Source organism: Triticum aestivum, chromosome 3B, assembly GCF_018294505.1.
Source record: "Triticum aestivum cultivar Chinese Spring chromosome 3B, IWGSC CS RefSeq v2.1, whole genome shotgun sequence".
Lineage (NCBI taxonomy): Eukaryota > Viridiplantae > Streptophyta > Magnoliopsida > Poales > Poaceae > Triticum > Triticum aestivum.
The window spans coordinates 404432656-404504333 of record NC_057801.1 but is presented as its reverse complement, the minus strand read 5'-3'; the positions used below and the strand labels follow the sequence as shown (position 1 = coordinate 404504333).

At 46.1% G+C, this 71678-nt stretch overlaps 3 protein-coding genes across 5 annotated transcripts; 1 reads left to right on the top strand and 2 right to left on the bottom strand.

Moving 5' to 3' along the window:
- Positions 1-15096: 15096 nt before the first annotated feature.
- Positions 15097-18388, bottom strand: LOC123070080 (amino-acid permease BAT1 homolog). The gene is made up of 8 exons (XM_044493098.1): positions 18192-18388; positions 17845-18105; positions 17090-17108; positions 16786-17005; positions 16414-16595; positions 16048-16337; positions 15826-15955; positions 15097-15672 (listed from the first exon to the last, which is right to left on the bottom strand). The coding sequence occupies exons 1-8, from the start codon at positions 18314-18316 to the stop codon at positions 15325-15327; spliced, it is 1575 nt and encodes a 524-aa protein (XP_044349033.1). The 5' UTR covers positions 18317-18388; the 3' UTR covers positions 15097-15324.
- Positions 18322-22279, top strand: LOC123070081 (serine/threonine-protein phosphatase 7 long form homolog). Its single transcript, XM_044493099.1, has 8 exons — positions 18322-18765; positions 19634-19721; positions 19800-20402; positions 20477-20758; positions 20838-21043; positions 21127-21439; positions 21524-21622; positions 21699-22279. Exons 3-8 carry the CDS (start codon positions 20325-20327, stop codon positions 22053-22055), a joined length of 1335 nt encoding a protein of 444 aa, XP_044349034.1. The 5' UTR covers positions 18322-18765; positions 19634-19721; positions 19800-20324; the 3' UTR covers positions 22056-22279.
- Positions 22280-29531: 7252 nt separating this feature from the next.
- Positions 29532-38935, bottom strand: LOC123070079 (amino-acid permease BAT1 homolog). 3 transcript variants are annotated; one of them, XM_044493096.1, is made up of 3 exons: positions 38631-38901; positions 34780-37086; positions 34329-34708 (listed from the first exon to the last, which is right to left on the bottom strand). In XM_044493096.1, the coding sequence occupies exons 2-3, from the start codon at positions 37075-37077 to the stop codon at positions 34520-34522; spliced, it is 2487 nt and encodes an 828-aa protein (XP_044349031.1). In that variant the 5' UTR covers positions 37078-37086; positions 38631-38901; the 3' UTR covers positions 34329-34519. The 3 variants fall into 3 exon arrangements, with proteins under 3 accessions (XP_044349032.1, XP_044349031.1, XP_044349030.1); XM_044493095.1 differs by lacking the exon at positions 38631-38901 and adding an exon at positions 37535-38375; XM_044493097.1 differs by lacking the exons at positions 34329-34708; positions 34780-37086 and adding an exon at positions 29532-29799 and having other exon boundaries at positions 38631-38935.
- Between the last annotated feature and the right edge of the window lie 32743 nt (positions 38936-71678).

The following is a 71678-nucleotide window of genomic DNA, read 5'->3' as shown; positions in this document are numbered from 1 at the left end:
CTTAAGAATATTCTTTGGCTCCCCTTGTGTCGAATCAATAAATTTGGGTTGAATACTCTACCCTCGAAAGTTGTTGCGATCCCCTACACTAGTGGGTTATTAGGCAGCAAGTCACGTATTGTATTGTTGCCATCGAGGATAAAAAGTTGGGGTTTATATCATATTGCATGAGTTTATCCCTCTACATCATGTCATCTTTCTTAATGCGTTACTCTGTTCTTTATGAACTTAATACTCTAGATGCATGCCGGATAGCAGTCGATGTGTGGAGTAATCGTAGTAGATGCAGGCAGGAGTCAGTCTACTTGTCACGGACGTGATGCCTATATACATGATCATGCCTAGATAATCTCATAATTATTATCTTTTCTATCAATTGCTCGACAGTAATTTGTTCACCCACCGTAATACTTATGCTATCTTGAGAGAAGTCACTAGTGAAACCTATGGCCCTCGGGTCTATCTTTTATCATATAAGCTTTCAATCTACTTTTATTTGCATTTTTACTTTTCCAATCTATATCATAAAATACCAAAAATATATTTATCTTATCATATTATCTCTATCAGATCTCACTTTTGCAAGTGGCCGTGAAGGGATTGACAACCCCTTTATTGCGTTGGTTGTGAGTTCTTGTTTGTTTTTGTGGGTGTGTGGGACTTTTGAGGGGCCTCCTACTGGATTGATACCTTGGTTCTGAAAAACTGAGGGAAATACGTACGCTACTTTGCTGCATCACCCTTTCCTCTTCAAGGAAAACCAACGCAAGCTCAAGACGTAGCACAGCCTAATCCTTGATGTGAAGCATCGCAATAGATGACAAAGTCCTTGCGAGAATCAGGGGGAGCAAGCACTGGGGCAGAAGTCAGCTTGTCCTTGAGTTCCTGGAAACTTTCCTGACACTTTTCAGTCCAATCAAACTTAACACCCTTGTGAAGCAGATTGGTCAGTGGCTTGGTGATCTTGGAGAAGTTCTCGACAAAGCGGCAACAATAGCTGGCTAGTCGGAGAAAGCTTCTGACTTGCTTGACAGTCTTCGGAGGGGTCCAGTCAAGAATAGCCTGAACTCGCTCTGGGTTGACAGCAATACCATCCTTGGAGATGACATGACCAAGGTAGGTGACTTTGGGAAGCCAGAATTCGCATTTGGAATACTTGGCATATAGCTGATGTTCTCGAAGCTTCTCTAGAACAAGTCGAAGATGTTCAGCATGTTCTTCTTTGTTCTTTGAATATACCAGGATATCATCCAGATAGACTACGATGAACTTGTCGAGGTAATCCGTGAATATATAGTTCATCAGACGAGAGAATGTAGCTGGAGTATTGGTTAAGCCAAAATACATAACTGTGTATTTGTAAGAACCATAATGAGTCACGAATGCGGTCTTTGGAATATCCTCTTCACGAACACGGATCTGGTGGTAACCCAACCTCAAGTCGAGTTTAGAGAATATCGATGAACCAGCTAGTTGATCATACATATCATTGATCCGAGGAAGGGGATATTTGTTCTGAATTGTAGCTTGGTTGATAGGACGATAGTCTTGGACCAAACGGTTCGTTCTGTCCTTCTTCTTGACAAAGAGAGAAGGTAGTCCCCAAGCAGAGGAACTTGGACGAATGAAACCCTTGCAAAGAGATTTGTCGATTTCATCCTTAATTTCAAGGAGCTCATGAGGCGGCATCTTGTAGGGTCATTTAGCAATAGGAACGGTGCATGGTTTCAAGTCGATGACGAACTCGACAGCCCGGGTAGGGGGTATCCCTGGAAGTTCATCTGGAAAGACGTCTTGGAAGTTGCGAACGACTAGAATCTTTTCAATTCCCTCAAGAGGTGCTGCGTTCAACGCATTCAAGGCATAAAGTCGAGCTTCAGCGTTTTGAACCAGACGAGCATTGTAGCTTACTATCTCATCTAAAGGGTGCAGAAGGTGGACGGTTTTTCTTGGTGCAAACAATAGAAGCCGTATGTGCTTTCAACCAATCCATTCCCAGAATGAGGTCAATATTGGAAGACTTCAGAATAATGGGGGTGCAAAAAATTCCAACCCTTCGATTTCAACTGAAACGTTGTGGCCAACCATGGAGGTTTGGCATTGGCCCGCGGGTTTTTTTACCACTAGTGGATTGTGCATCTCTTCGTATTTAATGCCATGCATGAATGCAAACTCTTCTGATATGAAAGAATGGGATGCTCCTGAATCAAACAAAACGCATGCTGGTACTGAATTAACAAGAAGAGTACCCATCACAGTGGCAGGCTGGTCTTGGGCTTCATTCAGATTAATATGATTAGCCTGACCACGACCATAAGGTCTGGCATTGTTGTTATGGGGCTGATTGTTATGGTCAGTTGAAGGCAGAGCCAGCTGATTCTGATTCTGAGGGCATTTCTTGGAACGGTGACCTGGAAGGCCACACTTGAAGCACAGACCATCATTGGCATTGGGAGCAGGAGCTTGGGGTGGTACAGCTCGAAGAGGCTACCTCTCCGGAGGAGGAGGTAGACGAGGTGCAACATAGGATTGTCTCGGTGCAGGTGCAGTTGGACGATACATGTTGTGGGGAATCCATATCCGACGCTTCTGCGCTGATGGGCCCAAAGATGGGCTAGCGTCACGGCTACGCCTGAGGGATCCCTGGTGTTCCTAAAGACCAGTCTCAACCTGAATAGCCTTGTTCACCAAGGTGGCGAAGTCGGCAAAGTCATGAACGAGCAGTGCTAGCTTGATATCTGGGTGAAGTCCATCACGGAACTTTTCTTGCCTATGAGCATCAGTTGCAATGCCTTCTTCAACATAACGTGACAAGTCCACAAATTCCCGCTGATAAGCATCTACAGTCTTGTTGCCTTGGGTGAGGTTGCGGAACTCTCGCTTCTTCCTGTCCATGATTCCCTGAGGAATGAAGTGGGCACGAAAGGCAGCTTGGAAATCCAGCCCAAGTGATGACCGTTCCAGTAGGTAGGGTACGCCTGTGGTTGTCCCACCATTGAGCAGTGGGACCCTTGAGGAAGAAGGATGCGAAGGTGACATAGCTGGCAGGGGCAACACTAGCAGACTCCATTTCATACATGATGTCCCGGAGCTAGTCATCAGCATCAAGGGGCTGAGTTGAGCTGCGGTAGATGGTCGGGTTGAGGCGTAGGAAGTCCTACGGAGTAACTAGAGCTGGCTGCTGGTTCATATTCGGACGAGGAAACCGAGCCATCATTCCTTCCATGAACTGGCGGTTCAGCTCAAACTGTTGCATCATTCCAGCAAAGAATTCGGGCGGTGGTGGATCGTTGCCACCATGGCCACGACCGACGGGTCTAACCATCCTGCTAACATGTAACAGGGGTAGTTCAGCATTGAGCATTTGTAGATAAAAAGGAACATTCATGATGAAACATGCATAATGAAAGAGGTACGATGGATACCACATAGCAGTCAACACGACAGTGTGTGTACTATTCAAGATGTTATTCTAAGGAGTAACTATGGCTTATCCAACTTTGGGGTGAATGTGGTCACGGGATCCTAATGTTAGAGTTAGTAAATTCGTTTAACCCGAGTAGAAGAGAGTTCAGAGTCCCAGAGTAATGACGAGGAATAAAAGATCCTAATTCTACCCAATTGGCATCATGGGCCCGTAAACCACACAGCCATGTTAGTAAAAGTTTTTCAGTGACTAGACTCAACTTTGGCCAAGGAGATGGAAAGGGGGCTACCTATAGGCAGTCGGCTCTGATACCAACTTGTGACGCCCCCAATTCAATCATACACTAATCATACACGCAAATGTGTATGATCAAGATCAGGGACTCATGGGAAGATATCACAACACAACTCTAGACACAAATTAAAATAATACAAGCTTTATATTACAAGCCAGGGGCCTTGAGGGCTCGAATACGTCATCTTGAATACAAACGAGTCAGCAGAAGCAACAATATCTGAGTACAGACATAAGTTAAACAAGTCTGCCTTAAGAAGGCTAGCACAAAAGCAACATTGATCGAAAAGGCAAGGCCTCCTGCCTGGGAGCCTCCTAACTACTCCTGGTCGTCAGCGTCTGTCACGTGGTAGTAGGCACCCTCGGGGTAGTAGCAGTCGTCGGTGGTGTCGTCTGGCTCCTGGGCTCCACCATCTGGTTGCAGCATCCGAGAAGAATGGAAAGAGGTGGAAAAGGGGAGCAAAGCAACTGTGAGTACTCATCCAAAGTACTCGCGAGCAAGGATCTACACTACATATGCATCGATATCAATGAAATGGGATGTATCTGTGGAATGAACTGCAGAATGCTAGAAGAGAAGGGGAAAGCCTAGTCCTATCGAAGACTAGCATCTTCAAGCAGCACCAAGCATCTTGCAGCATCAGATGAGAGATAAGAGTAGCATAAGTAAAGTAGTAGTAGTGTTATCAACCTCGCCAGAGATCCTTTCTCGACTCCCTGCGAGAAAGCAATCCCAGAGCCATACTATCCAGTTATCACCTCAATTATCCAGTTCTAGTTGTATCGATCGGGATACAACTCCAAGTGTTCGTTACCATAGGACAGGCTATCGATAGATGTTTTCTTCCCTGCAGGGGTGCACCAACTTACCCACCACGCTCGATTAACTCCGGCCGGACACACTTTCCTGGGTCATGCCCGGCCTCGGCCAAACAATACCCCGCAACTTGACCTAGGCTTAATAGAGAGGTCAAGCACGCCGGACTAAACCTATGCCCCCATGGGTCATGGGCCATCGCCCAGGGAACTCCTGCACGTTGCGAACGCGACCGATGAGCAGACCTAGCAACCTCCTTCAAAAAGGCAGGTGCTTACGCAGTCCAACCCGGCGCGCGCCGCTCAGTCGATGTCTATTAAGCTTCATCTGATGCATACGACGCAGAACGCCCATACTATGCCCATGTGATGGTTAGTTCTATTAGGCCAAAGGCCCCTCGGATCAATTATCCAAATCGTAGTGGATTAGGAGCACGCGGTAACAAGCAGAGACTCACGAAAGATGTGACCCCGTTGCCCCGTCTCGAGGACTTGCGGCAAGGGCTAGGAATGCCCGGCCATGCCTCGTAAGTATCTCGCGGGCACCTTCCATGTCAACTCGTCTCCACATCACTCGCGGGTACCCCTCAGGGTCGACCCGCCTTTTCAAGTAATAGTTGTAAGGTCCAATTATCCATGTGTCCAAACATCAAGGGGAAAACCCGAGGAATCACCCCCGGTGAATTCCACTCGATGTAATCATCAAGGTGAACGTAAGAGGATCCACCCTCGAGGTCCACACTTGAGGGGTTGCACGACAGAGTCGTATCGGAAGTGGTTAAAGAGGAAATCACCCTCGATGACCATGACCGAATAGCTACACTACAGGGTTTACATCATAAGTGTTGATGAGGTCTCACCCTCGGCACTCGATAGTAACCCAGTAGTGTCGAGCAACTAAGGGGAAGTGATGTGCGGTGCCGGGGCCTGGTCTTTGATCCCGTTGATCGGGTCTTCGATGATGAAGTAGGGGCAACAAGGACAAGGTGGGGTCACTGATGGATCACTAACCAACCTATACTAAGCAGTTTAGGATAAGCAGGTAAGGTACAACAGCAGATACAAAAGCAGGCTATGCATCAGAATAGGAGCAATCAATAACAGTAGCAAAATCTAATGCAAGCATGAGAGAATGGAATGGGTGATATCGGGATGATCAAAGGGGGGGGGGCTTGCCTGGAAGCTCTGCTGAAAAGGAAGAAGTGTCATTGTCGACGTAGTCGATCACCGGGGCATCATCGGCCTCGGGGCCTACCGGAGAGAAGAGGGGGAAGAAACAGTAAATATAAAGCAAGCATAGCATCACAAAGCATAACATGGCAATATGTTGTGCCGGGGGTGACCTAACGTATGGCTACACGATAAAGGTGAAGGGGGAATTCAACCGGGAATGTATTCCCGGTTCCGGACCTATGTCACACAGATGAGCAGAGGGGGAATGTTCCATGTTTAGACATATAGAGGCATCTGACAGGTAAACGGATCGCGCATCCGGATTCGTTGGATTTTTTTGAGCAACTTTCATATATAAAACATTTTCATCCGAGTTACCGTTTATTTTCTATGAATTTTCAAAGATTAAACCATTTTTAGAAATTATTTGACTTAAAAAAGAAATATTGCACCAGCATGACGTCATAGTGACGTCAACAGTCAACAGCCGCACTGACCAGGTCAAACCTGCCCAGTAGGGCCCACCTGTCATTGGAAGTGGGCTAACAGCAGTTCATTTTAATTTAGATAGAGTAATTAGTGACTGGACCCCACCAATCAGTGACTCATTAGTTTAGCTAATTATTTTTATTTAGGAAAATGTTTTAATTAGGTTAATTAGGCGGGGGACCCATGTGTCAGTGGCACTGAGTGCCTAGTCAGCATAGTTGACCACGATCAACGTGGTCCAGGGGGCCCACGGGCAGTGACCCAGAGGCGGGCCCTGCCGGTGCTAGGTCAGCGCCGGTGCCGGAGCAACGCCAGCGAGGCCATCCGCGGCGGCCGAACGCCGGAGATGGACGGAATCGCGCTACGGCGCATCATTTGAGCAGTGGTCGGGCATGTTCGGAAGCTGACGATCTCGCTCGTCGAATGGTACCAACGTTTGGGCCTGGGAATGGCCGGAACATCGCCGACATCGACGTTTGGCGGTGGTGGTTTTCGGGCGAGGATGGGGATCGTGCTAGGAGGCACGGGAGGAGGCGCGGACGGCTGGGAGGCCTCCTGGCAGCGCTACGGGCACGAAGCCGTGCTCGAAAGCAAGCTCGGTCGGTGGTGGCCGAGACGGAGAGGCTCGGCAGCGGCGACGAGTTCGGCCACGGCGGAAACGATGGCCTACAGGCACGGGAAACGACAGGGGAGTAGGGGGAGGAGAGGGAGGTGCTCACCGAGTGGCTAAGAAAAGCCCTCGATGGGTTAGGAGCGCAGGGGAAGGCCGAATCGACGACGGCGGTGTCGCGGTGGCCGGAGATGGGGACGAGGACGAAGGGCGGCTGCGGTGCTTCCCGGTTCCAGTGGAGGGTGCCAGTCGAAGGAGTCGACCCCGATGGAGCTCACCGTCAGGGTCAGCGGGCGCGGGGCCGCCGGTGGCCGCGACAACAACGGAGGGCGGCGGCGACTGCGCTCGGAGGTGGACGGGGAACGAGGGGGAGGCGAGGAGGAATCTCATGGGGAGAGGGAGAGGTGGAGCGGGGCAAGTGGTGAGGTGAGTGGGAGAGGCGCTCAAGGCGTCGCCCTTATCCTCTCCCGACGAGGCCGGCGAGGTGGTCGGGTGTCGCCGAGGCGCCCAGTCAGTCGAACAGTGGGAGGTGGGAGACGACAGGGGAGGGGGAGTGGGCCACATGGTCTGTTGGGCTTAACCCGGGGGGTTAGGCCCAGGGGGGTCAGGGGCCTTTTCTCTCTCTCTCGCCTCGTCTTTTTATTTTCCTTTAGTTTTTCTTTTTAAACTTTTTAAACTTCTGTTTCAAATAGTTTAGGCCAGTTAAACACTTTGCAAAAAAATGTTGGTTCACCACCAATATTAATTATGCATTAATTGGCACAAGATGAACATTTAGTTTTCATGTTTAAGCATTTTGAATTCCACACATAAATTGAAATTGAATTCAACTGGAATTTGAAATGGAATATTGATCAAAGTGACTAAGCACTATTATAGCAAATGATTAGCTTGATCTCAGGGATTACTATAGCATCATTACACCGGGGTGTTACAGGCTCCATATTAATTTTGTGCTCACATATAATGGGACTAATGCCCTTAAGATCATCAAAAGTATATCCAATAGAGGCACGGTGCTTCTTCAGAGTTTTCAATAATCTCTTTTCTTCATGCTCTGAAAGGTTAGCACTAATAATAACAGGATATATCTTATTTTCATCAAGATAAGCATATTTCAAAGTATCAGGTAACTTTTTAAGCTCAAACACAAGATCACCCTTGGGTGGAGGAGGGTCCTCAAGGATTTCAACAGGCAAATTGTGTTTCAAAACAGGCATTTGGTTAAATGATATTTCATCTAATTCCTTCCTCTCATTCATAAACATATCATTTTCATGGTCTAGCAAATATTGTTCTAAAGGATCAGTAGGAGGCACGGCAATAGAAGCAAGACCAATAATTTCATCCTTACTAGGCAATTCTTTATCGCGGGGCTGTCTATGAAATTTAGAGAAATTAAAATCATGAGACACATCCCCAAAACTGAGAGTAACAATATCTTTCTCGCAGTCTATCTTAGCATTAACCGTGTTCATGAACGGTCTACCAAATATAATGGGACAAAAGTCATCTTGTGGGGAACCAAGAACAAGAAAATCAATAGTGTATTTTACTTTCCCACACAAGACTTCAACATCTCTAACAATCCCAATTGGTGATATAGTATCTCCATTGGCAAGCTTAATAGTAACATCAATATCTTCTATCTCGGCAGGTGCAATATCATTCATAATTTCTTGATATAAAGTAAAAGAATTGCACTCACACTAGCACCCACATCACATAAGCCATGATAACAATGATCTCCTATTTTAACAGAAACAACAGACATGCCAACAATAGGTCTATGTTTATCTTCATCATCATGTTTGGCAATTGTAGCAGCTTCATCACAGAAATAAATAACATGCCCATCAATATTATCAACCAAGAGATCCTTAACCATAGCAATACTAGGTTCAAATTTAATTTGTTCAGGGGGTGTAGGTGTTCTAGTATAACTCTTATGAACCACAGTTGAAGATTTAGCATGATCCTTTACCCTAACAGGGAAAGGTGGTTTTTCAATATAAGAAGTATGAACAACATGATCGTCATTATAAGTAATAGTTTCTTCTTCAACTTTAATAGGTTCTACTACTTTCACTTCAATGGGAGGATGATATTTAAACCACTTCTCCCTGGGGAGATCAACATGTGAAAGAACATGTGGTGCCCCCATGTTTGGTTTTGGTAATTGATGACAATCTCTATGGACTAATGGTTGCCTTGAGTTATATTTGAAGGATTTGTTCATAGGTGTTTTTTGAAGTCCATGTGTTCGTTTCAAGGAGTTTATGTGTTGACCAAGGTGCTATTAAGGATTTATCCAAAGATTGGTCATGTGTGAGTTGAGCTTATTGCAAGCATGTCTTGAAGAAGAAGATTGTGTGAACATTCATGTTTACCTTCAAGACATCATCTTAATGGAGAGAGTTGGAAAGATTCAAGGTTGATCATGACTATGTACAAAGAGTGATCCAAGTTGATCAACACACAAACTGTAGAAGATGTACCAAGCAGGATCATGTGATCTCATGGTATGATAAGCATTGTCCATTGCGCATTGTGTACTAACCCGTGGTCTATCTGAGAGTTGTTTGTGGGGTTAGGTATGTTTCCATGGTCGTGCATCAAAAGGAAGATATAATATAACCCATGGCAGATGACATCAAGTGGTGATCGTCATCAAGACTGCGGTGTGCAAGTTCAAGTGGAGTATCAAGAAGAGATCATGCTTGAAGCTTGCCATCCATTTGGTGACAATGAACTTGTGAAGATGTGCCAAAGAGTGGCTCACCCAAAGTGGAGTATGGCGGAGCAATCTACTTTTCGTCATCAAGCCAACGCAATCAAGAAAGGTGGTCCAAGTTGAGGAGGTCAAGATCTTCATCATCTAGCTCAAATGGATTATGCACAAGGCAAAGGTTTGTCCTTGATAGGTTTCTATTTTACCAGTCTCATGGTGTTAGTTGGGAGACCGGATTATAGGATCGCTAGTCGTACTATCAAGGGGGGGGGCTCTCGAGTGAGTAGCTTATTCGTATCATTCATAGAGAGCTCAAACCTTTGCATCTTTGGCATCATATTTCTTGGTTCTTGTTTGGCTTTTCTCTTTGCCAGATTTTAGAGCTTGTGGTTATCTTCGTGACAAGCTCTAGTTCCTCGAATACTGATTTCGTTTGCATCTTCTTTTGCATTTTTAGTGTTGGAGTTTTTACTGGTCTTATTTGAGAAAGGGTTCTCACCATTTTATTTTGGGTATTTTCTCAATTGCTATTTCTTGATATTTCTATCAAGATTGTGTTAGGCCTTGTCTTTAGCTTTCCAACAAACTTGGTTTCATCAAATTCGGAGTTCGTTTGCAAAAGTTGTGGTCGTTTCAATTTTACCGGTTCCCACATCTCTCTGCCTAGTGCGGGTGCCCGGGGTCACCCGAGCCCCTCCTTAGACAGCTATCTGATGGGTCCGGGTGCCGGGGGTCTCGCCCTCGGGTGCCCGAGGTCATCCGGGCCGCTCCCTCGCCTCCTCTCCCATTCTCTGTCCGGTGCGGGTGCCCGGGGTTTGGGCCCCGGGTGCCCGGCCCCTCCCCACCACCTCCTCATCGCTCCTAGTCCGATGCGGGTGCGTGGAGTTTGGGGCCCCCGGGTGCCCGGCCCATCCCAGTAGCCCCTCTCAGCCTCCCTCGGGTGCCCAGCCTATCCTAGCAGCCCCTCTCAGCCTCCCCCGGGTGCCTGGTCCCCCTGCCCTGTTGCTTTCCTTGTATGTCCAGATGCCCGGGGTTTTACCCCCGGGTGCTCGGGGTTGTATGGCATTTTTCTCTGTTGGGTCTGGGTGCCCGGACCCCTTTTGTCTGGGTGCCCGTTGTGGCGGCTGTGTGCAACGGCCACATTTTTCTTGGGGGTATTTATACCCGCTTCTTCCACCTTCAACCCTAATCCTCTTGCAAGTTTTACCCCACCATTGTTGACCTCTTGGAGCCTTCTAACTCTTGATTCCTCCTATGATTCTTGATTCCTTTTTAGTGAAAAGAGAGAGGAGATCTAGATCTATATTTCCACCAATCATTTTCTCCTCTAAGTGAGGGGAACCTTGTGGATCTAGATTTTGGAGTTCTTTTGTGTTCTCCTTGTTCTTCGTCTCATATTCCTCCATAACTTTTGTTGCTCTGGTGGGATTTGAGAGTAAAGGACTTGGGCACTCCGTGTGCCCTTGCCATTGCATTAGTTGCATCGGTTTGAGTTCTCCACGGTGATACGTGGAAGTGAAAAGTTGAGAAACTAATTACTCTTGGGTGCTTGTTACCCTAGAGCTTGTTCCTCTGGGGTGCTTGGGCGTCTTAGACGGTTAGTGGTGCTTCGGAGCTCAATCATTGTGGTGTAAATCTCCGGGAGAGCATCGGGGTCTCCAATTAGGTTGTGGAGATCACCCCAAGAAATTTGTACGGGTTCCAGTGACCGCCCCCAAGGGTTGCCAAAGTGTATGGGTTCAGTGACCGCCCCCAAGGGTTGCCATTTGTACGGGTTCGGTAACCGCCCTCAAGGGTCCCTTAGTGGAATCACGGCATCTTGCATTGCGTGAGGGCATGAGGAGATTACAGTGGCTCTAGTGGCTTCTTGAGGAGCATTGTGCCTCCACACCGCTCCAAACGGAGATTAGCATTCGCAAGGGTGTGAACTTCGGGATACATCATCGTCTCTACGTGCCCCGATTATCTCTTACCCGAGCCCTTGACTTATGCACTTTACTTTGTGATAGCCATAGTATGACATGTTATATATCTTGCTATCACTTAGTTGTTTATCTTGCTTAGCATAAGTTGTTGGTGCACATAGGTGAGCCTTGTTGATTTAGGTTTTGTGCTTGACAAATTAAACGTTAGTTTTATTCCGCATTTGCTCAAGCATAAACCGTAATTATTTTAAAGCGCCTATTCCCCCCCTCTCAGCGACATCCACGATCTTTTAATTGGCATCAGAGCCTCGTCTCTCTTTATTAGGCATAACCGCCTAGAGAGTAAAGATGTCGACTAGGGAATTAGGATTCTCTGACACTCTTAGTTTCGGTGGCACAAATTTTGATGTTTGGGTAATTCACATGCTTAATCCTTTTTGTAGCAATGGACAAGCCTGGACGAACTCTTATATAAAGCAAAGCACTCCCAAGGACACATGGGAATTACTGTCAAGCTAGTTTTCATCATGCTCATATGATTCGCGTTCGTTACTTTGATAATTTTATATGTGGGGGGACCGGTGCTTGGGTGCTGTTCTTTCTTGGACAAGCCTCCCACTTATGATTAACCCCTCTCGCAAGCATCCACAACTACGAACGAAGAATTAAGATAAATCTAACCATAGCATGAAACATATGGATCCAAATCAACCCCTTACGAAGTAACACATAAACTAGGGTTTAAACTTCTGTCACTCTAGCAAACCATCATCTACTTATTACTTCCCAATGCCTTCCCCTAGGCCCAAATCATGGTGAAGTGTCATGTAGTCGGCGTTCACATAACACCACTAGAAGAGAGACAACATACATGTCATCAAAATATCGAACGAATACCAAATTCACATGATTACTTATAACAAGACTTCTCACATGTCCTCAGGAACAAACGTAACTACTCATAAAGCATATTCATGTTTATAATCAGAGGAGTATTGATTATCATTAAGGATCTAAACATATGATCTTCCACCGAATAAACTAACTAGCATCAACTACAAGGAGTAATCAACACTACTAGCAACCCACAGGTACCAATCTGAGGTTTTGAGATCGGATAAAAGAGATGAACTAGGGTTTGAGAGGAGATGGTGCTGGTGAAGATGTTGATGGAGATTGACCCCCTCTCGATGAGAGGATCGTTGGTGATGACGATGGCTTTGATTTCCCCCTCCGGGAGGGACGTTTCCCCGGCAGAACAGCTCCGCCGGAGCCCTAGATTGGTTCTGCCCAAATTTCGCCTCGAGACGACGGCGCTTCGTCCCGAAAGCTTCACTTTGATTTTTTTTCCAGGTAAAAACCCTTCATATAGCAAAAGATGGGCATCGGGGGCCTGCCAGGTAGGCGGCAAGGCATGGGGAGCGCCTAGGGGGGTAGGGCGCCCCCCCCCCCCCCCGCCCTTGTGGCTGGCTGGTGGGTCCCCTCAGGTGCTTTCTTCGCCCAATATTTTTTTATATTTCAAATTAATTCTCCATGAAGTTTCAGGACTTTGGGAGTTGTGCAGAATAGGTCTCTCAGATTTGCTCATTTTTCAGTCCAGAATTCCAGCTGTCGGCATTCTCCCTCTTCATGCAAACCTTATAAAATAAGAGAGAAAAGGCATAAGTATTGTACCATAATATGTAATAACAACCCGTAATGCAATAAATATCAATATAAAATCATGATGCAAAATGGACGTATCAGCACCCAGCAGGCGCACTGCAAAGGCAGCCGCCAGTGGGTACCACCATGAGACCTCCACGGACGCTACATCACCGACATCATGGAAACTCGCGTGGGGGCGGGGCGCCGTGGGTGGGGGTTGGTCAGGGTGGAGTGGGAGGGCACCGTGGCCCGGGGCGGCCAAGGCCAGCCGGCAAGGAGCAGCCATCGCGGGGAACCGTCGTGAAGTGCTTGCAGAGGAGGGGTGCGTGAGAAGGGAACCGGAATCGCGTGAGAGGAGCTCAGAGCTGCGCTAGGGGCCGGCCAGCGAGAAGGGCCGGGAGCCGGTGGTGCAGCATGTATAGGGCTCGCCACATCCATCGTCGGACCAACAGGAGGCAGGCGCGGGGGGGGGGAGGGGTGGTCAAGCCACGAGATAGGGGGAGGGGTGGTGGTGAGTGAGCACGCAAGGGGCCAGATCCACCCCTCCCCCGCCACTATCCTAAGGTCCGGTGCGGCTTCGCAGGCTGGGCCTCTAGCGGCGGTAATGCGGGAGAGCACGACGAGGGTGGCTTCTGGCGGCGACAGCTAAGGTTCCCTTCGTGTCGCCAGAGGTGGGTGACACGGGGAGGGAGGGGGGATTTTGAATTGCATCGGTAAAAGCGTTTAGCTCCAAATCATTACATCCGGGCCGTCGACCTTTCTTTACTTGCTTCCTTCTGGCACTTGGATAATTGACAAAGCATTGAATCTGCGGTGTTCTTCAAAGTTCTTCAGATGTTGATGAGGACATGGCTACCTTGGATACGAACAAAAATATTGCATACATGCATATTTATGAGGTGATTTCTTATAATAATTATCCAATAATTTAATTATGTTATCCGGAACAAAAGTACTTCGCATATTTTATTTCATGCCTAAATGCAGAATTGTTGAAAACTTGTACGAATCACGTGTGAAGATAAAGGAAAATCAAATGATTAGGCGTTGTTCAACAAGTCCTCTCGCGTCAAAGGAAATGATTAGGTGTTGTTCAAGAAGCCACATCACATCACTTTTGGCTCAAGAGAAGATAGAGACTAAGTTCATCATATTCGAACTGCACAGACATACCTAACTCAAACCGTCAACAACTTTTACGTCTGGACACTGAATTGGGTGATTGTTTTTTCGTTGGAAAGTTTTTTTTGCTGTACTTTCAACCCAATTGGATTCACCTCCAAATTCGCCCGAAGAGTGGAGATATTTCCGAAACAGTCGACGATGCAGCAGAATCCGAGTTAAACTACAAGTTCAATGGTGTTGTCTCACGTCCACTTGGGCCCATGGGCCTTATACGACCTAGGGTTAGTTTTAGGCTGCCTTGAGACGTTCTCCCACCTCCTTGGCCGTCACTCTTTGCTCCTATATAAATAGATCAATTTAATAGGTATCTGCTTGGGATTTGTTTAGTTAAAAGTTAGCCATTGCAACTTCGTGTACTTTGTTTGTGTGCAATGACAAGACCAAGGCCGCTTTCGGATCCCCACTTCTATCAATACTTCATCTATATTCGCAATATTTAAATTGTTTTATCATATTCTTGCTTGTTCTTCGATTGCATGCAGGAATAGACCTTCGTGGTCAGGTTGATTGTGCTTCCGGCGTCAGTAACCTCAGGAGATTGGTTTAACAATTGTTGAGGCATAACGTTGTGCACATTTCTAGTTGGATTGTCCAAGTAGTTCTCCATCAAATCTATAATTATCATCTCATTCAAAGATCGAGACCCTCGCCTCTGTCAGATGTATATAGTTGGAAGATTCAGGGTCCTAACAGAGCCCCGCCCTCGACCACACCAGTCCGTGAGTATCCAAGGCTAATCAACTTTGGGTATATAATCCAAGGCTAGTCAACTTGCTGGTAAATACTGAGAAACGATACAAGCACGGTAATGGGTAAGTTCAAAGAAGTTTCTTAGCCAAACATTTTGCCGGGTTAACTGGCAGTATGAATTAGTCCATGTTCCTATCTTGTTGAAGAAAGTAATTACAACGTCTCGTCGCCTCCACCTCATGTCTTGTGAGATACAACCAGCCTAAAGCGTACAACTAATTACATCACGTGGCGTTCCCACGTGAAATCACGTGACAATAATTCCACACGCGCGAAACTAGCCGCTCAAATTCGTGACGGGTCCCTTGAACCAGTGCCTGGCACTGACGACCCACGACGTGAAGACGAGGATGAAAAGCCCACCGACGGCGACCGGCGTGTAGTTGAGCGTGTCCTTGGTCACCGGGTACGTCACCGGCAGCGAGAAGAGCACGGTGATGGTCACCACCCAGAGCACGGCCACCCATCCCACCAGTACACCGTACCGTCCGAGGTTGAAGGGCCCCTGCACGAAGTGCTTGCGCGCCAGCGTCACCCGGAAGAAGATGGGCAGCGCGTACGCGATGTAGAGCCCGATCGTCGCGATCGACACCATGGCCTGGAACGCCACCAGGCTACCCAGCGACTGCAATCAATTTATTTTCAATCACAGACCAGGATTATCAGAGCAGGATCAATTTATTTGGAGGTACTCCTACTCTGCCGGAAATGAAATACTACTACAGTAGTATGTAGTAGTAGTTGCAGTGAAATGCAGTGTTGTCGAACAATGGTTTACCGGCAACGCCATGCAGAGGGAGACGAAAGCCGAGAGCCAGACGGCGTTGATGGGCACCTCGTGCTTGTTCACTCTGTGCCACACGGGTGACAGCGGCATCGCCCCGTCTCTCGAGAAAGCATACACCATCCTAGTCATTGATACAACGAGCGAGTGATCTCATCAGAACTACGTTCCGAGAAGAGAAATGCAGCGTGAAGCAAGCCAGCAGAGGACGATCACCTCGAATTACTCGTCACGGAGCTCATGCCGCAGAAGTATATGGCGACGGCGACGATGCCCAGGCAGACGATCCCGCCGACGCCGCTGCCGTAGCGGCTTTTGAAGGCGAGGTAGAAGACTTGGGCGATGGCATACCCCCCAGCTTCATTGTCAGGGCTCAGCAGGTAGGGTATGTCCTTGACGGCAAATGTGATCCCGATTATGTATCCCCAGCCGACCACTATGGATATGCCGATGGCGCTGATTATCCCGATGGGGCCGTTCCTGTCTGCGTTCTTGGTCTCCTCCGTCTGCATGCATACACGATCATATCAACACTGACAACGAGATGAGATTTCTTCTTCTTTGGCTTAATCAATTAATTACCATATGCGCCGATGCGTCGTATCCTGTGAGCGTGTACTGGCTCATGAGGAGCCCCAGGACAAAGATGTAGAGGTTGCTGTGTATTCCAGCACTGTTGTCAGTGTTGAAATGGGTGAAGACGAACTTGGCACTGGCCCTCTCGGTAGCAACAGCCGGCACGGCAATCATCAGGACAAAGACACCTACAGAGACAGAGAAGCGTGGAGAGCCATCCATCTCATCCGTTAATAAAGTGGATGCCAACTGCATGCTCTCTGATTATTTATTCTCTAGCTAGTAGCTTGGGTGAGAATCAGTGCTCGCGAAGTAGAGTAGTAATCGTGTAGGGCAAGTGCGAATGAAGAGAGGTACGTAGTACTAGTAGGAGAGAACCTAGCATGTTCCAAGCAGCCGCAAACTGGCCAAAGAAGGAGAGCCATGAAATGGGGAGGCTGTTGATGAAGGCGTGGCTGAGCAGGATGGCGGCGTGGAAGGCGATGACCACGTACTTGGACGCCAGGTAGCCTCCGCCGTTGTTGCCGCCGGTGCTGAGCAGGATGATCACCTGGATCAGCTGCGCCAGCGAGAAGTCCACGCTAGTTGTCACCGCCCACTGCAGAGCGTGCAAACTGAATCAGCACAGCAGTCACTCACAAAGTGAGAGAAGGCATTCAAAGTTGAGCCACTGGCTGGTTACCTGTCCAACGATGTTAAACCTGCATGCAGCACAACAATCCGTCATGAGAGGCCGGGAATAATTGGAATGGGGATGCATGAGCAATCAATAGCGTATATCTATCTACAGTAAGAAAAATGGGCCATGCGTATATGTGCGTTTGTTGCAAGGACGTCTTTGTCTCAACTACAAGAACCATGCTGATACTAGCACATTTTCAACCACAGGTCGCTGTCAAAATCAGACTTTATTTGCAGTTGGCACTGGTTCTGCTACCAAAATGTGGCCACGGGAGCTGCACATGGTCAAAGCACGCAAGCACATGACCTTATGAACACAAATATTCTGTTCTGCATTGCCAAGGAGCACGTCGTTAAACAACGACACGATTATTCTATTTTGCATCCCCGATGATAACGCTGTATTTGAATGAACTATTTGTACTAAATCAGGGATAATTAATACGCATGGATCAAAGGGAATAAATGAGTAATAAACTATTCATTCTGCAAAAAGAAAAAAAAAGACAAGCGGAAAAAAAGAAACACAGAAGAAAGAGATGCAGAAATTTCGCACGCACCAATTTGATGTCACACGAGACAAAAAGAAAACAAACAGAAAGCGGTTCGTTCACACGTGACATGATCCTCTCCTTCCGTTCTTCCCTTCCACATGATCCCAACCAGAGAAGAAATCGATATACATTCGAGAACATTGAGAGGTAGCAAAAGACAAGAAAGATTTGAGTGGAGTGCGTGTGTGATTGAGTAGCGTACCATCCGGTGATCCATGAGGCGAAGGGCGACCATCGGTTGCCCGAGAGGCGCGCGCTCCAGTAGTAGAGGCCGCCGGAGGTGGGGAAGGAGGAGCAGATCTCGGCCATGGAGAGGCCGACCGTCATGGTGAAGGCGCCGGCGACGAACCAGCCGAAGGTCATGGTGGCCGGGCCGCCGAAGTTGAGGCCGGTGTTGTACAGCGTGGTGACCCCCGTCAGCACCGAGATGATGGTGAAGGAGAAGGCGAAGTTGGACAGCAATCTACACACGCCCTCAATCAATCAATCAATCAGTTAAGAAGCGACGAAACCAAGGGAGAGGAGAGGAGAAGAAGGGTGGTGACGTACGAGAGGTCCCGCTTGAGCTCCTGCTTGTAGCCGAGCTCGCCGAGGCGGGCCTGGCCGGTGTCGCCGGAGCCATCGGCGTCGACGGCGGTGGTGCCGCTGCCCGCCGGGGACTTGCTCCAGGTCATGGCGCCGTCGCGTTGTGGGAAGAGATGGGGTCAGGGGACAAAATTACTGTTATGACCTTTCTGGCTAACAAAATTCCGATTTGACCTCGCTTTGGAAAAAATTTCATTTCTGATCTTTTTAGGTGACGCCAACATCCCTGGCGTCTGGGTTGCGAAGCAGACGCCGCGAACCCTGGTGTCTGGCCCCTGGCCCGCATTGCCCGCCTGCCCGTTGACCCGCTGACGTGCCAAAGGGGCCAGACGCCAAGGACCCTGTCGTCTGGCCCTGGTAGGTTTACACCACGCGCGGGCCCAGCCCACCCATCCCCAACCTCTCCCTGGCGGCGGCCGAACGCAAGAACAGAGGAAACTTTTCTCTCGCCCCTCTTCTCCCTCACACCAAATCCCCCCTTGATCTACTCCATCCTCCACCCAAATTTGTGGATCTGAGGCCCCCAAACATTCTTGAGGTATTCTCCTCCATTCCCTCCAATTTGTTTTGATTAGAACATCTCTTTTTGGTTGCATTATTCATCATTGGGAGATGTTAGATGAGTACTTGTTGTTTTTGTTTTAGTAAATTTTGTGTAGTTGTTAGATGGTATAGTTGATTTGTAGATAGTAGATGATGTGTTGTTGAATATGTATGCAATTTGAAATTGTTTGGTTCATATGTAGATTATCCTATTGGCTTTTTTTTTTGCAAAAGAGATGATGAAATTGATGGTTGTATGTGACATGATTTGTTTCACAGATTGGGTTGTATAAATTAGATGTTATGTATTTGCATATGTTTTTAATATTAGTGTTTTAAGGGAGAGAGATGTTGCATATGATAAAATTGTGCATATGGTTATGTGACACCATATTGTTTGAGAATTTTATTTGATTGAAAGATGATGTGCGTATATTTGAGAAGATGATGTATGCATGTGCTAGTAAATTAGCTATATGTTGAATATATAGATGGCATAATATTTGTTTGAATCTGAAAAGACTACTTTGGCAAGCAAATATATTTACAAAAAATATTATATGTGTGAAGTGGTATGACAATATAGTTGAATATATAGATGGCAAAGTTTTTTTGCAAAGAGATGATGAAATTTGATGATTGTGTGTGCCATGATTTGTTCAATAGAATGGCGGATGATGATTATGAATTTATTTGATGGTGAAATTTGGTACTCTAGATGATATGTGTGCATATGTAGAAGAAAGAAATGATGTGGTTATGTGTGAGAAGAATGGTGTTTTTATATGGCATAACTTGAAGAAGGAAATAGTATTGTTTGATATTGTTCATGTATTCATAGATGTTTGTGATTTTGTTTGTAGGATGGCGGATGATGATGGACCTTGGTATGACGGATTAATCGATGAGTGGGATAAGGAGCATCGTGCTCGTGCCATTGAGAAGGGAGATGTAAGAAGCTAGACTTATCAATTTTCGTTGTTTCTCATTTGTGTTCTTGTATTGATTAAAACATCACTTTATTTACAGCTTGTAGTTGCTATGCGCATGAGGGGTCATTTTGCTGATGACTTTACTTACGACCCGCGGTACGAGCCTTACGTTCGGAGATTGGGTCTTCTCCCATTTGTGTTGCAGTTTAAGCGACGCGCTCCGCCGGTGAACCACGCGGCGCTGACCGCACTTGTGGATCGTTGGAGGCCGGAGACTCATTCGTTCCACCTTCCATGTGGGGAGATGACGATGACCCTACAGGACATGGCTATGATAAGCGGCCTTCCTATCAACGGATAAGCTGTTACCGGTCGTGTGAGCGTTGGTAATTGGCGAGAACGGACTGGCATTTTAATTGGTGTTGAGCCCGACGGCCCTCAGGAAGGCAAGGCCGATACCGCAAGAGTGAGGCATTCCTGGCTAAAACTGGTCAAAGGAAACACCAATCCGTGCCCTTAGGGTGCCAATGATGTGGTTGTGCAGCAGTACACGCGGGCCTATCTTTGGTATGTACTAACCAAGGTAGTCTTCTCAGATACAACCGGGAACTCAACCCTCTGGATGTTCTTGGAGCTACTCAATAACTGGGATACCCAGTATAGCTGGGGTTCGGCCGCACTAGCATATTTGTATCGCCAGGTAAGAGATATTTGCAACCATTTATCTTGCATTTGTCATGCGCCTCCATATCTAACATGTTTGTTTGATTGCAGCTTGACTTGGCGTGTCGGAGGAAGGGAGATACATCCTCATTGTCTGGGTTTGTTTGGAGTCTATCCGTGTGGATGTGGGAGAGGATCCCGGTAGGACGGCCTGGTTTCAAGAACCCCCTCATGGCAAACCCACGGGGTAATCATGACGGGTTGCATGATGATGATCCCTATCGGCGCCCTACGCTTGCTTACTATTGGGAACAAGTGACAGTCTACACAGGAAGCTCGCATGTGCGATACAAGTGCTATATGAACGAGCTGGACACCTTGACTGCTGAGCAGGTTTTGAGAAGTTCGATGAGATAAAATTTAGTCAAGAATGAAACTTATGTAGCTAACAATGTATCTCTTTGTTTTGCAGGTATATTGGTTGCCTTATGTGGAAGATCGTGACTTTGATCTTAATGAGATGTGCACGCGTGATAGCCATCTTTGGCGGGCGAGGTGCCCAATGATATGCTTCTTCGCAGTCGAGTGGCACTTTGTAGACCGTGTGGCAAGACAATTTGGAAGAAGACAAGGTATTCCAATTAAGGAGAGCAAGGAGGAAATTCTATCTCTGCATCGGTAAGCAAGCATGCCTTGAGTATGTAGTAGAGCATTGAATAAGTCAATGTTTGCTAATGCTTTGTCCCGTGCATCATTTGTAGGTTTGATCGAAGGAACAATCAGGATATATCGGATTGGGCAAACAAACACCGTGCGTGGATAGAAATTTGGAATCAAAGAGACACGTTAGTGCAATCAGAGAATAGACCTCACAATCAGTCAGCATATCAGAACTACCAAGTGTGGTATGCGGATCGTTGCCGGTTAAAGCTGAAGCCTGGTTGGACTCATGAGGAGTGGTCGGAGTTGGTGTCTGAAGAGCCGGAGACTGCACAAGATTATCAAACCTTCAACATGGCTGTGAGAGACACCAGAGGGGCTCACGTTGACTATGCACCGATGCATGATGAAATGGTAGTCTGTTTGACCTATTCTAACATACTTGCATCATGTTGTCTTCTTTCAAATACATAAGTTTGGTGTGTTCATGAATTGCAGGGCAGAGAGTTGCTTCTGTGCGTCAACGATGCCAATGTTGCACTGAGTCATCCACCTGGTGGTGCATTATCTGAGAGGACTCTTAGGAGCACGATGGAGGTGTGATCAATATATTATAAAAGTTTCTTTTCGCGGATTATTTATGTGCATCTCATATCATAGCATATTTTTGCAGAAGTTCAAGAAGCGATTTCATAAGATGGCATCAATGCTTTCTTGCCATGGTGCTCAGTCCAGTGACGTGTATGCACCTGGTAGCCGCGCCGCCACAGCTAATAGACGGCGTTATCTACAGAACAATGAGGACATGGAGGAGGAGTTCCATGAAGAGGAGCCATCACATCAAGAGGAGCCAACACATCATGAGGAGCATGAGTATGATGCAACACATGAAGAGGATCATGAGTATGATGTTGATGCTCCACAACCATCACAGGCTACACAACCAACACAAGGCAATGCTTCACAACCATCTAGGAAAGGCAAAGCCATAGCTAAGAGACCAAGCAAGAAAGGTAGAAAGAAGACATAGAACACACAATTCCATAGTCCGGAGTATCCTCATAAGCTTATCCCAATAGGAATGCAAAGATATAAGGCCAACACTGAGGCGGAGGAGGAGGCATACAACGAAGAGGAGGAGGACGAGACTAGCGAAGAGGAGGAGCCTACACTTGCAACCATGGTGAAGAGAGGAAGGAGGAAGTGAGCTTCTTGTTCCGGTTTGGCCCACTCCAGCGTGGGAGAGGCGATGACGGTGGCGCGCATTTGGTGTCTTATGTGCTATCTTCTATGTTCTATGAACCTGTCATACTATTATGAATTCTGTGAACCTGTGTATGCAAGAAGTGAGCTTGTTGTAGTTTGTTTCAATGAGCTTGTTCTAGTTTGTTTCGATGAACTTGGTGTAGTCTCTTTCCATGAACTCATTTAAAAGTACTACTCAATGATGTGATTTATGTGAATTGTTGTTTCCTGTGATGTCTATGAATTCATTGATTGCCATGAAATCTGTCAAAAGGAGGACTCATTTACTCATTTATATGCACAGGGTAGGTACCAGACGCCAGGGTCCTTGGCGTCTGGCTATAAGTCAGGGGACCAAACGCCAGGGTCCTTGGCGTCTGGCTATAAGTCAGGGGACCAAACGCCAGGGTCCTTGGCGTCTGGCTATCGACTGACACCAGAAACAGGGTAAAGCAGGGGAGCCAGCATAGGGTAGGAACCAGACGCCAGGGTCCTTGGCGTCTGGATATAAGTCAGTTTTGTCTTTTCACTTGTAGTCTCGAATAACAAACATACATAAGCATTGCATAGTCTTTTCATACCACTATAGTTGAACACACACACAAGGTTCATTACCACGTTTGTCTACGATAATAGCAAATGACAAACATAGTTCATGACCACGATGGTCTACGATACAATGTCTCGAATGACATAGCAAATTACAAACATAGTTCAAATTACACAAATAGTCTCGAATGAGAAGTTCATCACATACAATGAACATCACATATAACTCGGTTTCCTGTAGCAATGCAAGTCAACAACCCTTTTCCATTTCCATTCTTCCAGCATTTCTTGGATCTTGTCATCATCAGTTATGTCAACCAATTTTCTTTCCCCGGGGCCATCTGACTGCCTCCTGCTGACGTAGTACACAAAATCCTCTTCCTTCAACCCTTGCTTCAACATGAATTTAGTCTTCAACCAATCGAAAGTGAGGTCCACTTCACTAACTTGCACAATACATGGAGACAAGCCTTGCACATGAACAACAGGGCTAAGCACCCACTGAGTTTCCTTAGCCATCTACAACACACAAATCTCTTAGTAGCTAACCTATGATACATTAGACCACGAGGAAAACAAACTAGGGTTTTCACAAAAGTATGATAAATTAAACCAACCATAAAATGGGGGTGGAGTTGATTTACCTTCTAGTCTCGAAATCCTGAAGATCCAACGGTGAAACTGGACCGATTTATGAGAGATCTGAGGGGGGGGTTAGGGTGCTGGATGAGGGAGTGACGTTGGCTGGGCTAGAGGTGAGAGTGGGTGGATATGAGTGAAATGAGAGGGGTAGAGGTGGAGATGAATGGATGAGAGGGCTAGAGGTGGGCCCAAAAAATCTTATCCATCAGACAGATAACTGCAAGAATGCTCTCTGGACACCATATGCCATGGACCTTGGCGTCTGGATGGCCATCAGACACACCAGCCAGCTTGCCTGGTCACCTGCGCGAGCAAAGCAAGCCAGACGCCACGGTCCCTAGCGTCTGGGTATGGGAGGAAGACGCCATGGACCGTGGCGTCTGGGTGTCCATCAGACACACCAGACAGCTTGTCTGGTCACCTGCGCGAGCAAAGCAAGCCAGACGCCAGGGTCCCTGGCGTCTGGGTGTGGGAGGCAGATGCCATGGACCGTGGCGTCTGGTGTCCATCAGACACACCAGCCACCTTGTCTGGTCACCTGCGTGAGCAAAGCGAGCCAGACGCCAGGGTCCTTAGCGTCTGGGTGTGGACCTGGTGTTTTTACACACGCTTCTGTCTTTTGTTAGTGTTTTTTCTTAGCAACTTGTAGCAAACATTGTTAAATATGAACAAAGCATGCTAGTCTCAACCAAAAATATGAACAAAGCATACTAACTAGTCTCGAATGACGAACATAGTTTGCACATAATCTCAAATAGTCATGGACACAAGGTCTCGAATAACAAGTTCATACATTAAACAAAGTCTCGACAGTTCATGGACACAAGGTCTCGAATAACAAGTTCATACATTAAACAAAGTCTCGACAGTTCATCATCGACGCCGGTGCCTTTCCATTTGTCTACTGAGTAGTACGGGGCCACTTTCCCTTCTTGTCACGTGCCTCGTCCTCCTCTTGTGCATCGCGAGCCCTTGCAAGTTTTCTTGCCCTCTCTTATTGACGAGCCTCCTTCTCTTTGCGTGCCCTCTTTTCCTCACCTTCTTGCTCTCACGAGCCTCCTTCTCACGACGCTCCCGCTCCAATCCCCGTGCATAGGACTCCTCGAATAGGCGCTGCCTCCGTAACCAATCTCGACGTTGGTCCTCTTGGACATCTTTTGGTACCTCGTGATCTATCCAAGTGAAGTACTTGCAAAGTGGAGGAGGGGACTACATATAAACCATGTTTTTGTTAGACATATGAGTGACAACCTGTTGATGTTTTTTGAATGTACACCTAACATACCGGTGGTATGTCATATGTGTTAGTTGGCCTTCGACGATCATGTGCATAGTTGGGACACACGAAAAACCTTCTACCTTATGTCCATGACTTGTTGCGGTCAGTGGACACCTTCAGCTTACAAACATCAGCACACCAACATGATGGTGTGTGCACATCCTTCTCCTTCTCCTTGTCCAAACTGGCCTCAATCCACGTCTTCGGCATGTCATCTTGGTCCGCGCACGCCGGCCTCGTCCTGGAACCGGATGAAGCCATGCCTACAAAAAGAACAATTGTTAACACAAGACATAAAGAGAGTAAATGCGTAAATACAGTAAATGAATAAATGCTAGGAATTGTATGAACAAATAAATACCATTATTATTAGATCAACCATCTGGATTAAGCAAAAAACCGAAGGCCGATCCATTATCAACCATTCCTCTACGACGACCACCATCTTGCATGTCCGCTCATTGTGTCCCCCTTCACCGCACACCCCACAGTTGATAGTGTCAGGAGCCTCCATGAAATGACCGCTATCAAATTGTTTCATGCCAGTGTATCCAGCCAGGTCATCCATATCACCCCTGAACCTCTTAGTTCTCCTTCTACCCTTTGTCTCCACCTTCAGAAGAGGGTCTGGCCTAATATGAGGGCCATGGTACTCAGGCCACTGTGATTGGTCCAAGAAAGGGCGAAATCTTGGCGCCCATGTCAACCTAGTAGCTTCCAGATGGAACTCTTGCATCTGCACGGTTTTTCCATCACAAACATGTATGTTTCTCGCCTTCGCCGCCGTTATCAAATGCGAGCATGGCCAATGATACTTACTAGGCCTCTCGCACTGGCACCACCGAGTCTTCAGTTTCACCTCAAATGCAGCACCATCATATTGTCTACCGTCTCGTGTTGTGCCACCTGGCTCATCAATTTGATAGATCATTTCAATTCTATCGAATATGATAACTTGTTGCCGTGAAGACTTGCTTGCTTGTAACTGCAACCATTCATCAACCTTTCCCGGATAATCTTTTTTTTCACCTATCCATTTTGCAGTCTCTTCAGAATGCCTCTGAAAGTACTCATTAAGCTTGAAGGTGTACTCCACTATTGCAGTCACCGGCAATGCACGAGCACCCTTCAACACATTGTTGAAACATTCTACCAGGTAGCTCGTCATGTCGCCATATCGCCAACCACCATCGTCATGAGCGCGTGCCCACTTGTGCTTCTCGCTTAAATTCCTAGTTAAGAAGTCTTTTCCCCCTTCGTTCATCGCTGCAAAGAGTTTGTTGTACCGAGCATCGAAACCTTGGGTGGTGAAGGCCACACATACATGGGTAAGGTCTTTGCTGAGCTCCTTGCTCTTACATGCCCGGTAAAAGGTGGCCACGAAATGCCTCATGCACCATCTGTGGTGAAGCTTTGGAAATCCTGAAATAACAATGTCCATTGCCTTGAGTATGCCATGATGCCGGTCCGATATGATGCATACCTCCCTAGCCCCAATCACGTTATGCCTAACATGACCCATGAACCACTCCCAGTTGTCTTGGTGCTCGGAAGGCACCAAAGCAAATGCACACGGTAACACATTGTCGTTTGATGAGTGTGCCATTGCTACCATTAGTGTGCCCTTGTATCTACCGGTCAAGAACGTGCCATCTATAGACAAGACCGGACGACAATGCTGAAACGCCTCCACACATTGTCCATAACTCCAGAAGGCACGGTGGAACACTCCCTCATGATCCTCAACCACATGAAACATGCCCGGGTTCCTATGTGCAATGGGGGCCAACAACCTTGGGAGCTGGTTGTATGCTTCTTCGTAACCACCATACAACATCCTAATAGCATTTTCCTTTGCCTTCCATGCCTTCCCATACTTGACTTCATAACCAAATTGTTTTTTCACCGTCCGCATGAGAAACCTCACTTTCACAGTGGGATCAAAGCCTATGTCTTTCATCCATTTGTATCCGAGATACTCAGATGTGAGTTGACGGTGTGTCTTTCTAAGTCGTTTAGATGGAGGTTTGCATCTATGAGTGGCAACACAACTTTTTAACACCCATTCTTCGGTTTCTTTAAGCTTTCTTGCACGAACCTTCCATGGACATCCTTCTTGCTCACACACCACGGTGTAACGCAACTTCATGTCGAAGTGCTCAACATAAAATGGCCTATGGTTTCGAATGTCATAGTCAGCCAACCAAAACTTCAGCATAGGCAAGCTCGGAAAATTCACTCCTTTCTTCAAATAAGCATTCTCGTCCTCATTCTCCACCCTTGGTTCTCCTGGATCCGGGCATGGTGTTGGTTCAATCGCCGTCATTCTCATTCCACCGTCAACAACAGCTTTATGGGCAAGGCTAAGATCTTTAAACAAGTGAGTTCTTTTTTGTAAGCCCGTCAGCTCAAAGTGGATTTGGTTCTCCTCCTTTGTGAATCCATCCTCGTCCAACTGTTCAACTGGACCCTCGTCATCCGAGTCATACGCATATTGACGCCTAAAAGGCAAGTCACGATCCATGTCCTTTTGCGCTATGTACGCATCCAAGTCAATAACATCATTACCATGAAACCCTTCCTCTTGCTCTTCGTCGTCATCATAAGGATCTTCATCCTCTTGAATTACTACATCACTAGCAATCACCTCAACTTCATTTGCTTGGCTAGTTGGTGGTTGGCTAGAAGCATTGGGGGCATACAACTCAACCTCATTTTCTTTAATAGATGGTACACGGGGATGTGGTGGGGGATAAACATTGGGGGCGTCAACCACAACCCTATGCTCAACAAGTGGCACCATTGTCCTCTCGCTCATGTCATCCATTGGGGAAGAGACATGCCGGTTCAAATCAAAGGTAAACCGAGGAGATTCGACCTTGGTGGCAAACAGTTCAAGTGACTTGTCTTCCGATTGGGATACTTTTTCCTTGTATACATCCCAATGCAAATCCGAGGTGATAGGCATACTTTTCAAGCGAGATTTGGCTCCAACTCCAACATCATACCTTCCTATTAACTTAACATCAACATTGGTGTCCATCCACTTCAAAACTTGTCTCACTTTTGCAACAACATCCTCATAGCTAGGGCTTGTATCAAAAACCAATGGTTCCTCACCCGTGTCGGCATTGTTACTCAAGAATGCCTCCTTGTCAATGTAATGAACATTAACAAGTCTCTCCATCTAAAAATAACATGAATGCATTTAAGACTTCAATGAGAATTGGTGTTTATCCAAATACATCTTATTATATCCAAATCATATCAACACTAAATTATTGGTCATGTCCACAAAAGTATCACTAATTAACACACACTAAGCAAAGTTAACCCTAATCACTAACTAACCCTAACCACCAATCTTTCTACTCAACAAACATATATTCCTACTACACACCATGCATAGCACTATATTATCAAAATTAACCAAGCCATTCACACTAACATATGGGGGAGAAAACATGAACTAGGGTTCCACCAACATGTATAAAATGCAACCAAAATAGCAAGATTTAACAAAAAATAATTGGATGATTTGGGGGAGATTACCAAGAGCAGCAAAGTGATGGAAAGATCCACCTAAGGGATGCACCTTTTGGAGAGGATTTGAGGGGGAGCTTGAGGGGTGGGAGAGAGTATGAGAGCTCCAAGTCTTCTTCAAGCTCGGGTTGTGGATTGGGGAAAGTGTGTGGGGTGGGTCCCACACACTCTCCCGTGGGGTTATCCAGTTACCGGGGCCAGACGCCAGGGTCCTTAGTGTCTGGCCCCTTTGCCACATCAGCGGGTCAACGGGCAGGCGGGCAGTGCGGGCCAGGGGCCAGACGCCAGGATCCGTGGCGTCTGCTTCGCAACCCAGACGCCAGGGATGTTGGGTCTCCTAAAAAGGTCAAAAACGAATTTTTTTTATAAACGAAGTCAAATCGGGATTTTGTTAGCCAGAGAGGTTATAACAGTAATTTTGTCCGGGGTGAGGGGAGACTAGCAGCGGTGATATATGTAGTTGCCTGCTGCAGAGGAGAGGAGAGAATCGCGGGGTGCAGTGAGTCAACTGGAAAAGTGCGGTGGGCACCCCCCAGATGTGGGGTTCGTTACTCTACTCTGGATGGAGAATCTGCCAACTAGGATGGTCGTCCCGTGGATCTACTGTGGATTCTTTCCCAAAAAGAATGTGGATCCTATATTTGGGACCCCTCTGCTAGTCTCAAATTGAAATACGCCCACAATATGAGCTTTCTAGTCATGCAGCATGGGCTCTTGGTTCCTGTTGAGTTGAGTTCAACAGGAGGCCCCATCGACCGAGCTCATTGTAAAGAAATGAATCAAAGCGATTTGCACGCTCTCTTTCCAGCAATCCAGCTGGGGTGCACCCATTCGATTCAACCCATCGGGATTCGTACGTTGCCATGTGACCGAGATTTGCACGCTTCACACGCGCCTGCTAACAAATTTTGCGCGGCATCCAGGCTTACGCCCCCTCCCATCCCAGAGAAAGGAAAGAAAATACTCCCATCGACCACGTATGTTTTGTGAATCCAAATATCGGCTTAGAATTGCCGATCGAGCACGTGATGATGATTATCCTTATTCTTACGTGCCACGACAGCAAAAAGAGGCGCATATATGCTGCTCTTCGGTACAAGAGACGACAAGAGACAAGTTTCGCCGACTGAATCAATCATTAGAGGCTAGTGGATTCGAGGCGACAAGGAGCTCCCTTCCAAAATAGATCCCAACTTTATACTGACTTTATTCAAAATGAGACATGCTGAGAAAATCAAACAAGTAAACTTACCAGCCGGTGAACCAGGAGGCGAGGGGGCCCCAACGTCGCTCGCTGCAGAGCCTGGCGCTCCAGAAGTAGAGTCCACCGGAGGTGGGGTAGGCGGAGCAGATCTCGGCCATGGCTAAGCCGACGATGATGGTGAAGATGCCGGCGATTGGCCAACCGTACACCATGGCCACCGGTCCACCAAACTCGAGACCTGTCCCGTACAACGTAGTGATGCCCGTGAGGACCGATATGATCGAGAAGGTCACCGAGAAGTTGGACAACAGCCTGCATGTGCAACATGAGTCATCCAGCGACACAACACATCTTTATAAGATGCTTTCGTAAGTGAAGCATGTGGAGCGGCTTCTACGGCCAACACAACAGTTGAAATGAAGCTACATCGGTCCAAAACTAAATAATGAAGCTGCATCTTTTTTTTTAGAGAAAGCTACATCTGTATAAACCTTTTTTTTGCAAGAAAATTTATGATCTATTCATTTAATAGAAATTACATTCAGATCTGTAGATCACCTAGCGACGTCTACCAGCACTGAAGCGAGCCAAAGGCGCGCCGCCGTCATCGCCCCTCCATCGCCGGACCGGGCACAACTTGTTATAGTAGACAGTCAAGAAGTCGTCGTGCTAAGGCCCCGTAGGACCAGCGCACCAGAACAGCAACCGCCGCAGATGAAGAATAACGTAGAAAGATCTAATCCAAACACACACGAACGTAGACGAACAACGATGAGATTCGAGAAAATCCACCAAAGATAGATCCACCGGAGACACACGTCCACACGTCCACCAACGGTGCTAGACGCACCACCGGAACGGGGGCTAGACGGGGAGACCTTTATTCCATCTTCAGGGAGCCGCCGCCGTCTCGTCTTCCTGAGCGGGACACAAACCCTAGCAAAACTGAAAGAAACGACTAAAAATGTAGTCCTCCCGCCTGCCCTTGCCGAGATCCATCGCGCCCCATGGCGCCCCATGGCCCTAGGGCCACCGGAGAGGAGGCAGAAACCCTAACTTTTTTGTGAAGGAGGAGGAGGGGAGGCGGCGGCTAGAAAGGCTTCCGTATTACATCTGTAAAAACTGATTTGGGCCGAATTTGTTATGCGGATAATTCAGCTTAGTTTTGGGGCTTGCATATGAATATGGAGGCTCCTATTTTACATGAATATCGAGGGCGCTACGTGCTAGCAAACAAGCCAACGCGCATCCCCCTTCCCCAATGCTTCCTTTTGTGCGGGTCGATACATAAGGCGGGACGCCCCTATTTTTTCATTTTGTTTTTCCTTCTTTCAAATAATTTGGGATTTGAAAAAGTTTCAAAATTTTAGAATTTTGAAGAAAACGTTCAGTATCGTAAATATTTGTGGATCCAAAAATAGATATTCATGATTTTGAATACATGTTCGTGTTTTCAATAAATGTTTATGGCTTCAAAACAATTCAAAAAAAATCGTGGATTACATAAAAAATATCGATAAAAATAGTCATACATTTCAAAAAAGTATTCGTCAAACAAAAAATGATTTTCAAGATTCGTTCCCAAATTTAAAAAATGTTCGTCTATTCACAAATATTTGATCATTAATAAAAAAATAAAAATTCAGAATATGTTTGTGAATTCAAAAAATGTTCCCAATTTTAAAAAACATTCATGAATTTTTAAAAATATTCACGAATTTTAAAAATAGTTTGCATTTCATTAAAAAATTGTGAGTTCAAAAAAAGTTCACTAATTTGAAAAGATGTTCGCAAAATAAAAAAGAAAGGAAAAATAAAATAAATAAAGGAGAAAATGAATATGGAAGAAAGGATATAACAAAAATGGAAAATGAAAAAAAAAGAGCACGAAAAACCAAAAATAAAAAAAACACAAAAAAGTGAGGGGGAAAACAGTCTTGGAAGGCTTTAGAACCTTCCCAAAATCGGAAAGGAGTTAGTTGGGAACAGGCTCTCTATTGAAAATATTAGCACCATATCGTTTAATCTAATCCATGAGTAAACGATGGCAATCACAGCTTGTAACTCATATTGATACCTAAGCATGTGAGTATGTATAGTACATAGAACCGAGACATTTATGAACGCAACATATACGGCTAGCATATGAACGAGTAAATAGGGGATAAACAAATCATACGCTCCGGTTGGCCAGGCCAACGCGACAGTGGCAGCAGCAGCCTCTGCGTCGTCGACCATGGTGTCGATGCAAGGAAACTAGTGTAAGAAGAGGAAGACGGAGACGGGGACACATCGGGAGCAATCGCGCCGAAACGCTCCCAAAAACCTTATTATCGTTCTCCCGGGCAGGATCTCGAACCACCAACCGTGCACGCGGTCATCGGGATGGGATCGCCGAAAGCAGCACAAAGAGAAACGGTAGATGACGGCTAGAGTTATGCAAAGAGGAAGTGAGTTACTTAGGGTTCACTCACTGGCCAGCACCTCCTGATATAGGCCATGACACTTCCATTAGCGGCTTGTTAATAAATTCACAATCAATTAACCATTCTTGACCAGAAAAAATAAGACTCGGCTCGACTCATTGCCGCAACTCGCAGCGCGCGCGCCATGACGAGGCTGGCGGCAGAGGTGGAGGAGCACGTATGTACAATTCCTCTTACCGAACTCCAATGACATGTGGTAGAGCAGCCCTTATAAAGGGGATCTCACTCTTACCACTATGGCAGTATGGTACTAAACTTTTCACCACTTGCCATACATCTAAATGGGTCTTAGAGGTTAACGAAGGATTATAGTCTTATATAGACCAAAGCTCGTCTATAATCCAACACCCTCAGTGTATACACATGGTACGCGCGCCAAATAGGATTGAGGATTGGCCATAAAAATGCCATTGGCTCAGCCAACCCTATGAATCAAATTGTATTCCAGTGACCATCAATCAATAAAACCCAGTGAATCATGCTCAAAATAAATAAATATGAAAATTCCTAGACAAAAATGAATCTTTTTTTTCAAAAATGTCATCTATTCAAAAATATTTATTGATTCATAAAATAAATTCCAAAATTGAAAATATGTTTGTGAATTCAAAATATATTCATAATCTGAAAAATATTCATGAATTCTTAAAAACATATTAGCGAATTTTAAAAAATGCTAAAAAAAAGAAAACAAACATGAAAGAAAGAAAATAATGAAAATGAAAAGGAAAAGAAAAGAACGAATGGAAAAAAGCAGAAAAGGCACGAAGAAGAAACACAAAAAAAGAGGAAAAATGTTCTGGGAAGGCTTTAGAACCTTCCCAAAATCGAAAAGGAGTTAGTTGAGAACCGGCCCTCAGTGTATACATATCCTACGCGCCAAATAGGATTGGCCATGAAAATGCCATTGGCTCAGCCAATCTTATAATCCAAATTGTATTCCAGTGACCATCAATCAATAAAACCTAGTGAATTGTGCTCAAAATAAATAATATAAAACGCCTAGAGAATAATGAATCTTTTTTTATTGAGCGAAACAAATGAATCCTACTATGGTATAAAAAGAGACATTTTACGGTGCATCAGATGAATTTTGGCCGTTCATTTTTCTGTATGGATGGCCCCGATATGAAAATACTACTTCAGATTTCTGGTAGTATATTTTGCGATCAGGGGTAGTTTCGGTAGTTCACTGTTTAACGAAAACGCGGGCTGGTTCCCCCGAAAAACAAGTGAAGGGCATTAGTGGAATTTAACGTCATCATTTGTTTTTTCAATAGCCATCGTCGCCCTTCCTCGCCCGCAGTCTGACGGCCGACGCACACAACCAGAATGAAAGGTCAAAGGAAAAGGGCGACCGATGGCGGCGCTATGGCGACAGGACGACGGCGAACCCCGGTCGCCGTGAGTGCCCTCCGCGCAGTATTTGCGGTCGGTATGGTTTGGCGCCCCGCCGTACCCGGACGAGCCAGCACCGCGGGCGCCGCCCCTCCCCGGTGTCCTAGGCGGCTGTGGTCGGCGGCTAAATGTCCCCGCCGTTCGTGTTCCCCTCCTAAGCTGCGGGATGTGGAGCGGGTCGCCGATGGGGAGGACTAAGGCGAGACGTCGCCGGCATGCCCCGTCGCCGTGAAGGCCGTACGCACCGCCGACCAGTGTCGTACAGATCTGTCGCGGCCGATGCAGGTACTCGCATCCGACCTATCGATCCATTGGCCCCCATTTCTTTTGTCCATTTCCTAAGCTAGCTTCTCCATCGTAAAAGCTGATCCAGCCATGGTCCTCGAAGGAGGACGAGTTCCATCGCACCAGCCTGATCCAGCCATGGTCCTCGAAGGAGGACGAGTTCCATCGCACCAGCAGATTTTTTTGTATGTGATATTAGTGCAGAGCATTTTTAGTCTCAGATTCCAGAGAGGATGTTTCTGTTTCAGTGCAGAGAATGTTTAGTTTCAGATTCCAGAGAGCATGTTTCAGTTTCAGTTTCAGATTCAGTCATAGTCATAAGTTCAGTCTAGTTAATTAGTACACCTGATAAACACTCAGAGGTTAGGCAATGGCTAGTTCCCAAGTTGGTGGCCAAGAAAATCCTGATCACCGATTAAATGGGTAAGCAAACAGGACAGCATTTGCCTATCATTCATTGGCATAATACAGAACTGAAACCCCAGGTTTAAAAAGAATGTGTTGCTTCCAAGGACACAAGTAACAAGGAAATTGCGACCGGAAGTGTAAAGCCACTTAGAAATTTGGTTTTTGAAGCACATCCTATAAACCAAAGGGAATTGCATCATTAAACAAAGAATACAAGATTTTGTGTGTGAAAGACTTTAATTAAAAATTAATGTAGATATTCAATGCAGATAAAAGTAGTAAATGTACGGCAATTTGCCGTATATATGAAGTAGCACAACCAAAAAAATTGTTTGATACATCTCCGCTGTATAGATAAAGTAATAAAACTGAAAACGGTGTGGAAACCTTCTTCGGGGCAAAAACCACACCACGCCCAATCCTATTAACTCTACCCTAAGTCTAGCGCCATACAACTATAGTGCGGAACCATCGTCTCCTGAGACATCTCCGCTGTCGTTGTGTCCGTCGTCACCTCCGAGGTCGAGGTCTTCTAAATCATCTTCTAAATCAACTGCTGGTATGGCCTTCCGAACTTTCAACTCATTGTGAGGTGAATTGAGCAAGGCAGCAGCAAGCCATCTTCTGAACTGTCTTATGTCATCCTGCATAGGAGGTAGATGTTAGGACCCTTTGTATATGTGAAAGTTAAGTTAGATAGGGAAGATGTAGGCACCTGGTTGAATATAGCCGACAATCTCACTCCGGTCCAATATTGGATGAATTTCAACACCCAGAGAGCACAGGAACAGCCATCTGTTTGCTGTGGCACTTCATAGTCTTTGATAGGCCACGAAGCCACTTGAGTGTCCGGCCATGTACTTCCTTGCATTCCATTTTGCATCACTGCTATATCAATATGTGTTTCCATCACGAAGTCATTCTTTTTTGCTTTCAAATTCTCCAGGAATGGCTTCAACCTCTTATTCGATTCTTTGGCTGGTCTGCCTTTGGGATTTATTATTGGTTTAGGGTCTTGGACTTGATCTGTAAACCATTGCCGCGCCCCAGAAAAATAAGCCGGCATAGGAACAAATGATGGCGTGCCAGTATTCCCATCATTTCTGTTGCCCTCGTCCAATATGCTCCTCAGGTACTCCATCACCTTTTCTGACTGCATTTCACTAGCTGAGGCCGTGAATAAAGCCTCACTAGCCATATTGCGCAGTTCATGGTACTTATCCATCTGTTCTGACCATATATGTGTATTGGCACTCCTCACAGAACGGAAAGCAGGCTTGGCTTGCATTGTCCATCTAGCCTTCACACAACATGCGGGGATGGTGCATATCCCATTGTACTTCAAAACGCAAAATATATGAGCACATGGAAAATCCTCGCTTTCCATCTTCCTACAACAACAATATGCACTTTCCATCTTAGATCCATCAAAAATACATGTGACATGGAACCTAACGTGCACCGACTCTTTGCGAGCAACTCCATAGCTAACCAAACCAGTGTCCTCTTCCACCTCAAGTACATTCCATCTTGATAAGTTGACAATCTCGGCCTTCACCTTACTGAACATAACAGGGGTATAAATAGATGAGGCACTTATCTCAAGTGGATCGGCAGTCAATCTAGTGAAGGGGATTGTGTGCGAAGCTACAGCGTCCAATGCTGCTTCATTCCTACGCAAAACTGACACACAGTGTTCAACGTGTTGCACGAGATCAACGAGTTTCATTCTCCTATTCAGGTGCACATGAAGCCTCGAGTTTAGAGACTCACTCCTCTGATTGCTCAACATCCCTAGGAAATACCTTCCCTTGTTATATGCTACAGACCACTTTTCTCTCAGCTCGTACATCCTGTGAATCCATGCATCTTTCTTTTTCCTTGTGATTCTGAATCTCTTCTTATAAGCCAACCAGCGTCTCTCAAACTCATGAACCTCCATGGCATAGTAAATAAATTTCCTAAATTCCTTAAGCTTTTCCTTTCGGAGGTGAAGCACCATATTCTGCTCGATATGCCAGCTGCACAGACGGTGATATGTGCTGGGCCAGACTGATGATATGGCTTTGGCCATTGAAGCGTCGCCGTCTGTGATCGCTGAAATGGGATGCTTCTGGTGCATTGCCTCCAAAAAAACCTGAAGCAGCCACTCATATGAGTCAGCCGACTCGTCGGATACAAGACCAACCCCAAACACGACTGTGCTGCGGTGATGGTTCAGCCCCACAAATGGAACAAATGGCAACCTATATTTGTTTGACCGGTATGTGCTGTCAAACACCACCACACCACCAAATGCAACATAGTCCAAGCGAGATTGGGCGTCTGCCCAGAATATGTTCTGCAGATGCCCATCACTGTCTGTGGTGTATCTGTAAAAAAAATCTGGGTCTTTCATCTGTTGTGCTGTCATGTAGTTCAGCATAAATTGAGCATCGCTACCTTCTATCTTTTTCTTCTTCTCCAACGCGACATGGTTATACAGATCGCGAGATATAAATCCAACCTTGCCCAAACCACCAGCCTGCTTCTCCATCACATCCATTATCTGATGTGTGCGAAGTCCACCAACCGAGTACTCAATGACATCCGCCTTCTGTGGATCGGTCATGCCACGATGAGACCACAAGAAAGGTGACAACTCAGGATTTATGAATGGATGGCTATGTTGGTCAACAAAATTCTTTACAAACCACAACCCAGTGCTTGCTTGAAGCTCAACCTGCAAAAGAGCAGGACAACCACACCGAGAGAGTGCCCTTGGTGTCCTTTTCTTGTCGGTTTCATCAAAGTGCTTTACGTCACGATATCCTTGTTTGCAACACACAAACGTCCTCCGGTATGCATTTTCTCTGTTTCCCTTATATTTCAGATCACCCTTTCGAACACCAAACCCTTTGTTCTTCGCATACCCTAAGTAGAACTTGTACGCTTCGTTCTCACTTTTAAATGTCTGCCTGACCATCGAGTCGTACTCCATAAATTCATCTATCGAGATGCCTTCGCCAGCCATGCCGATATCCTGCCATAAGAAACAGCAAAACCTGTGACATATTTATATGAAAGAAAATACGCTGCAACTAAAACATATTAATTATATATTGTCAACGATTATAATCTGTAACTGAACCAATAATCTCTGACATCCTTACTAATTTTCTGAGCAGCCAAGAATCCTACTGACCATAGTAATTTAACCCATCGTTTTCATGTTCTAAGAAATCTATATTATGTTCTTGTACAAAGTAACATGCATCCCACAATATCAAACTCATAATCTGAGAGTTCTCACACACACTACTATTCCTTGCTAGGAAAAAAGAGAATAACTAGGAACCTCACACACACTACTAATCCAGCATCCACACGGACAGAAAACCCAGCAGCCATTTTCGAATTTGTATTGCGTGCACAGCCAGCATCCATGTGCGCCCAGCTATGGTGTTTGGAGAGCATCAGAGGCAACGTACCTATGCGAGGGATCTCAACCACGACGCGCGGAGGAACCGATCTCGGGCGCCGTCCGAAGATCCTTCGATGGAGAGAGAGGGCCGCCGGGCGGCGCAGGCCGGCTGCGCCGTTGAAGATCTTGGGGCCCGTCCAAGATCTTGCGGCGGCGCCCGCAGGGCGGGAGACGGAGCGGCCGCCCCAGTGCGACTCAGGAAACGGCGACCGATGGGCGGGGGAAGGAGCGACCGCAGGGCGGGAGAAGGAGAGGCGGCCCCTGTGCGACTCAGGCGACGGCTGCCAGGCAGAGAGGCGGCGGCAGAAAAATGAAGAACGCACGAGAAGTGAAACCTACGAACTAAGATAGGGCAATTCTATTCCAGCTGTGATTACTTACGTTAATAATCACAGCAATTACCCATATTATTAATTAATAACATTATCATTAAGAAAGGACTAATCTACCCTTACAACCAATTACTAAAATGTCCTCAAGAAAAAAAAACAGGGATCAATAATGACCATTGGATCAACCATATACTACCCACTATTTACAGGAGTATGATGCACCGTAAAATATCTCTATAAAAACCTTAATGTCAAAGAATTAGTACGCACAATGTGTTCAAGAAAAAAAGTACGCACAAAACTTTCTAGAAAAAATTAAGCACAAATCCTCTCAACCATTTGGCGCATCTTCTACGAGTCCGACTTGCATTTGACAAAGCAAGGAGCACAGCTTCCGCAAGCAACCCATCCGTCGTTGACACTTGACAGAGCGAAACACGCAACCAGCAGTGGCTAGCTAACACGTAACCACATCAAACAAAGCAGAATTCAAGTACGCCTTGCCAAAGCACGTCTAAATGTGTTTTAAGTATTGCACATTTAACTGATTTTATTATGTAAAAATCTGTGCGGATGTTTATATATATATATATATATATATATATATATATATATATATATATATATGATTAAGTCGCTTAGATATGCAATAGATGTGCCCTATACACCCATTGAAGTAAACTAAATTCATAGATCGACAGGATCGATGTGCCAGCTAAACAGAGCAAACAAGATCGGCATGTTCGATTTCTGAATCAGTGGAGTACGTACGAGAGATTGCGCTTGAGCTGCGGCTCGTAGCCAAGCAGCCTCAGCTTCTTTGCGTCGTAGTCGTCGCCGCCGCCGGCGGATATCACGGCGGCATCGTCGCCGGCGAGCCGGCTGTAGCTGCTCTGCCCTGTCATGCTCACTCTTCTTCTGCGACCTTGAGACTGGGAGGGACGGGTGATAGCCTACCTCAGCTAACTACCACTCCGAGATCCAGATGCTATGCCAATGACTCATGACAGTACGACGGAGCTTATAATGGGGAAGACGCCAGTCCGGGAGTGCGGCGAGCGGGGGACTCAGATTCCGTAGAGATTCTGGCCATGTGTGGCTGCACGTGGGGTCAATCTCTTGTCTCTGCAAGTGTCTCTTCTCCTCGTGGGGAATAATACAGAGGCGTTGTATTATGATACTTTATCCGTTCTATAATGTTTTGTCTACCGTGTATGAATTTGTCACTTTACTAGCACGATGCCCGTGCGTTGCAACGGGGTATAAGAGCATCTTCGACCGTTGGCCCCCAGAAGACGCCTAAAATCACCGTCTGGGGGCGAGCCGACGCAAAAAAACGGCCTGGGGACGAGTTGGTCCCCAGTCGCCGGCTCCAGGGCCGCCCCAAGGTGCGTCTGATTTTTTTTTTTGAAAAACAAGTTCGACAAAGTTCGGTTAAACACGGCTAAATTTCGGCAAACTTTGGCATATATTATTCGCGATGCGTTACATAGCAAATATAACTAAAAAAATATCACTGAACGCGGAGTAGTCGCCGTCGTCGCCGCCATCCTCGCCGCCGTCGTCGTCGTCGGCCTTCTCCTCCTTGACGCGGCCGTCCCTGCTGGACCCCTGCCCGGCGTCGCCATGCCGAACTGGTGGCGGCGGCGGCGCGTCGTCGTCGTCGAGGACGACGACTCCTCCTTTGTCGCGGCCCCGGCTGCGCTGCTCGAAGCGCCGCAGGGCGGCGACCTGGCGCTCCGGCTCCACCCTCACAAAGTCCTTGCGCGTCCATTTCAGGGCCGCGTCGTCGTCGAGCTCCACGTATCGGGCTCCGTCTTCACGGCGGGGAGCCTTGGCTCCGTTTTCACCGGCGCAAGCCCCGGCTCCGTTTTGGCTTGACGAAGCGCGGAGGAGCCGACGAGGAGGCGCGCCCCCCGCCCTCGTTGATGACGATGCCAGAGTTGCGAGTGCGCCGGCCGAGCGGCGTCTCCGCCGTGGGTTCGGCCTTGTCGCCGAGCAGCGCCGGAGAGCCGGAGGAGTGGGAAGAAGATCGCGACGAGGAGTGGGAGGAGGAAGACGAGGAAGTGACGAACCTCCTGGGCATCCATTGCCCGGCGCGTCGGCGGTGGGCCGGGGCGGCCGGGGGAGGGTATGCCAGCGGCGGGTCATTGCCGCCCTCAAGGTGCGCCAGCACGCCCTCGAGCGTACGGCCGAGGACGCCCCACCACACGCGGCGCCCCTCAATGTTCTTCGTGTGGTCCAGCACCAGCGCCCCATTGGTGGACGCCAGCCGCTGCTCCTGACGACGCTCAAAGTACGCCGCCCATGCCGCATGGTTGTCAGTGGCGTACTGGGGGGGGGGGGCGAGCTGCTCATCGGTGAGGGAGGCGCGCACGAGCTCGACCACGGCGGCGAACTAGGGCGGGTGCGCCACGGCGTCGGGCAACGGGGGAATGGGCACTCCCCCGTTGCTGAGCCTCCACCCCGTCGGCCCGACGCGCATGTCCGGCGGCGCCGGGATGTTGGCCTCGAACAGGAGCCACGACTCCTGTTCGCGGAGCGAGTGGCGGTCGAAGCCATTGGCCGCCGCAGCGTCGCCGGGGAAACGTGCGGCCATTGAGCGCACGGAAGAAGGAGAGGGAGGGCTCGGCGGCGGCGCACAGAAGAGGGAGAGGGAGGGCTCGGTGGCGGCGCATGGGAGAGGGAGATCTCGGTGGCAAGGGCTGGTGTGGCTAGAGGCGAGGGAGGCCACCGGCTTAAATAGCCGCGCCCGTGTGTACGCGTGGCGGGAGGGGAGGCGTCGCCGCGCCTCTCCGTGACGCGCCGTCCGTGAGGAATCAATGGCAAGGCTGACCGGTGGCGGCAGCGCGGCAGCCTTGGCATTGATTCCCGCGGGAACCGAGGCGATGAGGGCGACGAAATGCCTGTCTCGCTGACTCGGCGGGCCCGCGGCTGCTTCGCGCCAAAACCACCTACCCGGCGCCCCCGGGCGCCCCCAGCGTGTCGGGTTTGGCCTGGGTCCGCCGGCGCTGATTTCGGTCCAGTCCGGCGAAAATCGGACTCCTGGGAGCGCGATTGGGCCATTTTTTCGGCACCGACGCGAAAAAATAGCCTAGGAAGGCCGTTCTGGGGGCGTAGCTGGAGATGCTCTAAGTATTCTAGTACGTTAGCTTATGATTTACACGCCCATACTAATGAGATTGTGTAAATAAATGTTTATAAAATCTTGTTCGGATTTGCCTTATATTTTGATAAAATGTTTGGTAAGTAAATTGAAGTGAAATTGCTTCCGAAGGTTGGGTGAAGGGGGGGCAAAAAAAAGTAAAGCATGAAACTTTTCATTCTTTTTAAGTATATAGTTAATTGCCCGTGCGTTGTAACGGAATATACATATTTCAGTTGTTCAATATAAATTATGTCCAATATATATCATAAGAGCATCTCTAGCAGATCCCTAAAAAGCTCGTCGGCCCGTAAAACTTCGGCCATTTTGTGGGAACATGCGTTTTTGCGGCCTGAACAGATCCACTAAGTTTAAACCGGCCCGCAAAAAAATAGAGGCGACCAGCAAAACCGTCCCTCCAACGCTGTACCTACGGGTCCGGCCGGGATTTAATGTTACCAAACGCTATCACTCTGCCGCAATATCACCTACCCCGCCGCTAGCCATCTCGGCCTTCGTCGTCAAATCCCTCCCCATTTCCGCCATTTTCCCCTCTCCTCCTTGGTCGGTGCTGCTCACGGGCGTGGTGGCCATGATGTGCAAGCTCGCCCGGCGCGACGCGGAAGCTGGCAGCTCCAGCCGTCGAGCCAAGGCGGTTCAAGCAGGCGCGCGACCGCGGCAACTTCTCCCAAGTGGCTGGCAAGGCCTGTGGGCCTGCTTCAACGAGCTCCACAACAATCTTTTCCAGCACATCAAGTAGTACCGGGACGCTGCTAAGGAGCTCGCCGCCACGGAGCGCACGGTAGCGTAGATGATGAGTAAGAGTCGGACGGTTTAGTTTAGTTTCGGGTGTGATGAACTATGTTTTTTAATTTGTAGCGTGAATTAGTTTTAAATTTTTTGTATGAGATAGGGAATCAGTTCTGCCGGAACCTTCGTGTGTTGCCGCACAGTATCGGTTTTGACGGGACCCGCTTGAGTTGCTCTATGGATCCTCATGCATGCAAGACTTTCACAACTTCTCTTGTCGGCACATCACTCTTCCTCCAACCGAAGAACATTTGTACAAGTGATCTGTGAATCTACAACCATAATTAAATAATACGGAAAGCTAAAAATATTTGTACGGTGGAATTTAAACTGTAGAACATTTCTATAACTTGTCAACAATCTCATGAATCATAAAGGGCCGATAGCTCTGTGTGCAAAATAAATTGAATCAACTGTAAAATGCATTTGATAGGAAAGCAATCATGTGTGAGACGGGAAACAATGGCCATGATAACTTAGCGCCAACATCCCATTTATAATATAGTAACTCTATACCATTATTTTGTTTGAATTTCTCCTTAGTGACCACCCTGCTCTCTTTCATGCATAGACGTATCTCCAGTATCCATTTTCTTTAATCACATCGGACTACTTAATTTGGACATCCATTTTTTTAGCAAATACATTGTTTTCAATAGAGCAAAAATAATTCCAATATCTACATTTGCAAATCTTAGAAGAAAACAAACACAACTAACTCTTTCGCAAAAAAAGAAAACAAACACAACTAAGAACAAAGAAACATCGAGGTTAGGCTGATAATCCTACTTGTATGTGTGCGTGTGCGGCGGGGGGGGGGGGGGGTGCGTGCGTGTGAGCACCTCTTCTCTTAGAAGTAACAAGTCAACACTTGCCCACGATACAATTCTCTGTAACTTAATTAAGTGAGTTCTTACATGGCAGATCTCCTTGAATCTCCTCCGAGTACAACCATGGGTGTAAAGGAAGATGTGGCCACAGAGGAACACATCTAAAAGGCACGAACAAATACTATGTCACCACATGAAGTTCAGAGCAAAAATTCATATTGTTCTACATTGTTACTGTAATTCACTTCCTTATCACAAATGTGCACATCAATTCAGAATTGCATCATATAACCTTTTTCCAGACAATACCTAGAAGAGAGAAGCATTGCAAGAATACCTCCAAACAATAGTCCGCTAGACGTTGTTGCCTGCTTACGAAGTTACCATTTCGGTAGTTTTTAGCAGCCAACAAATAAAAAAATCTCTATTCCGTAGTTGGGAGGTAGATTTATCAGCAGAAGCTATAGAGAATAAATAACTTGATCAAAACAAGAAAGAGTGGAATGGATGAGGAAGTAAACCAACAGGGTGCAATAAGTAAAACATTATCTGACATCTAATCATGCCATTTCCCCAATTCACATCATCCATCTGATTGGAATGGACAATAGTCAAAGATAGCCTTATAACGCTATCATTATTTTCTGCTCTTCCTTGCACCCTCAACAACCACTCTTTCACATCTCTAGTTACATATAATCATGATCATCAAATAACATATAGTTAACAATACAAACATCCAAGAATAGATGACCGCGACAGTTCTATAGTTTGTCCTTCTGAATGAATTTGTCCATTGTTTCGAGTGGAAGTTTCGGAGTTCAGAAGGAGTTAACCATCTGGTGATTTTAGGTAAACACACAACCTTCGGTACTACAGAAGACAAAATGGGCATCTCACTTCCCAATTTGATAAATCCATGCTTCCGCTACTAAAAGAACATCATCTATAACACTAAGCTCCCTAGGAATGAAGGCCTCTCATTCAATTGAGGTCACCAATTTGGAATTGGTCACCTGATACGTCCAGTTTGCATCATGCTTTTATATTGATATTTATTGCATAATGGGATGTTATTATATATTATGTTACAATACTTATGTCTTTTCTTTCTTATTTCACAAGGTTTACATGAAGAGGGAGAATGCCGGCAGCTGCAATTCTGGACTGAAAATGGGGCAAATCTGAGAGACCTATTCTGCACAACTCCAAAAGTCCTAAAAATTTACGGAGAATTATTTTGGAATATATAAAAAATATTGGGTGAAAAAATACCAGAGGGGACCCACCAGGTGGCCACAAGCCTGGGGGCGCACCCTACCCCCCTAGGCGCACCCCTAGGGCTTGTGGCCCCCTGGCAGGTCTCCGATGCCCATCTTATGCTATATGATGTCTTTTGACCTGGAAAAAATCGTAAGGAAGCTTTCGGGACGAAGCACCGCCGTCTCGAGGCGGAACCTGGGCAGAAGCAATCTAGGCCTCCGATGGAGCTATTCTGCCGGGGAAACTTCCCTCCTGGAGGGGGAAGTCGAAGCCATCGTCATCACCAACGATCCACTCATCGAGAGGGGGTCAATCTCCATCAACATTTTCACCAGTACTATCTCCTCTCAAACCCTAGTTCATCTCTTGTATCCAATCTTTGTCTCAAAACCTTGGATTGGTACCTGTGGGTTTCTAGTAGTGTTGATTATTGATACGTCCATTTTGCATCATGCTTTTATATCGATATTAATTGCATTATGGGCTGTTACTTCATATTATGTCACAATACTTATGCCTTTTCTCTCTTATTTTACAAGGTTTACATGAAGAGAGAGAATGCCGACAGCTGGATTCTTGGCTGGAAAAGGAGCAAATATTAGAGACCTATTCCGCACAACTCCAAAAGTCCTGAAACTCCACGTAAGTGTTTTGCAATTTATTAAAAATATTGGGCTAAGAAAGCACCAGAGGGGGGCCACCCACTGTCCACGAGGGTGGGGGGCACACCCTAGCCCCCTGGGCGCCCCCCTGCCTCGTGGGCCACCTGGAAGCCCCCCGATGCCCATCTTCTGGTATAAGGTGTCTTTTGCCCTGGAAAAAAAATCATAAGGAAGCTTTCGGAATGAATCGCCGCCGTCTCGAGGCGGAACCTTGGTGAAACCAATCTAGGGCTCCGGCAGAGCTGTTATGCCAGGGAAACATCCCTCCGGGAGGGGGAAATCATCGCCATCGTCATCACCATCGATCCTCTCATCGGGAGAGGGTCAATCTCCATCAACATCTTCACCAGCACCATCTCCTCTCAAACCCTAGTTCATCTCTTGTATCCGATCTTTGTCTCAAAACCTCAGATTGGTACCTGTGGGTTGCTAGTAGTGTTGATTACTCCTTGTAGTTGATGCTAGTCTGTTTATTCGGTGGAAGATCATATGTTCAGATCCTTTATGCATATTAATACCCCTCTGATTATGAACATGAATATGATTTGTGAGTAGCTACGTTTGTTCCTGAGGACATGGGAGAAGTCTTGTTATAAGAAGTCATGTGAATTTGGTATTCGTTCGATATTTTGATGAGATGTATGTTGTCTCTCCTCTAGTGGTGTTATGTGAACGTTGACTACATGACACTTCACCATTGTTTGGGCCTAGAGGAAGGCATTGGGAAGTAATAAGTAGATGATGGGTTGCTAGAGTGACAGAAGCTTAAACACTAGTTTATGCGATTCTTTGTAAGGGGCTGATTTGGATCCATATGTTTCATGCTATGGTTAGGTTTACCTTAATTCTTCTTTGGTAGTAGCGGATGCTTGCGAGAGGGGTTAATCATAAGTGGGATGCTTGTCCAAGGAAGGGCAGTACCCAAGCACCGGTCCACCAACATATCAAATTATCAAAGTAATGAACGCGAATCATATGAGCATGATGAAAAACTAGCTTGACGATAATTACCATGTGTCCTCGGGACCGCTTTCCTTTATATAAGAGTTTGTCCATGCTTGTCCTTTGCTACAAAAATGATTGGGCCACCTTGCTGCACCTTGTTTACTTTTGTTACTTGTTACCCGTTACAAATTACCTTATCACAAAACTATCTGTTACCAATAATTTCAGTGCTTGCAGAGAATACCTTACTGAAAACCGCTTGTCATTTCCTTCTGCTCCTCGCTGGGTTCGACACTCTTACTTATCGAAAGGACTACGATAGATCCCCTATACTTGTGGGTCATCAAGACTCTTTTCTGGCGCCGTTGCCGGGGAGTGAAGCGCCTTTGGTAGGTGGAATTTGGTAAGGAAAATTTTATAGTGTGTGCTGAAATTTACTATCACTTGTTACTATGGAAAATAATCCTTTGAGGGGCTTATTCGGGGTATCTTCACCCCGACAAGTAGAGCAAAGAGTTTCTCCTCAATCTACTGAACCTACTAAAAATGTTTACTTTGAAATTCCTTCGGGTATGATAGAGAAATTGCTAGCTAATCCTTTTACAGGAGATGGAACATTACATCTCGATATGCACCTAATCTATGTGGATGAAGTTTGTGGATTATTTAAGCTTGCAGGTATGTCCGAGGATGTTATCAAGAAGAAGGTCTTCCCTTTATCTTTGAAGTGAAAGTCATTGACATGGTTTAGGCTATGTGATGATATTGGATCATGGAACTACAACCGATTGAAATTGGAATTGCATCAGAAGTTTTATCCTATGCATCTGGTTCATCGTGATCGTAATTATATATATAATTTTTGGCCTCGCGAAGGAGAAAGTATCGCTCAAGATTGGGGGAGGCTTAAGTCAATGTTATATTCATGCCCCAATAATCGCTCCATGCTCGATACTTCTTGTACTGGTTCTTTTATGATGAAGACTATTGAATTCAGATGGGACTTATTGGAAAGAATTAAACGCAACTCTGAAGATTGGGAACTCGACGAAGGTAAGGATTCAGGTATAACACCTAAGTTTGATTGTGTTAAATCTTTTATGGATATCGATGTTTTTTGTGAATTTAGCACTAAATATGGACTTGACTCTGAGATAGTAGCTTCTTTCTGTGAATCATTTGCTACGCATGTTGATCTCCCTAAGGATAAGTGTTTAAATATCATCCTCCCATTAAAGTAAAAGTAGTAGAACCTATTAAAGTTGAAGAAAAGACTATCACTTATAATGTTTGATCCTATTGTTCCTACCGCTTATATTGAGAAACCACCTTTCCCTGTTAGAATAAAGGATCATGCTAAAACTTCAACTGTGGTTCATAAGAGTAATGCTAGAACATCTACACCCCCTGAGAAAATTAAAGTTGAACCTAGTATTGCTATGGTTAAGGATCTCTTGGTCGATAATATTGGTGGGCATGTTATTTACTTCTATGATGAAGCTGCTAGAATTGCTAGACCCAATACTAAAAATAAACATAGACCCGTTGTTGGCACGCCTGTTGTTTCTGTTAAAATAGGAGATCATTGTTATCATGGCTTATGTGATATGGGTGCTAGTGCGAGTGCAACACCTCATTCCTTATACAAATAAATTATGCATGATATTGCACCTCGTGAGATAGAAGATATTCATGTTACTATTAAGCTTGCCAATAGGGATACTATTTCACCAATTGGGATTGTTAGAGATGTTGAAGTCTTGTGTAGGAAAGTTAAATATCCTACTGATTTTCTTGTTCTTGGTTCCACACAAGATGACTTTTGTCCCATTATATTTGGTAGACCCTTCTTGAATACTGTTAATGCTAAGATAGATTGTGAAAAGGATATTGTTACTGTTGGTTTAGGGGATATGTCTCATGATTTTAATTTTGCTAAATTCTGTAGACAACCCCATGATAAAGAATTGCCTAGTAAAGATGACATTATTGGTCTTGCTTCTATTGCCGTGCCTCCTAATGATCCTTTAAAACAATATTTGCTAGACCATGAAAATGATATGTTTATGCATGAAAGAAGGGAAATAGATGAAGTATTCTTTAAATAGGGACCTATTTTGAAACACAACTTGCCTGTTGAAATCCTAGGGGACCCCCCTCCGGCCAAGGGTGATCCCGTGTTTCAGCTTAAACCATTACCTGATACTCTTAAATATGCTTATCTTGGTGAAAAGAAGATATATCCTGTTATTATTTGTGCTAACCTTTCAGAGCATGAAGAAGATAAATTATTGAAAACTCTAAAGAAGCACCGTGCTGCTATTGGATATACTCTTGATGATCTTAAGGGCATTAGTCCCACTCTATGCCAGCACAAAATAAAATTGGAGAAAGATGTTAAACCAGTTGTTGATCACCAACGACGGTTAAATCCTAAGATGAAAGAAGTGGTAAGAAATGAAATACTAAAGCTTCTGGAGGCAGGTATAATTTATCCTATTGCTGATAGTCAGTGGGTAAGTCCTGCCCATTGCGTCCCTAAGAAGGGAGGTATTACTGTTGTTCCTAATGATAAAGATGAATTGATCCCACAAAGAATTGTTACAGGTTATAGAATGATAATTGATTTCGTAAATTAAATAAAGCTACTAGAAAATATCATTACCCTTTACCCTTTATTGATCAAATGCTAGAAAGATTATCCAAACATACACATTTTTTTGCTTTCTAGATGGTTATTCTGGTTTCTCTCAAATACCTGTGTCAAAAGAGGATCAGGATAAGACCATTTTTACTTGCCCTTTCGGTACCTTTGCTTATAGACATATGCCTTTTGGTTTATGTAATGCACCTGCTACCTTTCAAAGATGTATGACAGCTATATTCTCTAACTTTTGTGAAAAGATTGCTGAGGTTTTCATGGATGATTTCTCCGTGTATGGAACTTCTTTTGATGATTGCTTAAGCAACCTTGACGAGTTTTGCAGAGATGTGAAGAAACTAATCTTGTCTTGAATTGGGAGAAGTGCCACTTTATGGTTAATGAAGGTATTATCTTGGGGCATAAAATTTCTCAAAGAGGTATTGAAGTTGATAAGGCTAAAGTTGATGCTATTGAAAAGATGTCGTGTCCTAAGGACACCAAAGGTATAAGAAGTTTCCTTGGTCATGCCGGTTTTTATAGGAGGTTCACTAAAGACTTCTCAAAAATTTCTAGGCCTCTGACTAATCTCTGACAAAAAGATGTTTCTTTTGTCTTTGATGATGATTGTGTAGAAGCATTTGAAATACTTAAGAAAACCTTGATCTCTGCACCTATTGTTCAGCCACCTGATTGGAATTTACCCTTTGAAATTATGTGTGATGCTAGTGATTATGTTGTAGGTGCTGTTCTAGGACAAAGAGTTGATAAGAAATCAAATGTTATCCAATATGCTAGTAAAGCTCTAGGCAGTGCCCAGAAAAATTATGCTACTACTGAAAAAGAATTTTTAGTAGTTGTATTTGCTTGTGATAAGTTCAGACCTTATATTGTTGATTCTAAAGTAACTATTCACACTAATCATGTTGCTATTAAATACCATATGGAAAAGAAAGATGCTAAACCTAGACTTATTAGATGGGTTCTCTTGCTACAAGAATTTGATTTGCATATTATTGATAGAAAGGGAGCTGAGAACCCCGTTGCAGATAACTTGTCTAGATTAGAGAATATTCTTGATGACCCATTACCTATTGATGATAGCTTTCCTGATGAACAATTGGCTGTCATAAATGCTTCTCGTACTCCTCCATGGTATGCCGATTATGCTAATTACATTGTTGCTAAATTTATACCGCCTAGTTTCACATACCAGCAAAAGAAAAAGTTTTTCTATGATTTAAGACATTACTTCTGGGATGACCCACACCTTTATAAAGAAGGAGTAGATGGTGTCATTAGACGTTGTGTACTTGAGCATGAGCAGGAACAGATCCTACGCAAGTGTCACTCTGAGGCATATGGAGGACACCATGCTGGAGATAGAACTGCACATAAGGTATTGCAATCCGGTTTTTATTGGCCTACTCTTTTCAAAGATACCCGTAAGTTTGTCTTGTCTTGTGATGAATGTGAAAGAATTGGTAATATTAGTAGACATCAAGAAATGCCTATGAACTATTCACTTGTTACTGAACCATTTGATGTTTGGGGATTTGATTATATGGGACCTTTTCCTTCCTCTAATGGGTATACACATATTTTAGTTGCTGCTGATTACGTTACTAAGTGGGTAGAACCTATTCCAACTAGTAGTGTGACCATAACACCTCTATTAAGATGCTTAAAGAAGTTATTTTTATGAGGTTTGGAGTCCCTAGATATTTAATGACTGATGGTGGTTCACATTTTATTCATGGTGCTTTTCGTAAGATGCTTGCTAAGTATAATGTTAATCATAGAATTGCATCTCCATACCATCCACAGTCTGGCGGTCAAGTAGAATTGAGTAATAGAGAGCCTACATTAATTTTTCAAAAGACTGTTAATAGATCTAGAAAGAATTGGTCCAAGAAACTTGATGATGCGTTATGGGCCTATAGAACTGCATATAAAAATCCTATGGGTATGTCTATGTATAAAAAGGTTTATGGAAAAGCATGTCACTTACCTCTCAAACTAGAACATAAGGCATATTGGGCCATCAAAAAGCTCAATTATGATTTCAAACTTGCCGATGAGAAGAGGCTATTTGACATTAGCTCACTTGATGAATGGAGAACCCAGGCCTATGAGAATGCCAAACTGTTTAAAGAAAAAGTTAAAATATGGCATGACAAAAGGATACAAAAGTGTGAGTTTAATGTAGGTGATTATGTTTTGCTATACAACTCCGTTTAAGATTTTTTGCAGGAAAACTTCTCTCTAAATGGGAAGGTCTTTACATTATCGAGGAGGCCTATCATTCCGGTGCCATAAAAATCAATAACTTCGAAGGCACAAACTCGAAGGTGGTGAACGGTCAAAGAATCAAACATTATATCTCAGGTAATCCAATAAATGTTGAAACCAATGTTATTGACACCGTAACCCCGGAGGAGTACATAAGGGACACTTTCCAGAACGTTTCAGACTCCGAAAAGGAATATGTATGTGGTACGGTAAGTAAACCAACTCCAAAACAGTTCTAATAGCAATTTTTCTCCGTTTTGGAATATTTAAGAAAATAGGAAAATAAGAAGTAGTCCGGAAGGACACGAGGCATCCACGAGGGTGGAGGGCGCGCCCTACCCCCTGGTTGCGCCCCTGCCTCATGGGCACCTCGTGTGTCCTCCGGACTACGTTTTCTTGCACGATACTTCTTTTGGTCGGTAAAAATTCATTATATAATCTCCCGAAGGTTTTGACCACCGTACCACGTCAAAATCTTCTGTTTTTGTTTTGAGCTGTCTCTGCAGCAGATTTAGAGCAAGATGTCTTCTCAAGAGTCAGTCGAAGAGAGTCGAGTATCTAATCTAACACTGGGCCCAAGAGCAAACAGCGATGCTATCCACTTTGGGCCTTCAATAGAGGAAAAGATGGAGGCCGACTTAAAAAGGATAGATGCTATGGAGGAGGATCAAGAATTTACTTCTCGTCTCCAAGCCAGATTTCTAATGGAGGAACTCCAGAGCTCAGCAATTCCAAATTTGGTTATACCTCCCAATGCTAGATTTCTTTCTTATGAAAATATGAAAAAGAGTGTTACTTGTTCTCCCGCAGCCATGCAACATCCATGGGTGAAAGAAGCTTTAACAGTCGCGGATAAACTCCGTAAGGAAACAATGGATCTGAAACAGCAGGTCAATAAGCTTGAGGAAGAGAACCGTACCCTAAGGGGCATCATCACCAAGAATATTACATCACCACGTCCAAAGAAAGAGACATAAACACATGGGTATGGGCATTCCCCTTGGCAACTGCCAAGCTTGGGGGAGGTGCCCCGGTATCGTATCATCATCACACTTCTATCTTTACCTTTTTCTTAGTTCGATCCTCTTGGTTATATCTTGATCTAGTAGAATAAAGTTTAGTATGATCTAGCTTTGAGTTTTTGTGTTGATCCCTATCTATGTAATCGAGTCCGTGAGCTATATATAGTAAAGATTAGTTTTGAGTCGAGGGCTATGCTATCTTGCTATGATCTTGAGGGAATAAAAGAAAAAGAAAGAATAAAAAGAAATAAAAAAGATCATATTGATCTTATGGAGAGTAATGACTTCACATATAAAGAGTATGATGAATAAAAGTTGTTTGAGAGTTGACAAACATAGTTTTGGTCATCATTGCAATTAATAGGAAGCAATAAAGAAAGAGACGTTTTCACATATAAATATACTATCTTGGACATATTTTATGATTGTGAGCACTCATTAAAATATTACATGCTAAAACGTTGATGTTGGACAAGGAAGACAATGTAATGGGTTATGTTTTCTTATATCCAAAATAAATTATATTGTCATGGATCATCCAACATGTTGAGCTTGCCTTTCTCCCTCATGCTAGCCAAACTCTTTGCACCAAGTAGAGATACTACTTGTGCTTCCACATCCTTAAGCCCAGTTTTGCCATGAGAGTCCACCATACCTACCTATGGATTGAGTAAGATCCTTCAAGTAAGTTGTCATTATTGCAAGCAATAAAAATTGCTCTCTAAATATGTATGATTTATTAGTGTGGAGAAAATAAGCTTTATACGAGCTTGTGATATGGAAGAAATAAAAGCGACAGACTGCATAATAAAGGTCCCTATCACAAGTGTCAATATAAAGTGACATTCTTTTGCATTAAGATTTTGTGCATCTACCCATAAAAGCACATGACAACCTCTGCTTCCCTCTGCGAAGGGCCTATCTTTTATTTTTGTCTTCTACCTTATACAAGATCCATGATGATCTTCAACTTTCCTTTTTATACTTTATCCTTTAGCAAGCACTATGTGTTGGAAAGGTCCTGATATATATGGGCCATTTGCATTTCTGCCCCTAACTCGAACCACCTACTCAGATTTGCCCCTAATTTCAAAGCATGCTCAAATTTGCCCCTCTGCCGTTAAGTCACTACTCAGAAATGCCCTTCCGTCCAGTCAAAGGCCTTTGACCGTCGGAGGCCGACGTGTACTGTAGCAAACGGAAAGTGCTACAGTATTGGACGGAAAGTGCTACAGTACTGTACGGAAGGGCATTTTTGAGTAGTGACTTAATGGCGGAGGGGCAAATTTGAGCATGCTTCAAAATTAAGGGCAAATCTGAGTACTGGGTTCGAGTTAGGGGCACATATGTAAATGTCCCTATATATATATAGGAAGAGGATTTTCTATCATAGCTTGCCCTAGACATAGCTATCAGTACCGTTGGTGTGCTTTGTGATTCGTACTAGCTGTTTGTTGTAGTACCGTTTGAAGCCCATGTGCTCTGCTAATTGAGCTGTGTTGGCAAGCCTGTACTAGCAGCTTTATGCGTAATTGGCTGACGAAAAGCCTGTCGGACACGTGCGTAGGAAAGGGTGGCCATCGATAGCGTTGTATATATCAGGTTCCAACTACTGGGCAGCACTTCGTGCAGGTTCTTATGTGTACGGCGCACCGTTCCGTCCCGTTTTTCTTGCACGTGATGCCCACGACGAGACGGACGCATATTCGGTCTGTATCCGCGACGGGTCCATGCGTATGCCTGGGAGGAACCTATGTGAGCCACGTGTTGAACCTGCTACACTATGTATACGTACACATGAGTGTCTTCTCGCGTGCAGCATGTCCATGTCAGCTCGCATGTCGTAAAACACATGTGGTCTGCCATCATACGGCTCATGTGATATGGTCTTGTTGGTTTGAAAAAGTCGTACGTGTGTGTAATGGAGCCGTACCTGTCACACGCCTATACGAATCAGCCCTGCTGTGGCTTCAGTTTGATGAGATTGGGTTGGTCTTTGAATGCATGTATACAACTTCACGACCTGCCGTAGTAATGCATGCCCATTTAGACTGCTGAGCGAGCACTTAAGACGCGTGCGTATGGGCCTGTGCGAGTGTCAGTTGACTCGTCCGGCAACGCAATTAAAAGCTATCTGTAAACTTTGTTCGTATAATATGCTCTCACGACCTCCCCCGTCGAGCGGTGCAGCCATCATACTAGTTAGCGTGTACGGAAATATGAGCCGGGATCCTTCAGGCTTCATGGTGCCAAGCGTGCACGATGCTGGTGTTGATCCCCTCCTCCGAGCTGAATGGATCCCGGACGGCAACGGAGGCGGCATTACAAGGTGGAAGGTAAGCTTTCATCCATGCCCTGCCCGGCGCTCCGGCCGACGTACATTAAGCTCGTGTTTTGACGCCACTTCTCCACTAAGGACGCACCGCCGGACACCTTGATTCCATGCACCGCGAAGCAGATAAAAGACATGGGCACAGGGATCATTGACGCGTCGAACTATCTCAGTGCAACGGGCGTGGAGGTGACTACGGTGAGTATTGAATCCTATATCCCCAAAGCTAACCAGACATATGTCTGACTCTTTCACTAATTGCAGGTCAGGCTGCTAGGAAAAATGGTCAATAAGCAAGTGTTTGATAACTCCGTCTTCTTCACCCTCCCCCCTAAATCCATCGGCTCCCAGGGTTGATATCGTTGGTTCCACCTGAGATGGTTTGCCTCGTCGGTTCCGAGTGTGTGATAAGGCGGTTCGCGTCCTCCGTAACCGATATCGGTTCCACGAACGAAAGGGTGCCCGTGCATCGAGGTTAACTTCGACAGACCCATCACTCGTTTTTGGCGGTTCCCGTACAGAGGTTACCCGACCCCCTCCCCCTAAATCCATCGGCTCCCATGTTTTATATCGTCGGTTCCACCTGAGATGGTTTGCCTTGTTGGTTCCGAGTATGTGATAAGGCGCTTCGCGTCCTCCGTAACCGATATTGGTTCCATGAATGAACGGGTGCCCGTGTATCGAGGTTAACTTCAACGGACCCATCACTGATTTTTGGCGGTTCCCGTACTGGGGTTACCGGCCCCCCTCCCCCTTAAATCCATCGGCTCCCATGGTTTATATCGTCGGTTCCACCTGAGATGGTTTGCCTCGTCGGTTCTGAGTGTGTGATAAGGCGGTTCATGTCCTGCGAAACCGGCATCGGTTCCAGGAACGAACAGGTGCCCGTCTATCGAGTTTATCTTCGACGGACCCATCACTCGTTTTTGGTGGTTCCCGTACCGGGGTTACCGGCCCCCTCCCCCCTAAATCCATCGGTTCCATGGTTGATATCGTCGGTTCCACCTGAGATGGTTTGCCTCGTCGGTTCCATGTGTGTGATAAGGTTGTTCGCGTCCTCTGGCTTTTTTGACCAAATACTTTGTATTGCTTGCACTTAGTTCTCTGAAGTTAAATGCCTAAAACATATTTGTGTCTACTGTGATGGCCCATCAGAATTCATCTAAGTCTTGTTTGAAGGGTGTCGTTCTGGAAACAGGTAGTCACCTGTGTCCAGATTGGATGGCGCAAGAGCAAGGGGAAATAAATATTATGCATACCTTTCCACCTCGTCTATGCACTTGTCTCCAGCTTGGAAAAAATGATGGTTCAGAACTTTGGAGAATATAACTTTGGAGATCCAATAAAGAGCAGAACTCTGACAGTAGACAGATTGGTATTTTGAGACTGACTACCTTTAGATTCTAGGGTTCAGACAAATAGCTCCCCCGGTCGCTTTGACAAGGAGTGATGGTCGTAGTGTCTCTGTGCGAATACACGAAGTTTGACTAGCTAAACTAGCTGGTACATGAACTTACCTAGCTGATACAGTAACTTATAGCTAGCTAGTACTCCACGCGCACCGGTGTCCGTATTACTTCTATTCACATAAACGTGCTTGTGCAGTGCAGAAACTGCAGAAAACCAGTACCTTCAGACTGAGTGATCGTTGTCGTATCTCTGTCCATTGCTATTTGGCTGCTGCAACCACAACTTGCAATGATTGGTCAAAATGCGGCAGCTCGCAATGATTAGGCGTAGCACCACAAACGCAACTAAAAAGTGAAAAGAAAATCTGCAATTTGTTTAGTAAAAACTAGCAGTGAAGCACCTAAACTTGCTCTGAAGAATGGATGGCACTTGTACCGCACGGAAACTTCAGCAAAAATGGACGAGACCACATGTGCTCCACATGTAGAGACTTTATAAACGTCCCGGGCTTTCTCCGTTTTGGCTTCAGGTTCCAAAGATGCTGCTAGCGTCATTGCACATGGAGCCTTGCCCCCTCCTTTCTACTCACGTACAGCAGCATGGACCGCTGCATGCTGACAGTGGCATAGCTTTTCTATGACACATGGGCTGCAAAGTACACCACAAACACCTCTTTAGTTTAACCCCCACATGGCCAGCACGGATCACGGCGCATGCATTGTGTGGCTATGATAGCTATTTCCCTAGCAAGCTATGGTAGACACAATTTTGCCTATATATATATATATATATAGGGAAAATGCATCCTACTACCGGGTGTAGCTACACCCGTTTCTCATATACTATCATGTGGTAGTATATACTCTACTTTATTATTTTTAGTATGTTCATATACTATATCTAAGATACTCCCAAGTGATTTGTATGAAAAAATTGCAAGTGAGATCATAATTTTATTGTATTTGTGAAATACGTACATATTTATACGTGAAATAGAGTATGCGCAAAATATGATACATACTACCAAAAAAGTAGTATATATACTACCTAAACATTCTTATATACTACATACTACGCGTACATATTCTTGGATATGATAGATACTACCTAAAACGTATGAAACATAAGTGGGAGTAACTACACCCGGTAGTAGGGAAAATTTGTCCTATATATATATATACATACATACATTATTGTTGACATTACCCTTGAGGTAAAAGGTTGGGAGGCGAAACTATAAGCCCCTATCTTTCTCTGTGTCCGACTAAAACTTCATACCCATAAGTATTGCGTGAGTGTTAGCAATTATGAAAGACTAAATGATAGTTGAGTATGTGGACTTGTTGAAAAGCTTTTATATATTTGACTATTTCCGATGTTATGGTAAATTGCAATTGCTTCAATGACATAGTTTGCTAGTTTTCAATGAAGTTTTTGATTCATACTTTATGTCATGCCCAATATGCGACCCTATCCAAAAGGAACTCGAAGGTCCCACCAAGGATAGACCCGCATATTGAAACGCTTTTGCAAGGTGGATATCATTACATCAACATTACATAATAGATGGGGATACATACATAAGGCATACAATGCCACATGAATACATCAATACAACATACATAAGAACAACATCCGACTACGGATGAAACACAAACAGAAGCTCAAACGACATCCACCCTGCTATCCCAGGCTGCCGACTTGGAACCTATCCCCTGATCGAAGAAGCAGAAGAAGAACTCAACCCAAGCAAGCATCGCTCTCGCGTCATGATCATCGCACAACCTGTACCTGCAACTGTTGTTGTAGTAATCTGTGAGCCACGAGGACTCAGCAATCCCATTACCATGGGTATCAAGACTAGCAAAGCTTAAATGGGAAAGGAAGGGGTAAAGTGGTGAGGTTGCAGCAGCGACTAAGCAAGTATGGTGGCTAACATACGCAGATAAGAGCGAGAAGAGAAGCAAAGGAACGATCGTCAACTAGTAATGATCAAGAGGTGGTCCTGAACTCCTACTTACGCCAAACATAACCCAAGAACCGTGTTCACTTCCCGGACTCCGCCGAGAAGAAACCATCACGGTTACACACACGGTTGATGCATTTTAATTCGGATCTGGTGCCAAGTTATCTACAACCGGACATTAACAAATTCCCATCTGCCTATAACCGTAGGCACGGCTTTCGAAAGATTATACCCTGCAGGGGTGTCCCAACTTAGCCCATGATAAGCTCTCGCAGTCAAGAAGGATATTCCTTCTCCCAGGAAGACCCGATCAGACTCGGAATCCCGGTTTACAAGACATTTCGACAATGGTAAAACAAGACCAGCAAAGCCGCCCGATGTGCCGACAAATCCCGATAGGAGCTGCACATATCTCGTTCTCAGGGCACACCAAATGAGCCAGACGTCGGGTTGGCATAGACCCTGGTTGCCCAGGGGGCACCGGACACCGCTCAGGTTGGACCAACACTCGAAGGAGCACTGGCCCGGGGGGGTAAAATAAAGATGACCCTCGGGCTCCGGAAACCCAAGGGAAAAAAGGGCTAGGTGAGGCAAATGGTAAAACCAAGGTTGGGCCTTGCTGGAGGAGTTTTATTCAAAGCGAACTATCAAGGGGGTCCCATAAATCACGCAACCGTGTAAGGAACGCAAAATCCGGGAACATAACACCGGTATGACGGAAACTAGGGCGGCAAGAGTGGAACAAAACACCAGGCATAAGGCCGAGTCTTCCACCCTTTACCAAGTATATAGATGCATTAATTAAATAAGAGATATTGTGATATCCCAACATAATCTTGTCCATCAAGGAGCAATCTTCAACTTCACCTGCAACTAACAACGCTATAAGAGGGGCTGAGTAAAGCGGTAACATAGCCAAGCAACGGTTTGCTAGGAAAGGTGAAAAAGGTTAGAGGCTGACATGGCAATTTGGGAAGGCTTGATCAACAAAAGATAGGTAGCGCAACATAGCGATAGAACGAAGCAACTAGCATAGCAATGACAGTAGTGAGATCCAAGGTAGCGGTCATCTTGCCTGAAATCCCGCAAGGAAGAAGAACGAGTCCATGAAGAAGACGAACGGGAGTAGTCGAACGAATCCTCACAATCGCAACATTACCGAAACTAAGAAGCAACACCGGAAAGAAACAAACACCATGGTAAATGCACAAGCATAAACATGGCATGATGCACAAACAAGTATGATGCATGTCCGGTTTAATGAGGCATGGCATGGCAAAGTGCAACAAACAATACTACAAGTTAAGTGGAGCTCAATATGCAACGAGTTGCATATTGACAAAACACCACATCGAGTTATTTAGTTCACTCTCTTTTATGTACCCAACAATATTAAATGTTACTAAACATGGCAAGGGGGAAACTACCTATCTAGACAAGTTTAAATGAGGCCGGAACAACAAACAACAATTCCGGAAAAATCCCCATATGCAAATTTATGAATTTGGTATTGTTCTGTCCTAAAGCATATTTTAGAGTTGTTAAACATGCAAGATGAGTGCACCATGTTAAACTAGGCATTTTTCCACCCCATTTACATATAGAGTTTATTTAAAATCGAGCTACGGTTATTTAGTTATGAAATAAATCATTTTAACATGGCATTTAGAAAATTAAATGCAAACATCATTTTAAACATTTTAAACATGGATGAAAGGGGCAAAATATTAAACTAGATGAAATTCTAAGCATTTTACATATATAAATTATTTTAACCCGATGCACGGTTAATGAGTTATTAATGCATGAACTTCAGGGGTTTTTCTGTAAAACTGTAAATCCGGGATAAATGGCAAAATCGCTGGACAGAAAAAAAAACAGGTTATGGGCCGAAACTGGAGGGGCTAGGGGAGCGGCTCACATTGGGCTCCAGGGAGCTGGCAGATCTAGGCCCGATGCGGTGCGGGAGTGGCTGGAGCTGGGCCAGTGGCTGGATAGGCCAACGCGGGCGGCACGCGGTCAACGGGCAAGATGAGCCGGCGTCCTCTGCTCGACTAGAAACAGAGCTGCGGCGGCGCGGGACGCAGAGGGGACTTGAAGCGGCGGGCGCGATCTCCGGCAGCTCGAGGCGGAGGTGGCCGGCGGAGGCTCAGTCCAGGAGGGGTCGCCGAGGCTTGGTGCGGACGAGGCGAGGTAAGGCGGATGCGCTCTGGGAAGAAGATGGCAGCGGGCGGAGGCGCGGCGACCTGGAGGCGGGGACGAGGCCGGAGACACAGGGCCTCGTTGGATCAGACGGAGATGACGACGTACAGAACAAGACGGCGACGGGAGCTGGGGGTTCCTCCTCCTCGCTCCCCTGCTCGATGCAGGAGCAGACGCCGGCTGGATTTGGGGCGCTGAAGACGGGAACCGGTGGCGAAGAAGCTCCAGGACGGCGGCGGTGACATGGCTTGACCCGGAGCTCCATCGGGCGACCATGGTTGTTCCCTAGACAGCCAACAGGGAGAGACGTGAGGCGAGGGAAGAGGGAGAGAGAAATGGGAGGAAGGAGAAACACGGGGAAGGGGACGGGTCCTGCTGGCTTCGTTGCTGATGGCGTTTGGGTGCCCCGGCGAGCTGCGGCTCGTCGCCGGCAGCGACGGGAACGGAGGAGAGGCTCGGGCGAGGGGCTGGTGCCTCGGTTCGATCCAGATTAGGCGGGGCCAAGGTTGCACGGGTTGGTTGGCTGGAAGTGGCTGCGCGAGAGGATTGGGCAGATGGGATTTGGAGGGATCCCGAGGTGGGATTTGAGTGCGACGGCGGGGGGAGGATCCCTAGAAATTAGGTGGTGTGTCTAGATTAGATTAGGTTAGGGGTGATCTATATATAGCAAAGAGAGTCTAGGTTTGGACCTTCTGGTTTGCATCGGACGGTCAAGATACAAAGGTTAAGAGGGATCAAATAATAAACTGAAGATACTTTCAGGATATTTGGGGATGATCCGGAACCAACGGTAAAGACTGAGCGGGTCGGGTTCGGGCAAGTCTCGGACGCGCGCGAGGGGGTCGATGCACTGTGCAGAGAGGTTCAAATGGCCGGACAACAAACGAATGGTCGGTCTTGAGAAAGGTCAACAGAGACGAGGAAGAAGCGGCAACCATCCACGGGTGCAAGTTTTTAAGAAAACATGCGATGCAATGCTCATGATGACATGATGAATGTGACAAACAAAAAATAAAACACACAGCGAACACGAAATGTATGGAAGTCTTCTGGAGCGTCGGTCTCGGGGCGTTACACTTTACATTGTGAATAGATTATTACTTTAGCATAAGAATCATATGGCAATATATATGTTGTTGTTCTAAGAATGATCATGATGCCCTCATGTCCATATTTTATTTTATCGACACCTCTATCTCTAAACATGTGGACATATTTTTCATTATCGGCTTCTGCTTGACGACTAGCGAGGTCTAAGCTTGGGGAGTTGATACGTTCATTTTGCATCATGCTTTTATATCGATATTTATTGCATTATGGTTGTTACTTCACATTATGTCACAATACTTATGCCTTTTCTCTCTTAATTTACAAGGTTTACATGAAGAGGGAGAATGCCGGCAGCTGGATTCTGGGCTGGAAAAGGAGCAAATATTAGAGACCTATTCTGCACAACTCCAAAAGTCCTGAAACTCCGTGAAAGTCAGTTTTGGAATTTATTAAAAATATTGGGCGAAGAAAGCACCAGAGGGGGGCCACCCACTATCCATGAGGGTGGGGGCGCGCCCTACACCCTAAGCGCGCCCCCTGCCTCGTGGGCCACCTGGAAGCCCCCCGATGCCCATCTTCTGGTATAAGGTGTCTTTTGCCCTATAAAAAAATCATAAGGAAGCTTTCGGGACGAAGCGCCGCCGTCTTGAGGTGGAACCTTGGCAGAACCAATCTAGGTCTCCGGTGGAGCTGTTCTGCCAGGGAAACATCCCTCTGGGAGGGGGAAATCGCCGCCATCATCATCACCATTGATCCTCTCATCGGGAGGGGTTCAATCTCCATCAACATCTTCAACAGCACCATCTCCTCTCAAACCCTAGTTCATCTCTTATATCCGATCTTTGTCTCAAAACCTCAGATTGGTACCCGTGGGTTGCTAGTAGTGTTGATTACTCCTTGTAGTTGATGCTAGTCTATTTATTCGGTGGAAGATCATATGTTCAGATCCTTTATGCATATTAATACCCCTTTGATTATGAACATGAATATAATTTGTGAGTAGTTATGTTTGTTCCTGAGGACATGGGAGAAGTCTTGTTATAAGTAGTTGTGTGAATTTGGTATTCGTTCGATATTTTGATGAGATGTATGTTGTCTCTCCTCTAGTGTTGTTATGTGAACGTCGACTACATGACACTTCACCATTGTTTGGGCCTAGAGGAAGGCATTGGGAAGTAATAAGTAGATGATGGGTTGCTAGAGTGGCAGAAGCTTAAACCCTAGTTTATGCGTTGCTTTGTAAGGGGCTGATTTGGATGCATATGTTTCATACTATGGTTAGGTTTACCTTAATTCTTCTTTCATAGATGCGGATGCTTGCGAGAGGGGTTAATCATAAGTGGGGTGCTTGTCCAAGGAAGGGCAGTACCAAAGCACCGGTCCACCCACATATCAAATTAACAAAGTAACGAACACGAAGCATATGAGCATGATAAAACTAGCCTGACGATAATTCCCATGTGTCCTCGGGAGCGCCTTCCTTTATATAAGAGTTTGTACAGGCTTGTCCTTTGCTACAAAAAGGATTGGGCCACCTTGCTGCACCTTGTTTACTTTTGTTACTTGTTACCCGTTACAAATTACCTTATCACAAAACTATCTGTTATTGGTAATTTCAGTGCTTGCAGAGAATACCTTACTAAAAACTGCTTGACATTTCCTTGTGCTCCTCGTTGGGTCCGACACTCTTACTTATCAAAAGGACTACGATAGATCCCCTATACTTGTGGGTCATCAATTACTCCTTATAGTTGATGCTAGTTGGTTTCTTCAGTGGAAGGTCATATGTTCAGATCCTTAATGATATTTATTACCCCTCTGATTATGAACATGAATATGCTTTGTGAGTAGTTACATTTGTTCCTAAAGACATGGGAGAAGTCTTGTTATAAGTAATCATGTGAATTTGGTGTTCGTTCGATATCTTTATGAGATGTGTATTGTCTTTCCTCTAGTGGTGTTATGTGAACGTCGACTACATGACACTTCACCATAATTTGGGCCTAGGGGAAGTGATAACCCACAAGTATAGGGGATCGTTTGTAGCCTTCTTCGATTAATAAGAGTGTCAAACCCAACGTGGAGCAAAAAATATTCCCTCAAGTTCTATCGACCACCGATACAACTCTACGTACACTTAGCGTTTGCTTTACCTAGAACAAGTATGAAACTATTTTGCAAGAATAAAACTATGAGTACTTTGCAAGAATAAAACTATGAGTAAATTTCAAGGTAATAAAAGTGGATAGTTTTTGTCAACAAGAAAGTCATTTGTCCCTAGGAAATCGATAACAAGTACCGGTAATCATTCTTGTAATTCTATATGAGGGAGAGGCATGAGCTAACATAATTTCTATACTTGGATCATATGCACTTATGATTGGAACTCTAGAAAGAATCCGCAACTACTAAAGATCATTAAGTTCATGAAACCCAACCATAGCATTAAGTATCAAGTCATCTTTATCCCATATGCAACAACCCACCTAGTCGGGTTTAAACTTATACCACTCTCGCAACCCACCATAAGCGAATTATGAACGTATTGCAACACCCTACAGCGGGGCCCCCTCACGTTTGTACGATGGAGGGCACCGTAGGACATCACCATAAATAAAATATAGAATCATACCAACCAAGATCACGATTAATCCACAGGACAAAACGGATCTACTCAAACATCATAGGATAGCCAAATATCATTGGGAAATAATATATGGAGTTGAGCACCATGTTTAAGTAGAGATTACAGTGGGGAGAATGCGTGTTATAGAGGGAGAGAGTTGGTGTTGATGGTAGCAAGATTGTTGATGAAGATCGCCATCATGATCCTAGCCCCGACGACGTTCCGCCGCCACCGTGAGAGAGGGGGAGAGAGCCCCCCTCCTTCTTCTTCTTCCTTGGCCTCATCCCTAGATGGGAGGAGGGTTCCCCCTCTGGTCCATGGCCTCCATGGCGGCTGAGGGGTGGGAGCCCCTCCGAGATTGGATCTCCCTCTCTATTCCCTTCTGTTTCGCGTTCCCCACATCTGGCCCTTCACGGTTTCTTAAATTCCCGGAGATCCATAACTCCGATTGCGCTGAAAATTTTGCACAGTTTTTTTTTCATAATTATCTTTCTTGCACCATAAGAAGGGACCCAACCGACCTTCGAGGAGGGCACAAGATACCTGGGCACGCCAGGGGGTGCCCGGCGTGCTCTGTGGTCACTGTGGGCCCCCGTTTGCGTTGATTCCACATCCCAAAAATCATAAATATTCCAAAATAATTCTCCATAAATTTTTATTGTGTTTGGACTTTGTTTGATATGGATTTTCTTAAAAACAGAAAACATGCAACAAACAGGAACTGGCACTAGGCACTGGATCAATAGTTTAGTCCAATAAATCATATAAAAAGTTGCCAAAACATGTGAAAGTTGTATAATATTGGCATGAAACAATCAAAAATTATAGATATGATGGAGACGTATCGGCATCCCCAAGCTTAATTCCTGCTCGTCCTTGAGTAGGTAAGTGATAAAAGGATAATTTTTGATGTGGAATGCTAACTAACATAAACTTGATCATATGTCTAGTCATGGCATGAATATTAAGACATGAGTGATTCAAAGAAATAGTCTATAATTTGACATAAAGACATCAATACTCAGGCATCCCAACAAACAATCATGTCTTTCAAAATATCAATGCTAAAGAAAGCTATTCCTACAAAATCATATAGTCTTGTCATGCTCTGTCTTCTTAACACAAAGTATTTATCATGCACAACCCCGATGACAAGCCGAGCAATTGGTTCATACTTTTTAACGCGCTTCAGCTTTTTCAACCCTCATGCAATACATGAGCGCGAGCCATGGATATAGCACTACGGGTGGAATAGAGTATGATGATGGGGGAAAATATAGAGAAGACAAAAAGTAAGAAAGTCTCACATCAATGCAGATAACCAACAGGGTATGGAGATGCCCATCAATTGATATCAATGCGAGGAGTAGGGATTGCCATGCGACAGATGCACTAAGAGCTATAAGTGTATGAAAGCTCAATATAAAAACTAAGTGGGTGTGCATCCCATTTGCTTAATCACGAAGACCTCGGGCATTTGAGGAAGCCCATCATCGGAATATACAAGCCAAGTTCTATAATGAAAAAATCCCACTAGTATATGAAAGTGACTACATAAAGACTCTCTATATGAAAAACATGGCGCTACTTTGAAGCACAAGTGTGATAAAAGATAGTAACAATGCCCCTTCTCTTTATTTCTTTTTATTTCTTTTTTTCCTTTTTTCCTTTTTTTTTTTCCTTTTTTTCCTTTTTTCTGTCATTGTCCGGAGTCTCACCCCGACTTGTGGGGGAATCATAGTCTCCATCATCCTTTCCTCACTGGGACATGCTCTAATAATGAATAATGATGATCATCACACTTCTATTTACTTATAATTCAAAAGAAATAAAATTACAACTCGATACCTAGAACAAAATATGACTCTATATGAATGCCTCTGGCAGTGTACTAGGATGTGCAATGATCTAGCATAACAACAATATCAAAAAACATACAAGCCATGGAAATATCATGCTAGCTATCTTACGATCATGGAATGCAACATGAAAATGAATACTCAAGTCATCAAAATGGAGGCGGTGGAAGTTGCATGGCAATATATCTTGGAATGGCTATGGAAATGCCATAATAGGTAGGTATGGTGGTTGTTTTGAGGAAGATATAATAAGGCTTATGTGTGATAGAGTGTATCATATCACAGGGTTTGGATGCATCTCTGAAGTTTGCACCACATCTCGAGGTGAGAAAGGGCAATGCACGATACCGTAGAGGCTAGCTAATTGCGGAAAGGTAAGTGTCGGTGTCAAAACTGGCGGATCACGGGTAGGGGGTCCCGAACTGTGCGTCTAGGCGGATGGTAACAGGAGACAAGGGACACGATGTTTTACCCAGGTTCGGGCCCTCTTGATGGAGGTAAAACCCTACGTCCTACTTGATTGATATTGATATTGTGGATGTTTACAAGAGTGGATCTACCACGAGATCAAGGAGGCTAAACCCTAGAAGCTAGCCTATGGTATGATTGTAATGGTTGTTGTTGTCCTACGGACTAGAGCCATCCGGTTTATATAGACACCGGAGAGGGCTAGGGTTACATAGAGTCGGTTACAATGGTAGGAGATCTACATATCCGTATCGCCAAGCTTGCCTTCCACGCCAAGGAAAGTCCCATCCGGACACGGGACGAAGTCTTCAATCTTGTATCTTCATAGTCTTGGAGTCCGGCCGATGATAGTTCGGCTGATGATGGTAGTCCGGCTATCCGGACACCCCCTAATCCAGGACTCCCTCACTAGCCCCTGAACTAGGATTCAATGATGATAAGTCCGGCTCGTATATTGCTTGGCATTGCAAGGCGGGTTCCTCCTCCGAATGATAGAAGATTGTGAACACCAGGATAGTGTCCGGCTCTGCAAAATAAATTCCACATTCCACCATAGAGAGAATAATATATACACAAGTTCAATCTGCTGACGTTTTTTGCGGCATGATGTCACACCACTACCAAGCCATTACTTGAATCGTTTTTTACTCTACCACCTCAGCGCATTTAGCGAAGCGGTTTCCTTGGCACGTCTTGTCGAAGCAGAGATCGTGTTCCCCCTTAATCCGGGATTTTCATCAATACGGACGTGGGTAACCCAACCGCGCCCGTCGCCCCGCCCCCTCTATCGAAGGCGAGTCCCAAACGGTCACGAAGACGGCTCTTGGTATTCTCCCTCTTTATAACGGGACCAAGGCTCGTTTCTTTTCTTCAATCCTCCATCGAATCCTCTCCCCGCTCCAAGTTCCAGCACCTAGAGCTCCAGATTCGAGCGCTTCAGACCTTCAACGATGTCCGGTTCCGACCTCCAGGGCCGGTGGATGCCCTCCTCCGTCACGGGGGAGGACGTGCTAAAGTTGCGGGAGGCCAAGTACCTGGCTTATGAGATTTCGCACAGGTTGCCTGCCGAAGGGCAGGCCATCCCCACCCCCGAGCCCGGCGAGTATGTCGTTTTTGTATCCTACCTCCGTCGGGGTTTAGGCTTCCCGATGGATCCTTTTGTGAGAGGGCTCATGTTTTACTATGGGTTGGAATTCCACGATTTGGCTCCGGAGTCCATCCTCCATATTTCCGCATTTATTGTTGTCTGCGAAGCCTTCCTCCACGTCACCCCTCACTTCGGCCTGTGGCTGAAGACCTTCAATGTGGCGCCGAAGATGATCGGGGGGCGTCAAGCGGAGTGCGGCGGGGCGGCCATAAGTAGGAGGGCCGATGCCCCGTGGCCCGCTGGCTCCTTCCAAGAGGAGCTCGGCCCGTGGCAGCAAGAGTGGTTCTATATCACCGTTCCGAGGGGCCGCAGACAAAAGCCGCCGCCCTTATTCCGCATGGGACCTCCACGACGGTTGATGTCGTGGGTCAACCAAGGGCTCAACTGGGGGCCGTCAAAGGACGTGCCCCTACTGCAGGGCCGGATTCGAGATCTCCAAATGAGGGAGGTCGATATGGTGGTGTTAATGCAGGTTATGCTGATTAGGCGTATCCCGCCCTGTAAACGCCGCCCTCTCCGGCTGTGGGAGTTCAATCCGGAGGGCCCACGGATTCTTCAACACTTCATGGGTATGACACCCCTGGAGATGTACAAATTATTCTTCGGATCGCAAGAGGCGCATCCGGAATTGATCGAGGATGCTGGCCTAAGCTGCAATCGCCCGGATACTCAAGTAAGTAGTTCCAAGTCCGGACATACCGTTTGTTTGCCTTTCGATAATTCGTTTTATGACCAACTTCCTTCTAAATAGGAGTGGATAGCGGAAGCAAAATTGATATGGTGTCCGGCCCCCCTCCCCGAGACCACGCCGGATTCCGTGCTAGTTCGGATGCTTGAGGTTGCGCCTCCAGAGGAAGGCGAAGGGGAAAGCAGGAAAGCTACTGCCTCACCTAAGGAGGCTCTTGAAAGAGGGGGGATCGAGAATCCCTCCCTCCAAGGGGAGAAGAGGACTGCCTCCGAGGACCCGGGGGCAAAAGCCCCTAAACGGGGGAAGAAATCTTCGCCAGAGGGTCCTGCGTCCGGGGAGGCCCCGGCCGCACAATCTCCCTTAAAGAGTCAGCCCTCCAACGAGCCGTAAGTAGAAAGAAAGGAGTTTTATAATAAGGGACATCCCTATTTGTGCTTCTGAGGATAACTAAAGTTTTTACCTTGTAGTTCGGATCTCCGTCCTTCGCAAATGAGCTCGTCTTCGGGGGACCTTCATCCGGAGATGATGGAGAGCGAGACGCCTCCGTCCGGGGTGCCGTCGGATAGGGCGGATGAGCCTGAAGTGTCGTCGCGGAGGGAGGCCCCGGGTTTGGCAAAGCCGGATAGTTCGGCGCCAACTGGTGTACGGCTGAAGGATCTGCTTGAGAAGGCGTCTATCTCAGAAGATCACCATGCATTGATGAGCATGGTGATTGAAAGGGTTCGTCCACCGAAGGCGGGTTGCATAATGCCGTCAGGAGTTTGCTGGCGGGGTTTGAGGTGCGTAAAAATGACACACCTTTTAACAGTTTAGCATATAGAATGCGCCCTGTATAGATAGTAGCCCCTGAGACTCGGTAGGTTGTCGAAATCGATAGCGTGCCAAGGATCAAAATCGCAGGTTTAAATTTCCGCTGTGCCGATGCAGGTGGCGGGTCGTCCGGGGGCCAGCCGGACTGATAGAGTTGCTGAACTAAAGTGGCAACTCGCTGTTGCGGATGCGGACATCACGCTGGTCAACAGGCGACTTGATGAGTCACAAGGTAAGTGTTTCTGTGCGGTCACTTGGTAAGGGGGCCGAAGCCAGCTCCTTACAACATGTGCGTGAAATGCAAATAGTGTCACTGCTGTGGAGAGCCTTCGGGCCGAACTTGCTCAAGCCAAGGAGCAGGCCAGAAGGAGTAATGCGGCAGCCTCGAGGGCGGCCGAGGAGTTAGGGGCAGAAAGGGCCGCACACTGCCGGAGCAGGGAAGAGATGGCCGAAATGGCCGTGAAGTTAAAAGATGCTACCGACCGCAATGAGGCTCTTGGGAAGGAGCACCTAGCGGGGCAAGAAGACCTGGAGAAGGCCACCGCCGAAGCCAAGGATGCCCGCTCTGCAATGCGGGCTATAAAGGAAGAGTTGTGCCAGGCCGGAGAAATTGTAGCTGGCAAGCCTTTTCTGCTGCGCCGAAGGTTCACGGATCCAAAGTATGCTCAGCTGGGCCAACTGTGGGGTCCAGAGGACCCTTATATGGACTTCGCAGCGAGTGCGGCGGATGCCGTTGTGCATTTTCGAAGCCAGAAGGATCACAAGACGGAAGAGCTGTTTTGGTCTCAATTCCATAGTCCGGAGCGTTCACTTCCGCTGACCGACCGTTTGGCCGAGTGGGCTGAGCTAAATAGGTTGTCCGGGCTTGCTATGACGGATATAGTGACCCATGTTCGGCCGGATAGGCCCGAGCCGAAGAGTTACTTTGGCTTATTGCAGCAATTTCTTGGGGCGGTGCCGCATATCAAGGCAATGAAGCGGTCGGCTTGCATAGAGGGTGCACGGATGGCACTCGCCTGTGTGAAGACACATTGGACAGAGATGGATGCCACCACTGTTGTGACCCCGGGTTCGGATGATAACCGATTACCCACCGAGCACTATTTTGGCGAAGTGCTGCGTGGTGCTCGTGTAATAGAGTCGCAGTGCTCAAAAAATGTTACGTTCGAATGAACGTTTTTATGATGTAAAACAATATTTATGATGTAAGCGCCTTTTATACTTGTGCGTTCAAGTAATAGAATATCCCCTATGCGGCCGTTCATGTATACGTGTGTATAACCTGAAAGATGGCAGTCATCGGCTTCAGCCCCCACGCACAAGGTGCGGGGGTGTTCACAAAAAATAGCGCGTTTTCACACTTAATCCGACGTCTCGGTCCTGTAAAGGAGGTGGTAGCGTAGCAAACGAGGCAACCGGACTATAATGCTTTATCACTTTCACTTAGCCATGGAGTTCGAGGGTGGGGCTACGACATAGCCCCTGGGGGCACCGCGCTCTCCGAATTTGGGGCGCGTATGTGCCTGACCGGGAAACGGCCCTTCGTCAAAGCGGAGGAATTCTAAACATTCCCATGGTCGATCGAGTGGTTGACCAGTCTCTCGCTGTATCATGACAGTCAGTTTTCGGCTTTCTCTACTGAGGTGCTCGCCCAGCCGAACTGGGGCACAATCGCAGTAGTTCTCCTGGTGCCGCGTTAGCCGATGATACGGAACGTAAGGCAGCAAAACACAGGAGCCGGGCAAACCCAACATTTGACCAAAGACATGATTCGGAGCTGATGCATATAAGGCCTAACTCGAGACGCCGAACACTCCCGAAGGTGTTCGGTCTTTACAATAGCGGGCAAAACAATGCCCTAAGCCCCTTGTGTCCAGGTACGGGCAAGTTCTTCTGGCGCGGCCGATGCCAAAACGCCAGTCTCCACTCTGGTTATAATGAGAAACCAGGGGATTATAGCAACAAGAGATAGTAAGAAAGGTTTACGTAGGGTCTTAGTCTGAAAAGAGTCCTTGCAACGGGTCCCTACTGCACGTCTGCGCCTGTGTCTCCGTTGTGCCGTATCCTGGACGGGTGTGCACGCTGTTCATCTGTAAAAAGAGAGGAACTTAGTTTGAAAAGAAATCGTGCGAGAAAGTGCATAAAAAATTGAAATATAGATTAATAAAGCTGAGCCTATGCTAGCTCATCATGGCTTATATGTACAAACCCTTGTGAAGGGGTGTGTGGCTAGGTAGCCCCTAGCTCATTTATTCCGGACTCGTCCAGCCGTGTCCGGGGTCTCAGGCGACCTTTTAATGAAATGATGCCACGTGGACCGGGCATTTTAAGCGTAAGAGACGCGTAATGTGGTATTGCATTGAAGCGGACGAAAGCTTCCCGTCCCAGTGATGCTTGATAGCTACTTTTAAATGGGGCGACATGAAAGGTTAGCTTTTCTCGTCGGAAGTTGTTAGGTGACCCGAACACAACTTCTATTAATAATGAAATTGTGCACCTGGCGTAAGGGCCTGGCGCCACTCCTTTGAAGGAAGTGTGGCTATGCCGAATTGTAGTAGGGTCTATCCCAACTTGCGGATTGTGTCCGGATATAGCAGGTTTAAGTCACTGCCGCCGTCCATCAAAACCTGCGTGAATTGCAGTCCATCTATTATGGGATCCAATATCAGGGCAGTCTATCCTGCGTTCCGGATACTGCTGGACTAATCCAGATGGTCGAAAGTGATTGGTTTTGACATCCAATCTCGGTGTTCCGCTGGGGTGGACCGTGCGACACTTGTCTTAGCGAGTGCCGTGTTGGTTTTCCGTACTATCACATGAAGTGAGTTTACTGTTTTGACTTCTTGTGGGAAAGTCTTTTGACTTCCAGTGCTCTGCTGGTGGGGTTCGTCATCGTCCTCGCTTGGCGCATCGAGCCCCTTGTGTCCGGCGTTGAGTCTGCCGGACTGTTTAAAAACCCAACAATTTCGGTTGGTATGGTTTGCAGGCCTTCCGGAGGTACTGTGGATTTGACATATCCGATCTAAAATTTTGTTTAAATTTGATAGCTCGTCGCTGTTGTCCTTAAGAGGCAGTGTTTTATTGTTTGGCCGCGAGCTTTTGAATCCGGCGTTGACCGCCGTGCCCTTTGGGCTTTTTTCTTTATTCCGGCGCTGATCTTTCCTGCGCCGTGATTTTCCGTTTCCATCTCTGATCTCGGATGTACTCGGGTCGCTGGTGCTGCATCTTGCTAGCCAGCTGTCTTCTCCTGCGCAAAAGCGCGTCATGAGGCTTGTTAGCGCGGCCATTGTTCTTGGCTTCTCTTGGCCGAGGTGTCTGGCGAGCCATTCGTCTCGGACGTTGTGTTTAAAAGCTGCTAAGGCTTCCGCGCTCGGACAGTCGACTATTTGTTTCTTTTTGGTAAGGAACCTGTTCCAGAATTTGCGCGCTGACTCTCCGGGCTGTTGGGTTATATGACTCAAATCGTCTGCATCCGGAGGGCGGACATAAGTCCCTTGAAAATTTGCTCTAAACGCGCCCTCAAGCTCTTCCCAACTTCCAACAGTGTTTTCTGGGAGGCTTTTGAGCCAATGCCGAGCTGGCCCTTTGAGCTTGAGGGCTAGGTATTTTATGGCATGGAGATCATCTCCTCTAGCCATGTGTATGTGTAGT

Excerpts from the sequence above, each read along its gene's own strand:
- LOC123070080 (XM_044493098.1), bottom strand. The coding sequence starts at position 18,316 with ATGACCTGGAGCAAGTCCCCGGCGGGCAGCGGCACCACCGCCGTCGAC. Across the intron at positions 16,596-16,785 it reads GGCTGCTTGGAACATGCTAG|GTGTCTTTGTCCTGATGATT; the intron begins GTTCTCTCCTAC and ends CTGTCTCTGTAG. Across the intron at positions 15,956-16,047 it reads TCCGTGACGAGTAATTCGAG|GATGGTGTATGCTTTCTCGA; the intron begins GTGATCGTCCTC and ends ATCAATGACTAG.
- LOC123070081 (XM_044493099.1), top strand. The coding sequence starts at position 20,325 with ATGTTCTTGGAGCTACTCAATAACTGGGATACCCAGTATAGCTGGGGT. Across the intron at positions 21,440-21,523 it reads CACCGATGCATGATGAAATG|GGCAGAGAGTTGCTTCTGTG; the intron begins GTAGTCTGTTTG and ends CATGAATTGCAG. Across the intron at positions 21,623-21,698 it reads CTCTTAGGAGCACGATGGAG|AAGTTCAAGAAGCGATTTCA; the intron begins GTGTGATCAATA and ends ATATTTTTGCAG.
- LOC123070079 (XM_044493096.1), bottom strand. The coding sequence starts at position 37,077 with ATGGCTGGCGAAGGCATCTCGATAGATGAATTTATGGAGTACGACTCG. Across the intron at positions 34,709-34,779 it reads TGTCGGCTATATTCAACCAG|GATGACATAAGACAGTTCAG; the intron begins GTGCCTACATCT and ends CCTCCTATGCAG.